Source organism: Coptis chinensis, chromosome 2 (assembly GCF_015680905.1).
Source record: "Coptis chinensis isolate HL-2020 chromosome 2, ASM1568090v1, whole genome shotgun sequence".
In the NCBI taxonomy this organism is placed as follows: domain Eukaryota; kingdom Viridiplantae; phylum Streptophyta; class Magnoliopsida; order Ranunculales; family Ranunculaceae; genus Coptis; species Coptis chinensis.
The window spans coordinates 10,983,409-11,055,497 of record NC_141457.1 but is presented as its reverse complement, the minus strand read 5'-3'; the positions used below and the strand labels follow the sequence as shown (position 1 = coordinate 11,055,497).

The window sequence follows — 72,089 nt, the reverse complement described above, 5'->3', positions numbered from 1 at the left end:
TTGCCTTTCTCCATTACAAATGAGACACCTCACACTTCACTTTTTCTTTTGCTTTTTGATTTCTTCTTGACCAAGGTAGGTTTTGGGAGAATGTCATATTTTGAGATAAGGGCCTCCATCTTTTGTCTTCTGAGTCTATACATAGACTTGAGATACATCAAATGGATGTAAAGACAACATTCTCGAGCTGTGAGTTATATGAAGAAATTTACATGGAACAACCCGAATGGTTTATTGCTCCTAGATAAGACAAAAAGTTTGCAAGCTTGTTAAATCCTTATATGGATTAAAGCAAACACCAAAGCAATGACATGAGAAATTTGACAATGCAACATTGTCAAACGGTTTCAAAAGAAACAATTGTGACAAGTGTGTTTATGTCAAAAACACTCAAAAAAGATGTGTCATTGTTTGTCTCTATGTGGACGATATGTTAATTTTGGTTAGTAATATGGATGTCGTAAAATCTACCAAACAAATATTGTCCAGTAAGTTTAACATGAATGATTTAGGTATCATGGATGTTATCCTAGGAATTAAGATTTCTAGGATGCAAGATGGACTTGTTCTATCAAAATCTCATTACATTGAAAAGATTCTTGAAAATTTCAAGGAATATAACATCACTCCAAAAGGATTCCAGTTGACATAAATCTTTATTTAGCCAAAAATCTTGGTAATATCCTATATCAATAAAAGTACTCTCGTGATACTTGAAAGTTTGATGTCATGAATTGTACAAGACCGGCATAGCATACACTTTGAGCAAGCTAAATATATATACGAAAGTAATCCTAGCAAATATCATTCGACAACCATACTTAGAGTTTTGGGATACTTAAAGTATACTCAGGACTATGGTCTACACTATACAAAATATCCATCCGTTCTAGACGGGTACCGCAATGCTAATTGAATAACTGACACTAAAAACTCAAAGTCCACAAGTAGATATGCCTTTACACTTGGAGGCCGCGGTGCAGGTATTTCGTTGAAATTCTCAAAACAAACGTGCATAGCTAGGTCCAATATGGAATCAGAATTCATAACATTGGACAAAATTTGGAGAAGAAGCATAGTAGCTTTGAAATTTCTTAATAGATATTCCAAGCAAGGCTAAACTTGTGCCAACAGTGTGTGTGTACATTGTGATAGCCAATCTGCTAATGGTAGAGCACATTGTAGCATGTATAACGGAAGTCTTGACACATACGCATGAGTAGACATAACACCGCTAGACAATTGGTCTCAAATAGAGTTATCTCAATCGACTATGTAAGGTCTAAAGATAACATTGCAGATCTACTTACAAAATGTTTAACAAGAGAGCAAGTGGAAAGATTATCCAGGGGAATGGGCTTGAATTAGCCTTTGAGATAATCAACCAAGAGTCCTCATAATCACTACACCAGAACTGCTATTTTCTAACAGAGCTAAATTTTAGTTAGTAATAGATATATCTGTTGGCAGCTGTGTCACAAATATATCCGTCACTTATTGAAGCAATCCTTAGCGAAAATCCATAATAAAATTTTATTAACTAGGTCACGACTATATTGGCCTTGTCTAACAATTGTATCCGTGAGTAAAGTTACAAAATAGTAGAAAATTATCCAAAACAATTTACAATAAAAGTAGAAGCGGCTTTTGTCATGCTCCCATATCTCTATCTCTATCTCTCTCTCTTTCTCATTTTCAGCTATCCATTTTCACCATCTCCCCTGGATAAAACCCTGTAAGTATGGCTTTTCATTTCCCTCTCTCGCCGCATAATCCTCTCTCTCTCTCTCTCTCAACTGAGGAATTGAAATAGGGATTAACAATAAACTGGAAAACCCTTACTGATAATTGCAGCAGCAAACAAACTGGTATGCCCACTATTCCTCTATTTTCTCTCACCTCTTCGTCATTTTTATTCCAAGCCCACACATTTATCTAATGATTTCTCCTTCTTTCTTTCAAAGTGTTTTACACTTCAGTTAAATTGAAGTTGTAGGTGTTTCTGTTGAAGGATTTGGATAGGAATTTTATGCTTGAGCAAACCTTCTAATTTTCTCAAAGGTTCTGCATTTGCTGCTAAGCCTAATTTTTAGTTAAAAGAAACTCAAGTTAAATCCTTCTTGGTTTAGCATATAGTTTTAAAAAGTTTACTTTTTTGTTCATATTTTCATTGATATTGTTATTTTGATCTTATTTTATCGATACTTGAATGACTGTAAATGAGTGAAGTTTTATACAGCAAGGGCTCAAGGGTGGTTGTCCCTGTGTCCATTACATGGTCACTCTGAGACTTCCTTTAAATAGTACATTAGAAATATGTATGCAATAAATAAAAATGAATTGTAATCATTATCCTAAATAGAGTTGTTCAGGTTTCACCATTGACTAGAGTGCAACTGTCCTTGATAATTCCCTTAATGTTGTTTGCATGATAATGCTCATCTTGTGTGTAAAAAAGGGTTCTCGGGTCGGTCAGTAGCATTTTTAGCAAGACTGCATCTGTAGTTTGTTATATTAAGTTTTTTTTAGTATGCAAGTGTTTCACCCGAAAATTCATATGCACCGAAGTATTGAACATGATCCATGCTAAATAACAGATGGTATATGGTAGTGTTTCATGCTTGAGGGAGGAAGACTTTTTGCCTAAAGTAGGAAGTCATATTATTATACATAAGTATTAGCAAAGTGACTTATTGTCTTGGTTTAATTTGTAGGAACCATGCTCACATTAAATGCAAGGCAAATTGAACTATTTCTGAAAGTATGATACACCTAATGGAAGATGCAATCTTGATCGAGAGACCAAGACAAGTGCACCATTGGACACTGCAACAGGTCTACATTTTCAGTTGGAATGAAGTAATAAATTTTTAGTTTGAAGTATTCTTATTTGTTCTTTCTTTCTTGTACTATTTCTCAGTGTAAGAATCTCTTTCTTCTTAATATATTTCTATTGGAGTATAAGAAATTGAAGTTTTAGTTAGTGGTGTGTAACTTCAAAGAGTATTGTAAGAAGTGAAGTTCATCCTAAATTGTTTAGAGTTTGAGTGTGGGAGTTGTGAAGAAGAAAGGTAGACTCTTAGTATAGATTAGATTGGTTTTAAGGTAATGAAAACATGAAAGCTTTAGTTGTTGGTATTCAAATGACATGAAAACATTAAAGAAAGATTGATTGAAGATTGAAAGAAGAACAAGAAGATAAGATAGAAGATTGAAATAAGAACAAGTAAAATAACAAGTTTTAATTAAAAGGAAATGAAGAACAATAAAGTAAAAGGACTTGAATTGAAAAACTAGACAAGAAATTAAACAAACCAAATGGTTTGGACCCTAAAACAATGGATGCTTTCTCTCTCCTTTACTTTTTAGATTATATACCCCTACTTTTGTCTTTTACAGATTTGCCTTTCTCCATTACAAATGAGACACCTCACACTTCACTTTTTCTTTTGCTTTTTGATTTCTTCTTGACCAAGGTAGGTTTTGGGAGAATGTCATATTTTGAGATAAGGGCCTCCATCTTTTGTCTTCTGAGTCTATACATAGACTTGAGATACATCAAATGGATGTAAAGACAACATTCTCGAGCTGTGAGTTATATGAAGAAATTTACATGGAACAACCCGAATGGTTTATTGCTCCTAGATAAGACAAAAGTTTGCAAGCTTGTTAAATCCTTATATGGATTAAAGCAAACACCAAAGCAATGACATGAGAAATTTGACAATGCAACATTGTCAAACGGTTTCAAAAGAAACAATTGTGACAAGTGTGTTTATGTCAAAAACACTCAAAAAAGATGTGTCATTGTTTGTCTCTATGTGGACGATATGTTAATTTTGGTTAGTAATATGGATGTCGTGAAAATCTACCAAACAAATATTGTCCAAGAAGTTTAACATGAATGATTTAGGTATCGCGGATGTTATCCTAGGAATTAAGATTTCTAGGATGCAAGATGGACTTGTTCTATCAAAATCTCATTACATTGAAAAGATTCTTGAAAATTTCAAGGAATATAACATCACTCCAAAAAGGATTCCAGTTGACATAAATCTTTATTTAGCCAAAAATACTGGTAATATCCTATATCAATAAAAGTACTCTCGTATACTTGAAAGTTTGATGTCATGAATTGTACAAGACTTGGCATAGCATACACTTTGAGCAAGCTAAATATATATACGAGTAATCCTAGCAAATATCATTCGACAACCATACTTAGAGTTTTGGGATACTTAAAGTATACTCAGGACTATGGTCTACACTATACAAAATATCCATCCGTTTCTAGGCGGGTACCATGAATGCTAATTGAATAACCGACACTAAAAACTCAAAGTCCACAAGTAGATATGCCTTTACACTTGGAGGCCGCGGTGCAGGTATTTCGTGGAAATTCTCAAAACAAACGTGCATAGCTAGGTCCAATATGGAATCAGAATTCATAACATTGGACAAGGCTGGAGAAGAAGCATAGTAGCTTTGAAATTTCTTAATAGATATTCCAAGCAAGGCTAAACTGTGCAACATGTGTGTATAACTGTGATAGCCAATCTGCTAATGGTAGAGCACATTGTAGCATGTATAACGGGAAGTCTTGACACATACGTCGTAGACATAACACCGCTAGACAATTGGTCTCAAATAGAGTTATCTCAATCGACTATGTAAGGTCTAAAGATAACATTGCAGATCTACTTACAAAATGTTTAACAAGAGAGCAAGTGGAAAGATTATCCAGGGGAATGGGCTTGAATTAGCCTTTGAGATAATCAACCAAGAGTCCTCATAATCACTACACCAGAACTGCTATTTTCTAACAGAGCTAAATTTTAGTTAGTAATAGATATATCTGTTGGCAGCTGTGTCACAAATATATCCGTCACTTATAGAAGCAATCCTTAGCGAAAATCCATAATAAAATTTTATTAACTAGGTCAAGACTATATTAGCCTTGTCTAACAATTGTATCCGTGAGTAAAGTTACAAAATAGTAGAAAATTATCCAAAACAATTTACAATAAAAGTAGAAGCGGCTTTTGTCATGCTCCCATATTTCTATCTCTATCTCTCTCTCTTTCTCATTTTCAGCTATCCATTTTCACCATCTCTCCTGGATAAAACCCTGTAAATATGGCTTTTCATTTCCCTCTCTCGCCGCGTAATCCTCTCTATCTCTCTCTCAACTGAGGAATTGAAATAGGGATTAACAATAAACTGGAAAACCCTTACTGATAATTGCAGCAGCAAACAAACTGGTATGCCCACTATTCCTCTATTTTCTCTCACCTCTTCGTCATTTTTATTCCAAGCCCACACATTTATCTAATGATTTCTCCTTCTTTCTTTCAAAGTGTTTTACACTTCAGTTATATTGAAGTTGTAGGTGTTTCTGTTGAAGGATTTGGATAGGAATTTTATGCTTGAGCAAACCTTCTAATTTTCTCAAAGGTTCTGCATTTGCTGCTAAGCCTAATTTTTAGTTAAAAGAAACTCAAGTTAAATCCTTCTTGGTTTAGCATATAGTTTTAAAAAGTTTACTTTTTTGTTCATATTTTCATTGATATTGTTATTTTGATCTTATTTTATCGATACTTGAATGACTGTAAATGAGTGAAGTTTTATACAGCAAGGGCTCAAGGGTGGTTGTCCCTGTGTCCATTACATGGTCACTCTGAGACTTCCTTTAAAGAGTACATTAGAAATATGTATGCAATAAATAAAAATGAATTGTAATCATTATCCTAAATAGAGTTGTTCAGGTTTCACCATTGACTAGAGTGCAACTGTCCTTGATAATTCCCTTAATGTTGTTTGCATGATAATGCTCATCTTGTGTGTAGAAAAGGGTTTAAATTGGGTCAAGTAGCATTTTTTAGCAAGACTGCATTTGTAGTTTGTTATATTAAGTTTTTTTTAGTATGCAAGTGTTTCACCCGAAAATTCATATGCACCGAAGTATTGAACATGATCCATGCTAAATAACAGATGTTATATGGTAGTGTTTCATGCTTGAGGGAGGAAGACTTTACTGCCTAAAGTAGGAAGTCATATTATTATACATAAGTATTAGCAAAGTGACTTATTGTGTTGGTTTAATTTCTAGGAACCATGCTCACATTAAATGCAAGGCAAATTGAACTATTTCTGAAAGTATGATACACGAATGGAAGATGCAAGTACTGATCGAGAGACTAAGACAAGTGCACCATTGGACACTTCAACAGGTCTACCTTTTCAGTTGGAATGAAGTAATAAATTTTTAGTTTGAAGTATTCTTATTTGTTCTTTCTTTCTTGTACTATTTCTCAGTGTAAGAATCTCTTTCTTCTTAATATATTTCTATTGGAGTATAAGAAATTGAAGTTTTAGTTAGTGGTGTGTAACTTCAAAGAGTATTGTCAGAAGTGAAGTTCATCCTAAATTGTTTAGAGTTTGAGTGTGGGAGTTGTGAAGAAGAAAGGTAGACTCTTAGTATAGATTAGATTGGTTTTAAGGTAATGAAAACATGAAAGCTTTAGTTGTTGGTATTCAAATGACATGAAAACATTAAAGAAAGATTGATTGAAGATTGAAAGAAGAACAAGAAGATAAGATAGAAGATTGAAATAAGAACAAGTAAAATAACAAGTTTTAATTAAAAGGAAATGAAGAACAATAAAGTAAAAGGACTTGAATTGAAAAACTAGACAAGAAATTAAACAAACCAAATGGTTTGGACCCTAAAACAATGGATGCTTTCTCTCTCCTTTACTTTTAGATTATATACCCCTACTTTTGTCTTTTACAGATTTGCCTTTCTCCATTACAAATGAGACACCTCACACTTCACTTTTTCTTTTGCTTTTTGATTTCTTCTTGACCAAGGTAGGTTTTGGGAGAATGTCATATTTTGAGATAAGGGCCTCCATCTTTTGTCTTCTGAGTCTATACATAGACTTGAGATACATCAAATGGATGTAAAGACAACATTCTCGAACTGTGAGTTAGATGAAGAAATTTACATGGAACAACCGGAATGGTTTATTGCTCCTAGATAAGACAAAAAGTTTGCAAGCTTGTTAAATCCTTATATGGATAAAAGCAAACACCAAAGCAATGACATGAGAAATTTGACAATGCAACATTGTCAAACGGTTTCAAAAGAAACAATTGTGATAAGTGTGTTTATGTCAAAAACACTCAAAAAAGATGTGTCATTATTTGTCTCTATGTGGACGATATGTTAATTTTGGTTAGTAATATGGATGTCGTAAAATCTACCAAACAAATGTTGTTCAGTAAGTTTAACATGAAAGATTTAGGTGTCGCGGATGTTATCCTAGGAATTAAGATTTCTAGAATGCAAGATGGACTTGTTCTATTTTAATCTCATTACATTGAAAAGATTTTTGAAAAGTTCAAGGAATATAACATCACTCCAGAAAGGATACCAGTTGGCATAAATCTTTATTTAGCCAAAAATACTAGTAATATCGTATCTCAATTAAAGTACTCTCGTATACTTGAAAGTTTAATGTCATGAATTGTACAAGACCTGGCATAGCATACACTTTGAGCAAGCTAAATATATATACGAGTAATCCTAGCAACTATCATTGGACAACCATACTTAGAGTTTTGGGATACTTAAAGTATACTCAGGACTATGGTCTACACTATACAAGATATCTAGCCATTCTAGAAGGGTATTGTAATGCTAATTGGATAACTGACACAAAAGACACAAAGTCCATATGTGGATATGCCTTTACACTTGGAGGTGCTTCTATTTCGTGGAAATCCTTAAAACAAACGTGCATAGCTAGGTCCACTATGGAATAAGAATTCATAACATTGGACAAGGCTGGAGAAGAAGCAGATTGGATTTGAATTTCTGAAAAGATATTCCAAACTAGGCTAAAGCTGTGCCAACAGTGTGTGTACACTGTGATAGCCAGTTTGCTATTGGTAGAACACATAATAACATGTATAATTGGAAGTCTTGACACATACGTCGTAGACATAACACCGCTAGAAAATTGCTCTCAAATGGAGTTATCACAATCGACTATGTAAGGTCTAAAGATAATATTACAGATCTACTTACAAAAAGTTTAACAAGAGAGCAAGTGGAAATATTATCAAGGGGAATGGGCTTGAAGCCTTTGAGATAATCAACCAAGAGTCCTCATAATCACTACACCAGAACTGCTTTGAGGTAATAGATATATCTGTTGGCAGCTGTGTCACAAATATATTCGTCACTTATAGAATCAATCGTTAGCGAAAATCCATAATAAAATTCTATTAACTAGGTCATGACTATATTGGCCTTATCTAACGATTGCATCCGTGAGTAAAGTTACATAATTGTAGAAAATTATCCAAAACAATTTATAATAAAAGTAGAAGTGGCTTTTGTCATGCTCCCATATCTCTATCTCTATCTCTCTCTCTTTCTCATTTTCAGCTATCCATTTTCACCATCTCTCCTAGATAAAACCCTGTATATATGTCTTTTCATTTAATTTCCTTCTCTCGCTGCATAATCCCTTTTCATTCTCTCTCTCTCTCTCTCTCAACTGAGGAATTGAAATAGGGATTAACAATAAACCAAAAACCCTTAATCATAATTGCAAGAGCAGACGAACTGGTATGCCCACTATTCCTTTATTTTCTCTCACCTCTTTGTCATTTTTATCCCAAGCCCACACATTTAGTGAAATTGAAGTTATAGGTGTTTCTATTGAAGGATTTGGACTGGAATTTTGCTTGTGCAAACCTTCTGATTTTCTCAAAGGTTTTGCATTCGTTGCTAAGCCTAATTTCCAGGTAAAAGAAACTCAGGCTAAATCTTTCTTGATTTAGCATATAGTTTTAAAAAGTTTACTTTTTTGTTCCTATTTTCATTGATATTGTTATTTTGATAGTATTTTATCGATACTTGAATGACTATAAATGAGTGAAGTTTTATACTTCAAGGGCTCATGGGTGGTTGTCCTTGTGTCCATTACATGGTCACTTTGAGTCTTCCTTTAAAGAGTTCATTAGAAATATGTATATAATAAATAAAAATGGAATGGTAATCATTATCCTAAATAGAGTTGTTCAGGTTTCACCATTGACTAGAGTGCAACTATCCTTGATAATTCCCTTAATGGTGTTTGTAAAATAATGCTCATCTTATGTGTAGAAAAGGGTTTCTGGCCAGTCGTAGCATTTTTAGCAGAACTGCATCTGTAGTTTGTTATATTAAGTTTTGTTTAGTATGCAAGTGTTTTACCCGAAAATTCATATGCACTGAAGTACTGAACATAATCCATGCTAAAGAACAGATGGTATATGGTAGTGAATTCATGCTTGAGGGAGGAAGATTTTACTTCTTGAAGTAGGAAGTCATATTATTCTACAGAAGTATTAGCAAAGTGACTTACTTGATAGGGCTATATACTAAAAACATTATTTTTGTAATAACTCTAATTCTTTATAATTTGAATGAGAATAATATGGGCAAATGTTATGCATATTATATATGTTATTAGTTATATGCATGTGTCTAATACTTTATGTTGTAGATGGTATGGTGTGTGGTGACACACCGAAGATCATATCATCAGTACCTTATAAATTATAAGTAAACGCTCACAACCTAGATAGATTTGGACAAACAATTGGTACGGTTGTAGTATAATCTAGTATTAGTCTATCTTGACTATAGGATTACACTAGTACACTTTGTGTGTATTGAACAGGACCAAGTGAGGTTGTTTATCTTTATACTAACTATATAAGAGAACAAACACCTCTGTTATTATGCTTGTTCTCTTAATCCGGATATAATTACGGGCACTTACGTGCATTGTACATTGCTTTAAATCATCAATGAGTGAGATTCATTTGTGAATTAACAAACTCGATGGATTGGGTAATGACATTGTATGTAAGGTGTGCTATTGATTATAGAAGTAATCTGTGACCCACAGGAAGTCGGGTTGATGATGTCCCCTTGAGGAGCTCATAAGGATTGTCATGTAAACCCTGCATGTGGATTTAATTCGACATGACAATGAGGTTGAGTGGTACTACTCAAGGACATAAGAAGTTGATTAATGTAGTTGTCAGTAACTTGACTTAATCAACGGACATTCGATATCTTAAACACGGGGAGATCAACAAATATATAATATGGAGCCCATAAATGTAATTTTAGGATTAGGGTGGTAGTGCAACAATGACCTTTAGTGGAATAAGCCATTTGTTGACGGACTTGGGCCGTGTGTTCTGGGCGAACATGGGAAGCCCAAGCCCGTCAGGAGACCTAACCCTAGTTTCTCCTCATGGTCCCTGTTGTTGCCTATATAAAGAAACCCCTCTTTCTCTGGCCGAAACACTCAGGTTTTGCTCAAGAAAAGTGAGTTCCTAAATTCGGTTATGAACTAAGAGAGTGAGAGAGGCCAAGAGAGAAAGAAGGAGCTGGAAGATCGTTGCCCACACAACGTCCATTCTAAGAATATGAATACAACAGAAGATCAAGAGATTGCTGATTTGTAGAGCTTGGATTCTCAGAAAAATCACAGTTGATCAAAGGTATGATTTCTAAACAAAATCGTGAACACCCTTTATTCCGCTGCGCATGGGTTTTCATGGCTTGTAGTCGATTACATGAAACCATAACGGTTCCTACATTACTGTCCTGGTTTAATTTGTAGGAAACATGCTTACATTAAATGCAAGGCAAATTAAACTATTTCTGAAAGTATGATACACGAATGGAAACTGCAAGTACTGATCGAGAGACCAAGACAAGTGCACCATTGGACACTTCCATAGGTCTACCTTTTCTGTTGGAATGAAGTAATAAATTTTTAGTTCAAAGTATTCTTATTTGTTCTTTCTTTCTTGTACTATTTCTCAGTGTAATAATCTCTTTCTTCTTAATTTATTTCTATTGGAGTATAAGAAATTGAAGTTTTAGTTAGTGGTGTGTAACTTCAAAGAGTATTGTAAGAAGTGAAGTTCATCCTAAATTATTTAGAGTTTGAGTGTGGGAGTTGTGAAGAAGAAAGGTAGACTCTTGGTATAGATTAGATTGGTTTTAAGGTAATGAAAACATGAAAGCTTTAGTTGTTGGTATTGAAATGACATGAAAACATTAAAGAAAGATTGATTGAAGATTGAAATAAGAACAACAAGATAAAATAAAAGATTGAAACAAGAACAAGTAAAATAACAAGTTTTAATGAAAAGGAAATGAAGAACATTAAAGTAAAGGACTTGAATTGAAAAACTAGACAAAAAATTAAACAAACCAAATGGTTTGGACCCTAAAACAATGGATGCTTTCTCTCTCTCCCTTACTTTTGGATTATATACCCCTACTTTTGCCTTTTATAGATTTGCCTTTCTCCATTACAAATGAGACACCTCACACTTTACTTTTTCTTTTTCTTTTTGATTTCTTCTTGACCAAGGTAGGTTTTGGGAGAATGTCATATTTTGAGATAAGGGCCTCCATCTCTCGTCTTCTGAGTTGAGGGCTTTGACCTTTGACTTTGTCCGTTGACTTTGAATTTTTCAGCACTTATCCATAGCAGCTTCTGGTCTTCATTATAATCCTGATTAAGGCTGCTTTTGGTGCTAAGCTGCAATTTTTTTGATAAGTAGTCTGAAATACTCCATAACCTGAAAAAGACAATAGAAGCTATGAGTTGTCTTTTTGTTAAGCGTAAGAAAGGTTGTAATACAACAATATAAGGGTAATAAATCACACATTTTGGAGCTAATCACCACCCCAAAGTAGCATCTTGCTTATCCTCAAGCAAGGATGAGAGAAAAAAACTAAGATTACAAATGAGTGATTTATTATAAGTTATACTAATCTCGTTTCGCAGAGTGCGATTGCATTGACCATATGCTACAAGGCCTTCAACTACTAGAAATTCCCTAGTAGACGAGCTTTAAGCTTCGTGAGAGTTTTCCAGTGAAGGTACTCACAAACTTATTCTATTTACTACAAAAGGTCTTGTTTCCTTATTTATTCTCAAAAGTTCATACATCTCATTAGAGGTGAATAAGGACAAGCTCCTTTGAAGTTAGAAAAATATATGTACAGTAATTTAATTATATAAAGATAAATGTGCAAAACATGAGCAATAAAATACAAAAGCAGAGTTGTTTCCGAGGCTTTTGGAAAACATCCTTATTGTGGGTTCTCACAGGGGTGTGTTGCAATCACAACTCTCTAATAGATTTACTCAAGGTTCGTTTTCTCAAGTGTAGTGGGCACTTATACTCGTCACATGCCCAAATGGCGTCCAAAGAAACTAGGTCGATTGATCACGCTTGCCACTTACTATCACACCTTCTAACAAAATGAAAGAGTAAGAGAGGGAGAATAAGGCACACCTTCCAACAAAACTAAGGGCTCCCATAGTCTTCTTTTAATCTTAGCCTTGAAGTGCACTTCACATAGATTGGAATTGAAGAGGTCTTGAAAATTTTGCTCTTGCACGATTTTAAGAACTCAAGCCATTTAGAGTAGGGATTGATAAAATTGGGGGTTTGAGTTGGAATGGGGGTTGAAAATGGAGCAGGCTGTAAAAATAATTGGGTGGAGGTGTGTATGGTGGATAGGCGGTCGTGTGGGTTAAGTAGATTGATGGCACGTGCCTCTTTAATGAAATTGAAATTTTGGCCCAAGCCTAAATGAAATAAGGAAATTCCGATCTTGTCCTCAGTACATTGCCAACTTTCATATCCGATCCGTGCTTTGTTACTTATCCGGTCTTGACCCGTGAGGTACCAAAACGATCAACATAAAAAATGAAACCTAACAGTATAGGGTACACTCACATCTAACGGTGGATGAAAAATAGATAATGGAAAGAAGTGTAAATGAACTGTAAGGAAATATGTACAGATAACATAAGGAAAATTTTAATTAATTTTTTTGGATTTTGAATAAGTTTGATTGAAATTTTAAAAGGGTGGGTCATTTTAAGTAAGATCCCCAAGACTTGGAAGTTTTTGAAAATTTGAGTCAATCCCAACCAGATGGTTGGATTACTCTCTTAGACCGAGCGTAATGCACTGGAGGATAACACATGTAGACTTTATAAACAAAATTATTATGAGGTTGAAGACCGGGGCAAGTTGGTGTTTGACAATTTAAGCACCAACCTTCTCTCATAGCTCATCTCTTACGTGCGTAGGAACTCTTACCTAATCCAGGAATGATTTTCGGTATATGTGTCCATATCTTAAGTTACAGTTCTCTAGGAAGTACTTGCACACGATCATTGAAACTGATCCATCTAGTCTTGCTAGGTGGAGGGTTTTTGTTTACTACATAAGACATTTTTGAAAAGTTATTTCGAAACGAAAGAGATTTAGAAGGGGAAAAGATTTAAACGAGAGGGGAAAGATTTTTAAGAAAGGAAAATTTTGGTTACTCCGAGGCATATAATTTTCATTTTTATATTTTCTAGTTTTGAAAACTATAGAGAGATGTTTTAAGAAACTCGAACTAAAAAATTATGATTCTAGATGCTACTACTTGAAAACAAATCATAACAGATAATCTTAGGTAATTTTTGTGTCGGCTCTGTGGAGAACCCAATCTAGACAGACAGAGCTTCAGCTACGTGAGTTGGGAGATTTACTGCGCAAGACATGGAATGTCCTGACCTGGGGGAATAGCTCGGTGATATAGGCGACCCTTAGTAAGCAAAGCTGATCTCAGACCGCCCCTAGATTGTGTTGTTCTAGGGGTTGGTTTGTGTAAAATTCATTGCCCATTTTAAAAAATCACTTAACTATTGATGCATCGAGAATTTATCATTAATAACACAAAGAAAACAAACATTTTTGGAAAAGAAGTGTAAAATAAAGAAAAGAAAAATTGTATACTCGCTCCATAGGTTCACACTTACTCCAACGATGAGTAAAAAGTGTTTTACAAAGAATATGCGAGATATACTGTGGACTAAGGCTCTAGCACTTACAACCACACCTTCCAAGTTTAGAGGTCCGGTTACCTTATTGATGTATCCCCTTAAAGGAAAAGATGGACTGGAAAAGGAAAGGAATACATCAGAAAAGATTAGTAAATCCTCTTAGATAGGATGATTAAGAAAGAGTTTTTAGTGCTCCAGCTTTGTTAGCATCACTTGTTGCTTCAAAGGCTATGTTTGTCGATTTAAGATTTGGAATAGCTTGACTTGGGAACACACCTTTCTGGGTTTTATCTTGGGCTAACAAGTTCAAAGATTGTTGCATGGATACTAGGATTTGGGTTTACTGTTGCATAACAGATAACATTAGTTCGGTGGGCTTATATGTTTGGACACTAGTTGATGGTGTAACGGGAACTAGGTCTCTTTGGTTGTTGATAGTTGGGTTTTGATAGTTATGGTTAAACTGGGATAGAACCAATGCTCTGTTCTGATTGTTATAAGTACTTTGTCCTTATCTTTTTCTGAATGTATTTGTAGGTTTGTTGAAACCTGGTGGTGTTTGGTTTTGTGGAATGTTGGTCTATGCAAAGTTTGGATGTTGTCTCCATGGTACATTTTGTACATTGAAAGCACATACTTCTTCTGGTTGAAGTGATGATAGGTTTGTGATCAAGGGACACGTGACATCTATATGATTTAAGCTTAGACAGAAATTGCATGGTGAGGTATTTATGTTCATAACAGGATGAAGGGTTTGGTCTTTTTGTTTGGTTATGAGGGCATCTATTTTTCTTGTGAGGGTTTCGATTAAGGTTTTGATTTTTGGATCTAATTTCACCTAAAAAATACCACTAGCCTTAGATGTATTGGGTTGGGCTGTTATGGAATTATTTATGTCGCCCCAATGGGTACTCTTTTCAGCTTGGTTTTCAAGAAAGTTTAAGGCTTCAGTTGCACCTCTATCTAAAAAGTTACCATTACTCATGATGTCGAGGGTTACTTTGTGTTATGGGAGAAGGCCTTTGAAGAAATAGTGAACAAGAGTGGATTTTTCTAGTTTATGGTGAGGACATAAATGGAGTAGGTTGAAGAATCTATCCCATGCTTCGGAAAATGTCTCACTCGGACTTTGTCTGAAGAACTGTATCTTGCTTCTTATCTCTTCTATTTTCTTTGGCGGAAAGTATTTCTTCATGAAGGAGAACACAACCTTTTCCCATGTATCGAAAGAGTCGACCTTCTGTGAAAGAAGCCAAGCGTGACTCTTACCAGCTAAAGTGAAAGGAAACACTCATAGCTTAACCTGATCATTAGTGACGGCCGGATGATGAAAAGTATTACATACTTCATGTATCTAGAGTAGATGCTCGTACGATAACTCGTGTTCTAACCCGTGGAAGATGGGTAGAAGATTGAACACGTTCAGTGGAATGTGAAAATCACTCGTGAGCGGTGTGAGTTGTATACAAGATGGAGGCCCATCTTGCAACAGTGTGCAGAAGTTGGAGAGAGGCTCTTCAGCTTGCACTACTTCGTCAGCCATCTTATAAGATGGAGGACTAGAAACAGGAGATTATCTAAGGCGACGAGCTCTCTTACATGAGTAATTTTTATTCTAGCTAATACTAGAAGTGCCTGAACGCAATATCATACAGTTTTAGCAAGACCCCAAAACTATCCTAACATGTGCAAACGGTGCAATGTATGCTCAAGAATTTGAAATTTGTTTTTGCAAGAATAGAGTTTTGACAACTTTGCTTTTGGTCTATATTTTACTATGCCATGTTCAAAGGAACAATTCAGTGCTAAACTAGGATGGCTCTACTACACGTCTCAGAAGAGTAGGCAGTCACTTCACCAAGTGTTGTGCTACCAAGAATCTCACTCACGATGAATCTGGGGGAGGGGAGTGAGGAAGGTAGTTGGTCCACCAGAATTTGGTAACTGATTACTCTAAATCCTCGTGGCTATATTTTTGTCTTTTTCTAGAGGAGCGTGACTACTTTGGGCTCTAGTTGATTGATTTTAATTTAATTTTTTAGTCTAGGGCTTTCAAGAATCAAGCAACGTCCAATTTACCTACATTGGGGAATGCCTTTCCAATGGTTGTTATGTGGCTCGGGTTCAGCCTTATGCGCGAATGTAAATGGCAGTGTGGAAATTAAATTTCAAATAATCACGTAAGTATGCTTGAACACACAAGGTATCCTCTTACTAGGGCTTCAAGGAGGTTTAAAATTTACCTCACAAACCGTCCTTACACGCTGCTTGAGGAGAAGGCGATGTCAGTTGGCGCGTTATTTGAGAATCAGGCCCAACCTTTCGAGTTTTACCCTGTTTTAAGTTACATTAAAGGCCCACTTAAAAATCCCATAAGTTGGGTTTTTGATAATTTATACAACTTTGCCTTCAAGGGCCCAAAATTAAAACTAAACTAATATTATACTAATCTAATAGATTAACTAGTTTTAGATTGATAATCTAGAATAACTAGAGTCAAATAGACTTAGAGTGTTGATTACCAAGTGGATTCAAAGTGTGTGAGTTATGATTCACAACTTGCCTCACACACTTGAACTTCCCAAGACAATGGAAACTTTAATCCCTTGGTAAGTATACAACTTCAGTCAAGTTTAACTCATGTTCATCATAAGGAATCAATCAAAAACAAAAAGTTTCCTAATTTTTTTCGTTTTTCTTTTTATCTCTAACTATTTCAAACAAGTTCCACTTATTTATCCTACTCTATTACAAAATATGGGCTCAAAGTGTAACTATTCATCAAAACCAATCTGCTTATTTGCCAAAAAAATTGGACCCCATGTGGTGGTGGTGATTAAGCCCTAGCTTCTAGCTAGATCGCCCGGTCGGCTCACCGGGAAGTGAAGTTAGATCCTTCATTGTATCTTCAGCTCCTCTCCATCTTGTTGGTCCCGCACCCTGATTTACAAAAAAGTAGATTAGTACTGAAAAACAACAAAATAAAATGATGAAAAATTGAAAAAAAATAGAAATTGAAAGATGAGAATGATGTTTCCTTATTAGATTCTCAACCAAGCACTCTTGCTCCTTCAATCCATGACTGCGGCTCTATTTAAACTGATGTAAGTAGTGTGTAACTTCAAAGAGTATTGTAAGAAGTGAGGTTCATCCTAAATTATTTAGAGTTAGAGTGTGGGAGTTGTGAAGAAGAAAGGTAGACTATTGGTATAGATTAGATTGGTTTTAAGCTAATGAAAACATGAAAGCTGTAGTTGTTAGTTTTGAAATGACATGAAAACATTAAAGAAAGATTGATTGAAGATTGAAATAACAACAAGAAGATAAGATAGAAGATTGAAATAAGAACAAGTAAAATAACAAGTTTTAATTAAAAGGAAATGAAGAACAATAAAGTAAAGGACTTGAATTGAAAAACTAGACAAGAAATTAAACAAACCAAATGGTTTGGACCCTAAAACAATGGATGCTTTCTCTTTCCCTTACTTTTGGATTATATACCCCTACTTTTGCCTTTTACAAATTTGCCCTTCTCCATTACAAATGAGACACCTCACACTTCACTTTTTCTTTTGCTTTTTGATTTCTTCTTGACCAAGGTAGGTTTTGGAAGAATGTCATATTTTGAGATAAGGGCCTCCATTTCTAGTCTTTTGAGTTGAGGGATTTGACTTTTGACTTTGACTTGTTGACTTTGACTTTTTCAGCACTTATCCATAGCAGCTTCTGGTCTTCATAATAATCGTGATTAAGAATCCTTTTGGTGCTAAGACGCAGCTTTTATGATAAGTGGTATGAAATACTCTATAACTTGAAAAAGACAATAAAAGCTGAGTTTTCTTTTCGTTAAGCGTAAGAAAGGTTGTAATGTAGCAATATAAGGGTAATAAAACTCATATTTGGGAGCTGATCAGAAATATATATACATAGGTTGATAGATTTAATTAGTTCGCTGTGGAGTAAACTTAATGAATTAATAAATAATATTTTCTGAAGCAACTTTCTTATATGTTTGTGAGGTTCTGGATGAATTTACTTGTAGTGGTAGCAATTGGTTGTTAGAGTTGGACGTAAGATTACTCTTGTTAGTATCTTTTACAAATTTCAGCTGTCATTGATAGGACACTTTGTTCCTCTTTCATTAGGGATAAATCATAGATAAAGGGAGGTCCAACAAAAGGGGAAATTGTATATGTTTAGTCCACTTATATAAAACAACTTTATGGTACTTATATCTAAGCGGTTTGCTTATTTCCTTTTACTAGCATATCTTACCACACTTCTGCTCAGCCTGACTGCTATTAGTTTTTTGGTTTCATATATGTTCCTGTTTGTCTCGACTTAATTGCATTTTACGCTGTCTGTGTTTGAATGTTCTATGTTTTTCAAATAGGTTTTCAAGAAATTGAGAAAGTAGTGACAACAAAACATTTTATGCTTATCTTTGTCAAAGGATATAGATTCATATCTTGCGTTTTGTTAAGGTAAATTTCATCTTTTAATTTTGGTGTCCCTGATGTATCTTATAAAGTTCGAGGTCGGTCTATCTTTTCTTTTACATCAATGAATTCCAAGTTTTAGTATCAAGTGTTCACATACAATTGTTGGAATTGTTGAATTGAAACATGCTTCTATAGGAATGTTCACTTTATATAGATTGTGATCTTTATTTCTTGAAAGGTCTGATTCGGCTAAAAAAAATATCTAAAATGACTAGCTAGACACTTGACTGAGACATCTAGTTAATGATTATTTTCTTCAGAAGTTGATATCTATTAAAATTCAATTAATCGTGATGTGAGTTATCTGACAAGGATTGGAAGAGCAAATAACTATATAAAGTCCAATTTCATGATGATAGATATACATAGTTATGTTGACATATGATTCAACATGGTGAAATTGAGGTTTGTAAGAATTTACTTCAAGTAACAGCCCATAGAGCCGGTTAATTAAACTTCCCATTTATACCAATATTCATTCTGGACTAGGCCATGTTCTTGTCTTTCATTGTGCAATTGAGATTGGAAGATGGAACTTCACAGGAGAACCAACAAAGACCAAGAAGTAAGCTTAAAAAAATGTTGCCATGGCTACTTGGTCTATGCTTAAAGAACGTATGTGTATCTGCTTCCCCTTTTTTTATTTTGCACAATTGATTTTGGTTGATGTGAGTTTTCAGATGTTACCTCTACTTTTTTCATAATGTTGGAATTCATTGTTGTTACCTCTACTTTTCTCAACTAAGATGACAATTCAAGGTAGTATTTATAGTGGTAGAGAAGTATTAGAGTTGATATGCTTGTTGTTTTACGTGAAAATTGCTTGTTCACGCTTAGTTGATATGCACTACTTAATATATTTGTATCACTAACACTGAGTTAGCTTTCTTGTATTTAAGTTTGTGGAGCAGATGACAACTTGGATAGAGACGAAGGAGATATGGAGCAACTAGTTGTCAGTCGGGGGGATACGTAAACCCCTGGTTAGTTTTTTCCTTTTATCTATTTTAAATTGAACTTTTCAGTAGTATTGTATGTTGGCTGAATTTAGGCGCGCATTAAGTCATGCTAAAGTAAGTGCTTTCATATTTTTTTTTACTTTTACTTAGTCAAGTATTGATTCATAGCTGGCATAGTTAGGTATAACTTTTTTTTTCCCTAGAGGTGGGGTTTTACCCCAAAATAGTTCCCATTTCAAAACCGTTTCCTTTGAAATTCTGCATTAAAGAATCATGTTAGTTTCTTAAGGAAAGGTGCATGCATACAGAAAAGGGTACTCAGAGTATGTTGAAATTGGTGCTGGAGGTATTCTAACCATTCCCAAGGGTACTTAGTTTCAATTATGGTTTGCCATAATTTGTTGGTAAGTACTAAGTACTCAAGTTTGATTGCTTTTCTTCAATTTCATAGCTATTTGATTTTATCTTTGTGGATAACAATTGGGTAGTGCTCTTTTTTACTTAGGTGATTATATCAATAGGTCCATATATCATCTGGTTTCAAGTTTCAATTATCCTTTGTTTTATGTAGGCTTTCCGTAACTATTGTATATTCCAAGCCTTTCTTCTGTTCATACTACATAAGTCTAAGTTCATCCTCAAAATTTTTAGTGGTTGTAGTAAACCTATAAAATGTTGCTTGAACTTCTTCCTTACATTGTTAGGTGGCCTTGTTGATTTCTAGAGAAGTTGCAATTGCTTTTCGCCTTGGTGTAGAGGTACTTCTAGAATCCTCTATGTACAATTCCCCCTTCCCCTTCTTCATCTAATACCTCTTTTACACGCTTTAGGTAGCAATTGATGTTGGAGGTTGTGTTTTGTGGATACTCATGGGTTACTGCTACTGGGCTGGGTAGACCTACAACCTATAAAATCAGGTAATGTCTTTGTGATCTTTCTTCTTTCTCATTTGCATTACAATGTTCATATAAAATTTGGTGCAAGTTTACTACATGTTCTTCGCTATGTGCCTTATGCAGATATTTAGGCGCCTAATGCCATTGAATGATTTTTCTTTGTGAGTGTGATTGTGGGTGCTTTGCTGTTGGAATATATTATACTGAACCTTGTGCATACCAAGGGTGCATTAACAAACCTGAATATGAAGATATGGCTCTTGGAACCTGACAACAAATTGAAACACGCAATCCACATGCATTTGCTCCAGAAATTGTACGTCATGTGACGGCATCCCCAACAAAGAGTGGAGTAAGGACTCTCTTTCTAATGTCTCAAAATGGGGAGGGTGCGTGGCAAGAATTCCACGTATCGTGATGAATTCAATTCTATGTAAGTTTGATTTAATTTGTAAATTGGGATTTGGATTGGTGGCTATGTTCTCATAATAATACTTAATTGATGTTGTTTAATTGATTGATGATTTTGTTTATTGTTATTCATTTGTTGATCAAGTTTGTCGAATGTGATATCTCTATAAGAGAATAATTGTATGTGTTAGACCTAGATGTGCAGGGTGGAAACAATTTGGCCCAGGAAAAAAAATATGGCTAGATGTGTAGGGTGGAAACAATTTGGCTAATTTTTTTTTTGTTTACTGGCTACAGATTACTAACGGATATTTCCGTTACAAAAACCATTTGTAATAGCAAGTGACACATCTATTGCTAACGGATATAACCGTGACATACAAAATTTGTTTCCCGCTAGAAAAAAGTAACTGAAGCATGCCAAACTTTACTAACACATATCCGTTAGAAATGACCAATTTAAATGGGTTATCAACAATTGACTATCCGTTACAAAGAATTTTAGTAACGGATATAGCCGTTACTAAAGTTAATTTTACTGACGATTGTATCCGTTACTAAATTTGGCCTAAGTGAGTGTGACGCCCCAGAGCTAACAAATATAAACGTTAGTAAAAATATAAGTAACGGATATAGCCATTGGTAAACACCCTTTTTTGCGTAGTGAATGGAAAAAACAACCTAGTTAACTGGAGATCCCAAAATCTAGGTTCAAAGGGCCAACTGAATTATGTTTTGTGACTCAGTTAGCACTGGAGAGTAATACTATATACTCGAACCCATTCCTATGTTAAGACGGTGCATATCTGCTGTGAGAACAATGATAAGTTAAACTTTTAATTATTTACTATATCTTGGAAAGTTATGTTATCCAAATGGAGTATTGCAGAATACTCTTTATAGAAATCACCTATGTTACTGCAAAGTGGGGTTGCTTCTATGAGAATTTTAAAGACAAATGTCTCAGAAGCACTATCTTAAATCAAGAAGTGTTTAAGGCGGTCCAAAATTTACACAAACGTGAAAACCAACTGTGTTCGAGAAGGTATTGCGTGAAAATGATTTTCTTGGTTTATACAAACTGCTGACAGTTAATTGACATTAATTGAAGTCTACTGATTGTTCAATTAAATCCGATTGTCTTTCACTAAGGCAGGTTCAAGGGCTCCCATGCTACTTGACTTGATACGATAACTTTTCATTTGTAAGAGAACAACTATCCGATGTTTACGATTGAAAAAACCAAAATTTTCATTCATGTGGGGGATTGTTAGAAAAATGGGTGTTTAATTAAAAGTTCAAAGTGTAGTGAACACATGGAACTTGAATTTGCACAAATCCATTGAAAAATAAATGAGTAATTTGTCTCCCAAGTTACCCTACTTGAGATGAAATGGTTGAGAAATGAGTGAAAAATACTTAGTCCCACATGGGAAGAACACCAAAGAGTTGTTGAGTTTATAAGGCCTAATTGTGGCTACTTGGGTTGGGCCCCAACGGGTACCACTAATTTTCTGTGAAGACGGAACGCAGTCAAGCTCAACAAGAAACACGCACGCGTGTCGCCGTTGGCGTCCGATCGGTCGGCTGGGCTTAGACTTGGACTTGGGCTTGGGCTTGGGCATGGCTAGGTGGTGTGTAATGTATATTATTTTTGGATAACCAATTTCTTAACACGGCCCAATCTGTTTGGGCCCATAAGGCTTAACAATTTCATTTGAAACAGTAAAGAGAGAAAACCTTTTCGAAATGGTGTAATGGTTTGAAACATTGTATTATGCTGAAAATGTGCGACCTTTCGAAAGATGCAACGGTTCGAAACATTGTATTATACCATAAATGTGTGTCCTTTCGAAAAGTGTGATTGTTCGAATAGTTGTGTTGTTTCAAAAATGCACCACTCTCCTATAAATATCAGACGTTTTTGCATGAAGAGACATCATTTTCAAAATCTCTTCTCCTCTCTATTTTTAGTCAAAACACAATGTTGAGTTCGCTGATTCTGTAGAATTGACGTGATGCTTTAATTTCCATAGAAGAAAAAATCCATTCTATCTTGGGAGATAGTTTCCCATTCAACCTTAAAGCAACGTGAGGAGGAAAATCTGTCTTAAAGACATAGTGAATCTTCACTAAGATCGGATTGATATTTCGTACTTGGTACATTTGAGAGAAAGGTTAGTATTGTTGTCGGTAAATGGTAAAAAGTGAGTATATTTGAGTTGTGGTTCCTTACATAATATTTGTGGTCGATCGACTTCATCAGGTATGTTTTGTACGAAGCACAACACCCATCACTACTAAAAAAATGACTTGTGATGACGGTTTTTAGCCGTCATGAAACAGGTTTAATGACATTTTTTCGTTTAAAAAACAACCGTCATTATAGAGTCCTTCATAAAAGTTAACAAAAAACGTCATAAATTTGATGACAGTTCTGGAGAAGCTGACATCAAAGCTCGAATTTAATATGACAAAAATTCATTTATAAACGTCATAACTGAATCTTTTTGCATGACATGTTTTACTTAACTGTCATAGTTTATTAGAAAAAGCGTCAAGAACTAAACCTTCGTTTATGAATGCTTTTATTTAAGTGTCACCCTGAGAAACAAAAGCATCAAGAAATTAACACTAAAAACTGTCAAGAATTGGTATGTAGCACGACAGTTCTTTGGAAGCCGTCATACCTTTTTTTTTCCCCCTGTAAATCTGAAATAAATTCCCGTAAACCAATACATTCAGACACCTGACAACTGAAGTCCATTACAGAAACAATAATCATACTTTTATTACCAACATAAATCATTCCAAGAACTTATTCATATTACATGATTTATTCACAGATAAAAAAAAAAAAAAACTCAAGCACTTGATTCAAAATCAAGTATCATAATCCAACAACAATGCAATTTACATAACCCATCTAACAAATTGCTAATAAACCGATCCATCTCATACAAACTTAATTGATCTACCATGTTATCTCACTTATAACCTAAAAAACAATATAAAGAAGAATGTGTTAGTTTGTTTAATAAGTAAACTAAAAATATAATCATATAACGACTTCTACAAGAGAAGATTAGCAAGGATTGTTGCAGAGACCTCTTTCAGCCGCGTGGGAAGCTGATTTGCACCAATAGTGAAAAGGTCCTTGACAAGTTGGGGCAGAATCCCTACTTCTATTAACACCTTTGCACTGGCATCGAAGATGATATCTCGATTCAAAGCCTTGGTCGCAAACTTCTCTTGGTATGGGCTGCCACTTCTCATGACGTTCACCAGTGAAGAACCCACCCTTCTAGCAACAACAACCTTTACATCATTGCTAAGAACCAACTCACCAAGATATGCAACCATTGCTAACTTAGTTTGAAGTGGACCTGCACCAAATTTCAACCGCTAAGACTGGTATAAAAACTTTATGATATATACCAATATAAAAAATTATGTCGTATTAACAAACTAAATTGACATTCAGGATGCTACTGGTGTACCTAAATCATTCAGGCAAAAAAAAAAAAAAAAAAAAAAGTCAACAAGATAAACAAACACAACAAAGTCAAGTCAAGGCCAAGCCACATCTAAACAAGCCATTGACATAAATGTTGAAACAATGTAACTTTTTGATGTTTTATACCCAAATGTTGAAAAAATCGTAGTGGGATATACGACACTGCAAGAGGGAAAAAAATGAAGGAAGTAGTGAAGCGAGATACTTTGATAAACAGATAATAACAAAGTGATTATTACATAGCTTTGACAAATGCAACCGAAATACTACAAACAACCCAGATACAAGGAAAAAAAAGATATATATGTATTCAAGTAATGCTTATTTACCTAGACACGCTACCATTTTGGTTCCACTCTCTTTCCTTCACCCAATGCTAGTGTTTTGATCCCACTACAAAATCACTTTACAAAACTAGTTAAAAATTATATTCGTGACAATAATAGCTTACTTGTTCTTTACAAAATAATAATATGGATGGAACTTGGAAGTTTTCCAGAGAATCCAAGCCACGCACTACCATCGATGATCGTGTCTTCTTAGATAGTTAAACTACCAAAATCACTTTCAACTCGGTATCCTAGTAAGCGATTAAGTGCTTTGTCAGAGCAAAACATAAAAAGAGTTTCAGAGTTGTGATGCACGGAGGTGCACAATTGAGGAATCTCCATATTGGACAGTAATAGGATCCGCTTTAGGGCATTTGAAGACTAGGACGTCTCACTCTTCTATATACCTTAACTTTTCTCATTAATTAGAAACCACTCAGGAATTCAAACACCATTCACTTTCTTATCTAAATTTCAAGCAACTGATATCCAAATTTTATGCATTATTAAGATAAAGGAACGAATAACCAATAATAATTAAAAAACAGAAATTGCCGCTTAATAAAAAAAAATCAAAATAAGACTTACTTGAGAATCTCTGCAAAACTCATAGCTTTATAATTCCAGGTATTGCATTTGTTAACCAGGTATTCCAGGTATTACACTTGCGTGCAATATGTATGCCATCAATTGAACCATCATATTTGATGAAACATAAAACAATAGCGAAAAAATTATATATATAAAAAAAAAACAAGAAAATTAAAAAATGATTTTTTCAGATGAGGTAAGAAGAATATAGAACTTCGGTTCGTATTACCAAACACATGGGTTCATATTAGACATAAAGGTGTGCACAAGAAAAAAATAAACAGTTAGAAGCAAAATATGAGCATTCACCTGATCAATGTGTTGACTTTCTTTGTCTGAATGTTGTACTTCTTCTTGATTGCAGCCTTGATCTTCTTCTTGTCAGCACGAATATCAACAATGAATACCAGTGTGTTATTGTCCTCGATCTTCTTCATTGCAGATGCGAGGGAAGGGTCTTATCTATCTCTCTGCATTTAGTCGTGATCCTTAGGCTTAGACTTTAGTCATTAAGTTTGTGTGCCGGGGAAGGATAACATGCAGAAAGACTAAGCTTAGGTGCGTCAAGCTCGTAGCATCTGAGAATAGTGCAGTTTCCTGAAAGCTTAGTAAGGAGATTCACCCTTTGCCATGTATTGCAGTTGATTTCTCTTTTGATCTTAGTTACTGCCCTGTGGGTCCTTCAAAGCAGGCTATCTCTGACAAATCCGATGATCCCAGATCACACAAGGTGCGAAGCCTTGTTCTGTAACATTGTGGCGTAGCGGATTGACTATTGGGATAACTTTCACGGCTAAGACGATTAAAGGGTTACTACAAGTGTTGTGATGAAATCTGTATTTCGGCTTGGTCGATCAAAGAGTCAGAGTCTCCTCTGTCTTAACAAAGAAAGATTTGCCAATCCTCTTAGGAATCGATCTAGACTAGCTGCCATAATGAGCTCAAGAGACAGTCCTGGAATGCGAACCCATGCTGCAACTTTGGTGATAACACCTCTGCCGGCTTGAAGTTAGGCCGCCACTTCCTCAGTCGTGAGCGGATACTTCAAAATATGATAGTGGTCGAGCTTGTTCCTCGAGGTTGCACTGATACGAGGGTACTTGGGGTCTCTCGCCTTTTTCAAATTCTTTGGACGATGAAAGGGAACCGAGGTACGGATCTTCTTGGCTTTCTTCTTTAGAGTTGACGCAACTGATTTCACTGCCTTGGCAGCCTTCAAGGCCTGCGCCTTCGGGTCAACTTTCTTTGTGGTAGAAACTGCGACTTTCACTGTGCGGCATTGAGGGAGGATGGAGAAGGGTCTGGTCAATGGAGAAGAAAGGTTTTGGGTTTTTCTGTCTCGTAAGTTTTAATTTTCTCAAACGAATCAATCTACCAAAAATACCCTTTTAGGATTTGTATAATGCGTGGAAATAATAATGTAACATTAGATGCTAATAGAATCTAACGGTATGGATTTAGAGTGAGATTGGAGTAGAAATAAGTGGAGTCTACCTAACGGCTACCATACCCTAATTGAATGTCATTTTTATTTGTTAAGTTGTTGACGGTTTAAGTGAAAGCGAAAATGGTCCAACCCAGCTGGTGCCCAAAAAATTGTGAGAAGGTTCACGGTTTATTCTATTGCTAATTTGACTGTTTTAGAAACATCATCATATTTTCTTGACGCTTGTGTCATACACGACATAATGTTGTAATAGCCGTCATAAAATTATTATATTTTCTTGACGCTTGTCTCATATACGACATAATGTTGCAACAGCCGTCATAAAATTATTATATTTTCTTGACGCTTGTCTCATACACGACATAATGTTGCAACAACTGTCATAAATTTATTATATTTTCTTGACGCTTGTGTCATACAAGACATAATATTGCAACAGTCGTCATAAATTTATTATATTTTCTTAACGCTTGTATCATACACAACATAATGTTGTAATAGCCATCATAAATTTATTATATTTTCTTGATGCTTGTGTCATACACGACATAATGTTGCAATAGCCGTCATAAAAATATTACTAAAACACCTATCTTGACGGTCAAGATAGATAAAAAACAAGCGTCATAATATGTCATTTTTTTAGTAGTGCATATACTGAGTGAAGCTAAGTTAGAAAGTCTTTTGGAAAATCTAGCATTCCAGCAAGTTTACATAGAGTCTATGACCAGTCAACACTTTTTTTCTACATATAAGAGGAAGATTGCAGAGTGGACGAGTGGTGGGTTAGTTACAAAACTCGAAAAAAATATATGCGATTAAGTAAGGTGTCCAAACACAAAAGACCCAGCACTGTTCAATTTCTTAAATCACCTACAGAGTAGACACCCACAATGCACTAGTGTCTTAGAAATGTACAAATTAGGAACACCCAGCCGGCTGACCAGTTTCATAATTACATGCCTCAACCAAATCCTATTGACTGTATGTAGTCCTGTGGGAATTTTTTAGTGTTACCTTTCTGCTTATTGCTGTCTAGCTAATTGCCAACTTGAGAATTGCTAGAAATGGAGTTGGTGATGATGTTAACAATAAAAGGATAAGAGTGTGAGAGACAAGGCCACATGAGTTATGATAGAAATAGACTTGGTTTAAAGAAAAAAAAAATTGCTCATCTGATAAAGTTAAATACAGTTTAATAAGCGAAGTTGATTGGGTGAGGTTCGACATCTTAAGAATAATAGAGGATAAGTGATGGGTAGGAGACCATAACAAACCAATGTTTGGGGAGTGTTGGGAGGATCTCTACCCCTTCATATGGGTGTGTTCCCATATCGATAAGGCGCAGTTGGCCACCGCAATATTACCTACCATTCAACTAGTTCTTTCGTTTCTCATTCAACTGATAACTAATTAATAGTGTCACCTTCCTGTTTATTTACATATCAACCTGTAACTGAATTGCTTTCGATCCATCTTCCCTTTGTTTCTTCTTTAGTAGTTAATGTTCTTCCACACCCGTAGTAGTGGTGGTACAGCATTAAGTGTTCAATGCTTAATTAGTGTGAAAAGAAATGTAGCATTAGGATTGACATACAATTATAGATACATTCCACAATGCACAATATTGCCTTAGAACTTTACTAGCTACTACAACAGAACAAAATGATGAGTTAATTACTATACATTTATTTTAAGGGTGCAATGAGCAGCACTAAGAAGATTAGATTTTCACTAAGGTTAGGTCTTTTGCAAGAAAATAAGAACGAACATAAACATCTACAATTCTACTGCGCTTCTGGCCTTGACAAATATGTGAATTCTTCATATAGCTGAATTGAAAAAAAAAAAACAGACATATTTCCATAGGCTTTATATTTTATACGATTATACTAGTTCCTACTTCGATCTTAATGCCTATCTATTGCAATTGTTTGCGACAATATATGAGCTTGATCTGTGGATTGTTTACAATAACAGAAGAACAAGAGGTTTACAAGATACGATTGTCCCCTACTAACAGGCTTCCTTATTATCCAAGACTTATCCCATAAATAGCATTAACACTCATGTCTTCTTCAAACAAAGCATGCATTAAGTAATTCACTTGACCTTAAACTGGAAACAGAAAATTGGAAACTGAAATTTTTTCATTTACAAGCCCTACTTGATACCAAGATTCTGTGTTGTAGTTGATATGAATTTCAAAATTTCCGATTCTATCTCTGTTAACAGGGGGTCATGAGAATGCAGTCGACATTGGGTTGGAATATGATTGGATCCCCGCTCAATGTAGTCTCTGTAAAACATTTGGACATTCTGATGAGTAGTGCCAGAAAAACAAGGATGCCCAGCCAATCCAACCAGGGAAAGCCCAGAAGAAGAACAAACAAAAGCAACGATGGACTCCCAAAAAATATTCTCAACATAAACAGGGTCAGTCTAATACAAATGTTGTATCCCATGGTCCTCAGATAGAGACTCCGATTGATGTGCATGAGGAGGCTCAGGATATTAATGGGGAAGAGGTGCATGAAACTCATCTGGGTGCCTCCAATGGACAAGCTGAAATTATGTCTTGTGGGAGAAGTCAGAGAAGGCGCGGGCGCGCTCAAGTTGCACATGATAAAGGCGCGGGCGCGCCCTTGTTGGTTTTGACAGAGGTTCGATAGATTCCTACGTTTTCTATAAAGGAAACTCTCCAATTCTTTTAGAAACAAGAGACACGAATATACACTCATGTAGTGCTATATAATAACCTCTGTAACACAATCCTAAATTAATCAAGCAATAAACCTTTTTTCTCCCGTGGACGTAGGCTGCCGCATTGGCACCGAACCACTATAAATTCTTGTGTTTATAGTCTCTTTGATTAGGTTGTTTAATTCTACATGGTATCAGAACGGAACACTTAATCTCTCCTCTAACTCAACCTAAACAAAGTACACTATGTCAGATCCAAAACCTAACCCTAAGTCTGCTGTTACAACAGAGACTGATTCTAATCTCGGTTGAAAACTGTCATAAATTCTCTTGAATGGAACAAACTATATGCTTTGGTCTAGGGCTGTTTCGCTATCGCTTGGTGGCAAGAGGAAATTAGGGTTCATTAATGGTGCAAAGGTGTGTCTTGCCATTGATGATGCCAAATATGAGAATTCGGTTTCCAATGATCAGCTTGTTCGATTTGGTTACTCAATTCTATGGAGTCTACTATTGCTGGAATTTTTACTTTCTCTGATTTTGCAAAGGAGTTGTGGGATTCAATTGGAGATTTATACGGAAACCAGAACAATTATGCCCGTGTGTTTGAACTTCAACTCGCAATCGGTGCTTTGCAACAAGGTGATAAGACTTTTACAGAACACCTTGGGAATTTAAAGAAATTATGAGATGAGTTAAACATATATCATCCACACACCACAGATGCTAAGACTCTGTTGAAACGGGCTGAAGAGGATAAAATCTTCACAGTATTTTGTAGTCTTAAACCAGAATATGAAAATCTGAAAAACAATATTCTAATGAAAAATACTCTTCCATCACTTGCTGTTGTTTGTGCAACTATTCAGAGAGAGGAAACAAAGAAGAAAACCATGAACTCCTAGGTAAAGTCCTCAATCTCTGAATCTACTGTATTACTTATAGAAAACGATTTTCGAAAGAAGTCACAGGGATTTGAAAAAGGTAAGGGAAAAAGGGAATCGTCTCACTGTGATCATTGTGGAAATAACTGATACACCAAGGACCGTTGTTGGGAATTATATCCGCATCTTAAAAAGGAAAAGGAATTGTCCAAGAAAGAGCATGCCGTTGTTGCCGAGACATCAATGTCCAACTCAGATATTAGTTATTAGTTGAGTCAAATTCTCCAACAACTCACTAAGTCCATGTCATCTAGCAAAGGTCAATTTGCCTCAACTCATGTGTTAGGTAATTTACACGTCTATTTTACTGTGCCAGAAAATAGTAACTCATGGATAATTGATTCAGGGGCTACTGATCATATGGCTAATTGCCCTGCCTCTGTCCATAATTTTGTGTCCAAAACCAAAAAACATAATATTTCCATAGCCAATGCCTCCACTGTTCCCATTCTAGGTAGTGGTCAAGTGGATTTTTTTAATCAAAGTCTCAAGAGTGATGCTCTAGTTGTTCCTTCATTCCCTGTTCAACTTCTATCTGTTGGCAAACTTACAAATTCTTTAAATTGTGATGTCATTTTTTCTTCTAACTCTGTCGTCTTTCAGGATCGAAAGTCGAAGAGGATGATTGGTGAAGGAATTTATTCCAATGGACTCTATTTGTTGAAGTCGCATAAGAAGACGTGTCAAGCTAGTGATTTACTTGAGAGTCGAATTTTGCATAAAAGACTTGGGCATCCATCTAGTCATGTCATGTCAAATTTGTTTCTGCATGTTTCTATAAACTCTGATGATGTTTGTGATGTTTGTCAATTTTCTAAACAAACTTGTTTATCTTTTCTAAACTCGAATTCTGTGTCTAATAAGTTGTTTGAGTTAATTCACTCTGATTTATGGGGACATGCTCCCATTAATTCTTATGATGGATATAAGTATTTTGTGTTGTTTATTGATGATAAATCCCATGCTACATGGTTATATTTATTGAAATTGAAGACTGAGGTTGTGAATGTGTTCAAAGATTTTCATACTATGATTACTAATCAATTTGGTGCAAAAATCAAGATGTTTAGATCTAACAATGACACTGAGTTTTGCGAAGGCCTTTTACCTGAGTACCTTCGTAGCCAAGGGATAATTCATCAAACTAGCTGTGTTGGCACACCTCAGCAGAATGGCGTGGCTGAAAGAATAAACATACACCTTTTGGAGACCACTCGTGCTCTTATGTTGGGCATGAATGTTCCTAAGCAATACTGGTCTCATGGCATCCTAACTGCTACTTATTTGATTAACCGCCTTCCCAGTCGAGTTCTTGGTTTTAAATCTCCATTGGAAGTGCTCAAATCTAGGCCGCTAGATCTCTCTCATCTGCGAGTGTTTGGGTGTGTTTGTTATGTGCATCAGCAAGCTATTCATCGAGATAAATTTGATGCTCGGGCTACTCGATGTATGTTTGTTGGTTATTCTACCACACAGAAATGCTATATATGTTATAATCCGGCGACAAGAAAACTGGTTGTCTCTCGTGATGTACGATTTATGGAATTTGAAGCTTTCTTTCATGATTCAGCTGTGCCTGGGAATCGGTCCCAGGGGGAGTGTTTGACAGATTTGGCACCTCTCCCAGTTGTTAAGGCTGATTTGGCACCTCTCCCAGCAGTTGGTGAAGGTAGTGTTCCTGTCCCAATGGTTGGTGAAGGTATAGTTCCCGCTGTTGAAGAATTGGGTTCTACCAAAGCAAAGCGCTGGCGCAGGCCCGCACATAGCTAACCGAGGCGCCGAAAGCACTCGGTGGTAGATCCATGTCTAGTAGAAGAGGCGATGGCTCCCGTCCCGCGAGAGCCAACTGAGGCGCGGGCGTGCTCTGGTGCTCGTCCATGTCCAGTAGAAGAGGCGCGGGTGCGCTCTAGTGCTCTTCCAGTTTCTCGACAATCTGAACGAGAGAGACGACCTCTAGTAACTCTTAAGGATTACTATAAATCTGATAGAGAACTGCATCCTCCAATGATTCACAAGAATTTTTATTCCTTGCATGACGTTTCATATCCGCTACAAGAGTATATAACGTATGACAATATCACTTCATCTTATCATGCTTTCTTGAGTACAATCGATGATGTGCAAGAACCCAATAACTTTAGAGAAGCTAACTCTCGTCTAGTATGGAGAAAGGCGATGCAAGAAGAACTTCGTGCTCTAAACGAGAATAAAACTTGGGAGATTGTTATGCTACCTTACGGAAAGAAAACAGTTGTTTGTCGTTGGGTGTTCAGAAACAAGTTCAACAGTGATGGTTCCTTAGAGAGGTCTAAAGCTCGAATCGTTGCAAGGGGATTCACCCAAATATATGGTCAGGACTACAGGGAGACTTTTGTTCCAGTTGCAAAGATGAACACGTTTAGAGTTCTTGTATCTCTAGCTGTAAATCAAGACTGGAAATTGTTTTAGATGGATGTTAAAAATGCATTCTTACACGGCGATCTTAAAGAAGAAGTGTATATGAGCATCCCACCTGGACATCCGAAGGAGACTAAGGTTGGATTAGTATGCAAGCTAAAAAAGGCTATCTATGGACTTAAACAATCTCCACGAGCGTGGTATACCAAGCTTAGTTCAGTTCTAGCTATGACCGGTCTTAAGCGAAGTGATGCTGATCCTTCTTTATTTGTTAAGTCTAGCAGGTCAGGCTTGGTAGTTGTTCTTATTTATGTTGATGACATAGTTATCACAGGTAATGACCATATTGAAATCTCTAAGCTCAATGAGTTACTGCACAAGAAAATTGCCATCAAGGATTTGGGTATTATGAAGTACTTTCTTGGGATCGAAATATGTGTTGGATCTTTTGAGTGAAGTAGGGAAGCTGGGGGTAAAACCATTTAATTCTCCAACTGACAGTGGAGCCAAGTTGGACAACACCGGTGATCTTCTTATTGACATTGGTCAGTATCAGCGATTAGTTGGTAAACTAATATATTTAACTATTACCCGACCAGATATTTCTTATGCAATAAGCTTGGTTAGTCATTTTATGTATGCTTCAAGGACTCCACATATGCGGAAAAAGGGCATACATCTATTACTGCTTATACAGATGCTGATTGGGCAGGATGTCCAGTTGATCGGAGGTCTACTTCCGGTTATTGTACCTTTGTGGGAGGTAATTTAGTCACTTGGAAGAGCAAGAAACAGAATGTAGTGGCTCGCGTTCTAGTCGTCGAAAGTCTGAGGGCTATGGCTTCCACCACCAGTGAAATCATATGGCTTCGCGCTCTTCTGAAGAATTTGTGTTTTGGGTTGCATCTGCCAACTACACTTTACTGTGATAATCAAGCTGCTATGCACTTTGCTGCAAATCTGGTGTTTCATGAGAGAACTAAGCATATTGAAGTTGACTGTCATTTTGTGCGTGAAAAAGTATAGTCTAACATTGTCACTACCTCCTTTGTTCGAAGTGACCAACAGCTTACAGACATTTTCACCAAAGGGCTTCTAGCTTCCAAGTTTCATGATATTCTCTCCAAGTTGGGTTCGCTGGATATCTTCGCACCAACTTGAGGAGGAGTGTGGGAGAAGTCAGAGAAGGCGCGGGCGCGCCCTAGTCGGTTTTGACAGAGGTTCGATAGATTCGTATGTTTTCTATAAAGGAAACTCTCCAATCCTTTTAGAAACAAGAGACATGAATATACACTCATGTTGTGCTATATAATAACCTCTGTAACACAAACCTAAATTAATCAAGCAATAAACCTTTCTTCTCCCGTGGACGCCGGCTGCCGCATTGGCACCGAACTACTATAAATTCTTGTGTTTATAGTCTCTTTGATTAGGTTGTTTAATTCTACATGTTTCCTCCTGATCCAATACCAGAGCATACTAATCCCTTTGGGGTTGTCTAGATATTATTCTATTCTCTGGTTTTAATGAATTTAAGAATGAAAAGCGCCCAGCCCAAGCAGTTCTTGTTCCACCTAATGTTGAAGGCGTTAATGAAGTGAACGATGATGATTTTTCTGTTCAACACAATGATTATGAGATGGCAGGACAGGAGGAGCTTATTTCTTCTTCAGATGAGGATGGTCAAGGTCTTTCAGAAGAGGAAGAGGAGTTGAATGAAGTTTATTATGATCGATGTGGACAAGGAAGGGGAAAATGATGTGAATAATGATGTGGACAGGTCGTCGAATGAGGAAATGTGGGAACAAAATTAGCATTGATGCAGGAACATATGAACTGTCCCGCCATGGTCGAGGAGGATGCTCAAGTTGAAGGGCCTGTCGATGCTGGGAGCCTTCTAGGACCTGTACCTAACAGTTCAAAGCAATAAGACTCATCTATACTTGGAAGCCTTCAAAAGAACATCAACTCGGAATTTAGTTTTCAAATGGAGCCAGAAATTCAATCGTGGAAACTATTTCAGCATCTCAACAGCCAGATTATTGATGAAGTCCTATTAGTGCAATCAAGAATGGCAGGTGCCAGGAAAGAGGATCAGAGAGAATTCACTCCGGTGTTGAGCAAAAAGAAAGTAAAACAAGCCAAGAGAACTAGTGGGTGGAAACGGGCTAATGTTTCTTCACCAAATACTAGATCTAAGTTACAACCTAATTAGGTTTAGTAACTACCATGGGATTACAAAGATGGTCTCAATTGATGCTAAACCACTTAATTTGCGTATTATAGCTTTGATTGGTTTGGTACCAAGGCGGTAGTGCATATACCACGATGCAATTACCCCTTGTTTAACTTGAGTTTTGATTAGTGTTGTTTGCATTTCTTTGCCCCCCCTCCCCCTCCCCCTATTCTATAATACAAAAGTTGGCTTACCTAGCCAAAAAAAAACGAAGGCCCTGCATTTTTTTGTTTAGATTGGCTAGGTCCTGCATCTTAATAAAGCAAAAGTGTGTGGAATAAATTTCTAGCTGGCTTAGCTCTGCCAAACTCATATTACTGAGGAGGTCTAGTCATATCTTTGGTAAAAGGTTCCACACCAGGTTACGGCATTGAGCAGAGAAGATTCCATCAAAAGTTTGCATGCATGGCTGTGATTGAGATGGAACAAATAAATATTGCAAAGCAAAACTTTGACTAATTATGTTAATATATGATTTATTACCACGTCACTTTAGGTAGCCCCGAGTTCAGTCCATTGACACAATATCATCACAAGGTCTTTTAGGCACTAATAAGGGTTCCAATAAACTTTTGAGGGGTGTTATTGTGAGGCCATGTCCTGATATAAGTTTCACTCTAAAAACAGAACGAATGGAGGGTAAATCTGATCAAGTATTTCTGTTTTTGTAGTTTCACTAGTTTGGTAGGAAAACCAATATGGTCTGTCTTACGAACGTTACTGGAGTTTTTCATTATTTTGGTTAACGGAACATCCAACCAAGACACAGCCAACGAATTTATTAGTCCATTATAATTTGTCTTTAGCCTAGCAAACTTGTGAGAAAACCTAGTCATATGCAAGTATGCAACAAAGGTAAACGTTTTGATAAATGTTTGGGTGCATCGATCTTGCTAGACTAGAAGCAAAAGAATGATATCAGTCCACTTCTGCTAGCTGTTCTGACTTCGATCTGAGTAATTATGAGGTTGATCACAGCTGTTAGATGAGCCAATTAGGATTTGCCCCCCACTAGATTATGAGCTCTTACAAATAACTTTCTAATTTTGGGTTAACCAATATTACCCCCCACTAGATGAGCCAATTAGGATTTCCCCCACTAGATGGGAAATTAGGATCTCCCCCCTAAATATACACATTGATTTTTTTTTGTGTGTATTTAGGGAGAGACCTTAATTTCCCATCTAATGCGGGGGGAAATTCTAATTGGCTCATCTAGTGGTAGTTAACACTAGTTCACTCTTCTTTGTTTTTATAATGAAGTGCTGTTGGCCCCTACTAATTAACATACAGGTCTAGATCACCATACAGAGTCCTTTGACTTGATTGAGTTCTACAAAAGTATGGATTCTGATCCCTAACCATAAAAAGGTGGTGAGAGGATTTGTTCTTTCAGTGTTATAATGGTGTCTGATTGAGCAACTAAAGAAAGTCAAGATAGTTATGAAAGAACCAGCTGGAATATGAAGATTTTCCTCACTACTAAAGTAGAGCTAATGGCTGATCAGCCAAACTGTATTAAACTTGCATAAGCCAAACTGTATTAAACTGTAGTGGGAAATCGATTGGTATCGGTGTTTAACCCCAACATGAAGTGACTGATCAGCCAAACTGTATTAAACTTGCATCAGTTTCTTCATTTAAATATTGGAAAAAAAAGGACTTTGGCCCATGAAAAGATGTAAGTCCTAAGTGGGGTGTTTTTCTTTGAAGAAATGATTGTTGAGTATCCAGTGCTATTGTGTACTTAATTCCCTTTACAACAGATTTCTGTGTGTGGGGCTTAGTTTCTTTGGAAAAAGCTTTCTTTAAGTGGCTGAAAATTCTTAGGCTGAGTCCAATGGCTCCCTATCCCTTTAAAAGTAGTGTTAAAGTCAATAAAGTAGAGCTAAAGTCAACAAAATAGAGCTAAAGTCAACATATTTTACTCTCTATCATTATTTTTCTATGTATATATACAAAGGATTTTACTCTCTATATATAGAGAGTAAAATAGAGATAGAGAGTAGAATCCTTTGTATATATAAAGAGGAAATTAATGATAGAGAGTAAAATCTGTTGACTTTAGCTCTACTTTTAAAGGGATAGGGAGCCATTGGACTCAACCTAAGAATTTTCAGCCACTTAAAGATAGCTTTTTCCAAAGAAACTAAGCCCCACACACAGAAATCTGTTGTTGTAAAGGGAATTAAGTACACAATAGCACTGGATACTCAACAATCATTTCTTCAAAGAAAAACACCCCACTTAGGACTTACATCTTTTCATGGGCCAAAGTCTTTTTTTTTTCCAATATTTAAATGAAGAAACTGATGCAAGTTTAATACAGTTTGGCTAATCAGTCACTTCATGTTGGGGTTAAACACCGATACCAATCGATTTCCCACTACATACATAATTTGTATTTGAACACAATTCAACTCCAGACAATAATCTCAATATTCCCTACAACCAAACTAACATGCCCAACTAGCTAAACAATTATTAACAACAGATAATAATGTAAAACAGTAAAAGCAAACCATAACACAAAGATATACCGTGGTTCGGCCAATGGTGCCTACTTCCACAAGAGCTAATCTTTTTATAAAGTGAGAAGGAAGATTACAATCACTCCTTGCAATCTCTCACCTTACTAGATCACTCATCTCTCTTTATAGGCTTGTATATCTGTAAAGGTTATCTCTCAATCTTGATTGCTTCCAAGATTGGGTTTTCTCTTACTTCTGTGTTGTCTCACATGTGTTAGGTTTTGCCAAAAAACCCCAACCTATATTGCAAACTCATGGTCCACAAAAATAGAATTCTTCGAAAAATAGGCATGGGTGTGGGGCTCGCCTTTGCCAAGGCCAAGTCGAGCACGGGTCGCGCTAAAGTGCTTGGAGGTCGACCAAGGCATGAGTGCGGGTCGCACCTTGGGCAGGCCTATTCAGAGCGTGGGCTGCGCTCATGCTTCTGTATGCAAGCAGAAATCCTTTTCTCATCATGTGAGGGATAACTCCAACAATCTCCCCCTCCCGAACAGTGAGGAAGGATACCTCCATGCAATTTCCAAATCAACAGGAGGAGTCTGCTACCATTGCGGCGGTAGCACAACAAATATCAAAATTACCTTTCGGTAAGACTTTGGTCATCATATCCGACCCGTTCTTGTCAGTATGGATCTTCTCGATGCACAAATATTTGTCTTTGAGTACTTCTCTAATCCAATGATAATGCACGTGTATGTGCTTGGATCTAGAATAAAAACTTGGATTCTTGCTCAAATGGATGGCGCTCTGACTGTCATATAAAACTACAAACTATTTCTGCTTTTGCCCTAGTTTGTTGAAGAACCTCTTCATCCATAACATCTCTTTGTAACACTCAGTGGCTACAATATACTCAGCTTCTGTAGTGGAGAGGGCAACACACTTTTGCAACTTAGATTGCCAAGAAACTGCTTCCCCTGCAAAAGTAACCAGATAATCTGAAGTGGACTTCATCGAGTCAACATCACCTGCCATATCTGCATCAGTGTAGCCTTCAAATAAGGGCTTACTTCCACCAAAACACAAACACAATTTGGAAGTGCCCTTGAGATATCTCAATATCCACTTAACACCTTCCCAATATTCCTTTCTCGGATTTGACAGAAAATGGCTTACAACACCAACGGCGAAAGCAATATCCGGTCTTGCACACACCATTGTATACATCAAGCGGCCCACTGCGGATGCGTAAGGAATATTTTCCATCTGACTCTGCTCACGCTCACCTTTTGGACACATCTCTTTGGTCATGTGGAACTGGCCACCAAGCGGACAACTGACTGGCTTCGCTTGATCCATGTTGAATCTCTTAAACACCTTCTCATTGTAGCTTTCTTGAGAAAGCCACAACTTTCCACTCTTTCTATCACGAGTTATCCGCATCCCAAGTATCTACTTTGCTTGACCCAAATCTTTCATCTCAAAGGACTTACTCAAGTTTTTCTTCAGCTTGGATATCTTGTTGATATTTGGGCCAACTATCAACATATCATCCACATATAACAATAGCACAATGAAATCCTCATCTGGAAATTTCTGAACAAACACACAGTGATCGGAAGTAGACTTCTTGTATCATTGCTTCGCCATAAAGGAATCAAACCTTATGTACCACTGTCTCGGTGCTTGCTTCAACCCATACAAGTTCTTTATCAGCTTGCATACTAGGTGCTCCTTGCCTTTGACCTCAAACTCCTCTACTAGTCCATGTAGACATCTTCTTCAAGGTCTTTATGAAGAAAAGCTGTCTTAACATCTAGCTGCTCAACCTCTAGGTTTATACTTGCGGTCATTCCCAGTAGAAACTTCTGGTTCTGAATCAACAAGATCATTGGTGAAAGCCTGTAGCTTCTCACCCTCCTCAAAGTCTGCTATGGTTTGGTTTTCCAAGAACACAACATCTCGACTTCGGATTGCCTTCTTGTTAATCGGATCATAGAGTTTGTAACCAAACTTTTTACACTGCTTGGCTTTGTCATCAAGCTTGGATCTCTTATCCTTCGGAATATGCACAAATGCCCTGCACCCAAATACCCTAAAGTATTCATAATCAACATCTCTGCCTGACCATACTCTCTCTGGATAATCACTATTTAGAAGCTTTGATGGCGATAGGTTGATCACATGCACGGCTGTACACATTGCTTCTACCCAATAGGTTCTAGGTAGCTTAAAGTGAGACAACATGCATCTCATCTTCTCTACAATGGTACAGTTTATTCTCTCAGATATTCCATTCTGTTGTGGTGTCTTGGGAATGGTCTGCTCATGATGAATCCTATGACTCTGGCAATACTCTTCAAACGGCCCAATGTACTCACCCCCATTATCTGAGCGAATACACTTCAACAACTTCCCTATTTCTCTTTCCACCATGCTATGGAATTTTTCAAACACGCCAAGTACTTCATCCTTGGTCTTCAGACTATATGCCCATACCTTTTTTGACGCATCATCAATGAAGGTCACGAAGCATAAAGCTCCCCCATGGGACTTCACTTTTATAGGACCACATAAGGTTGTGTGCACTAGTTCAAGGACATTGTCCTTTCTGTGAGACGGGAATCTTTGGAAAAACACCCTGTGTTGCTTTCCTACCAAACAGTGAGTACATGTATTTAAATGTGTACCTTTGATGTCTAGCAAAGCCTTTTGCTTAGCAAGAACTTCCATCCCTTTTATGCCCATATGACATAGTCTCTTGTGCCACAGTTCGGAGGAAGCTTCTTCTTCTGCCACATTCACTTTTGCTCTACACAAACTAGCCTGTGTTTTATAAAGAGAGCAAGTTTTCTTCCCTCTGGCTGCGACAATGGAACCTCTGCTCAGTTTCCATACCCCGTTACGAAATGAGTTTACAAAGCCATCATCATCTAACTTTCCAGCCGAAATTAGGCTTAACCGTATGTCAGGGACATGTCTTACATCCTTGAGTGTCAAGGTGTAGCCTACATTGGTTTCTATATGAACATCTCCAATGCCTATAATCTTCGAGACACCACTGTTACCCATCTTCACTTCACCATATTCACCACAACTGTAGGTAGTGAAAAATTCCCTGTGCGGTGTGACATGATAGGATGTTCCTGTATCTATCACCCACTCTGTATCCTGGCATGAGGTACTAAGACAGCACACACCATAATCTGACACAATTCCCACTAGATCGTCGAGTAGTGTGGTAGTATCTCTGCTTGTGTTTTCGTTCCTCTGCACCATGTCTTCATGTACACATTTATACTTCTCATCCCTCTTCAGTGTTCTATACTCATACCTGAAGTGACCCTTGGTGGCACAATAGTAGCATTGCCTCTCTGCCTTAGGAGTTCTAACTTCACCTCTAGATTTACTTCTGTCATCACCTCTAGAACGAGATGGTTTTCTGCTTCTACCTCTTCCCCGTTTCTCTGTGACAAGGATCTCTGAGTGAGAGGAGCTGCTTTTTGAACTCCTTCTAGTCTCCTCATTCAACAAAGATGCAGTAGCCATCTCCATGGAAATGATTCCATCTTTGGCTGCTCCGTGTAGAAAAATTGCTAATGTCTCCCAACTTTCGAGTAAAGAGCCTAATAGAAATAAAGCTTCAACTTCGTCTCCCAAATTAATTTTCATCAAATGCATCTGATTGATGGTATTCTGTACTTCGTTAAGATGCTCAGATATTGAAGAACCTTCTTGGTACTTCGTGTTGGCAAACTTCTTAACGACCAACACTTTGTTTTCACTCGACTTCCTCTCATAGAGGTCTTCTAGTTTCTTCCACAAGCCAAAAGCTGTAGTCTCTTGGGATACATGGTGAAAGACACTGTCGTCAATCCACTGTTGAATGTACCCAATTGCTTTTCTGTCAAGCTTGGTCCACTCAGCCATAACAACCGTTTTCGGTATTTCTCCTCCATTCGTAATAGGTTGTGCCAAGTCCTTGGGGAATAAAATAAGTCTTCCATCTTAGCTTTCCAAATGGTGTAGTTCTTCCTATTGAGACTCGTCATGCAAGTGTTCACAGAATTGTCCATCTATACAAGTTATTTAAACTCAAATATTCTCTCAGGAGTTTTGTCAAACACCTTCCGACCAAGATTTGGATAACACCCTACGATAATTTAACCTGGCTCTGATACCACTTGTTGGGGTTAAACACCGATACCAATCGATACCCCACTACATAGATAACTTTTATTTGAACGCAATTCAACTCTAGACAATAATCTCAATATTCCCTAGAATCAAACTAACATACCCAACTCGCTAAACAACTATTAACAACAGATAATAATGTAAAGCAGTAAAAGCAAACCACAACACAAAGATATACTGTGGTTAGGCCAATGGTGCCTACTTCCACAAGACCTAATCCTTTTATAAAGTGGGAAGGAAGATTACAATCACTCCTTGCAGTCTCTCACCTTACTAGATCACTCATCTATCTTTACAGGCTTGTATCTTTGTAAAGGTTATCTCTCAATCTTGATTGCTTTCAAGATTGGGTTTTCTCTTACTTCTGAGTTGTCTCACATGTGTTAGGTTTTGCGAAAAAACCCAACCTATATTGCAAACTCGCGGTCCACAAAAATAGAATTCTCCGAAAAATGGGTATGGGCGCGGGTCGCACTAAACTGCCTGGAGCTCGACCAAGGCATGAGCGCGGGTTGCGCCTTGGGCAAACCTATTTAGAGCGTGGGTCGCGCTCAGGCTTCTGTACGCAAGTAGAAATCCTTTTAATCCTTTTCTCCTAATGTGAGGGATAACTCCAACACTTCAGTGTAAAACAGGTAGTTATCAACTGAAATTTGAAGGGAACTGTTAGAAAGACGCAACAGCTGGATGCATTAGACTTGTTCGGAACTATTTATTCTTAAGATGAAGGTAATTAGCTACATGATATTCCTGTCTAGAACTTAAGGACTTCCACATGCATCAATTCACTACTATTGTGCCAATGTTTTTTGCCGAAAAAGCTATATATCAAAACAAAGAGAAAAGAAAAGATTATAAACATATATATGGAAAATTAAGATAATATGAATGATGTTGGAATGTAATTAAGTTTCAAACGATCTTTTTATAGATAGTAAAAGTTTAAGAACTTATTTTACATGGTATTAAGAATAAAGATCGATCAGTTCTAACATGAACTTGTAATCAGTATCTTATATTAACTACTACTGCCAATGACGCTAATGTCTTTCACAATGATGTTTGAATGTCATACGTCACTCAAACGTACATACACATATCTCATAAACAGCGAGAAATATTTCTTCTTGTCAAAAATAAAACAGAGAGATGATGCTATGGCTGATAAATCTAAATATCTAATCACATTGGCTACTTGCAATCTAGCATTCTAGATTCAGCTAGTTGGACAGGTTAATTGAGTATTTGAGTTCGCAAATTGTTTTGTTCTCCTGCCCGTTAGTGGTTTCTAATCCTTAGCAACTAAAACCTTCCTTAAACGGTCTTACTGCAACTCAGAATTTTGGAAAAGTGGTGATCTAGTCAGGTGCCTCTTTAAGGGGCGATCGTTGGTTAACAATATTTCTTGAAAATCTATGTACTGTGTATGGTTCTAATTATTGTCTAAAGCCTTCTAAATTCACTTAATTTTGCAGGGGTGTTGCTTCACATAGTTACTACTCAGTATCACAAATTTTGTTCTCTACCATAAAGGAGCAACTGTCATTGCATCAAGCTGGCTCCAGTTAGTACTTACTAGATTGGAAATATAACATGCAGAAATAGATTGCATGAACTTCGGAAAACAGAGTCAATAACATTCAACTTGGACAACTAATATGTAATCACAAGTGTGCGTACTCTGGCTCCAGTCTCCACAAACATGTTGGAATCTCTTGTGTATTTCTAAATACTAGTGTGTGTACAAAGTGGAGGAGATGAACAAATAGTGTTCTCTCCACTTTAGTGCATAATAGATAGTCCCACATTTGTTATCCACCACATCGGGTCGGGTTCAGGCTTGGGCTTGGGCTTACTGTTGTGGGTAGTGGTTTGACCAATTGCCTAAACTTGTTTTGTTTTTTTCTTGAGGAGCAAGTTTTGGTGTTCTATTAAGAGTTGGTCTCTCTTTCTTATCTGTTTAGGAGACCGACCTAACCTCTATAAATAGGACTGTGAGTCCATAGAGGGGATAGACTTTAATAGATCAGAAACCCATCTCAGAGAAACAGAAACGATAAACTATCCTATTCTTCGTCTCTTCTTCCTGTAGCCGCCAGAAAGAGTTATATTGCTGTTCTAGAGGGTAGTTTGTTCTAGTGCAAAGTCAGATTGCTGTTAACCATTGAATCCTGTGAGGAAGACGCCACTGCTGCCTTTCTGCACCATTGGAAAGTGCAAAATCTTTCCTTAAGGACAGCCTAATCTGTGCCTTGGTTATTACTTGTTAATTCTGTCCTTGCCTACTGTTCCTTCTGTTATACTCTAGTTGCTATGTTGATACAACTATTCTAACAAAATATACTGTATGTAGTTTAGTAATTCTTATAGTCACGAGACAACTTCAAAACCTATCTGCTTAAAAGCGAGCCAAAATGAAGGTTCATTTTCTGTGTTTGAGCATCATCTGTTTAGTGCACTCATATAAGTGAGCATTAAAGGGATGCTCTAACACTCCATATGTCTGGAACATTAAACACTACTTCAGCACCACCTTGCAGAATTGAATTAGGATTAATTCTTGCAACTTCGACAATGAACGAAGGAAGAAAATTGCCATGATCAAACAAAAACTTGTAAACTCTCCAAAATCCCAAGTGTGCAAATCAGGAAACTTATAGCAAAAATACTGGACATTACAAGTATGTGGTGGAAAAATGAAATTGGTTTGAATTAATATCCCAGCTGGTCGGTTCCCAATATGAATTTTCTTCTATTTATCCACTATATTACCCGGACATACTCAACTGTTACAACTTTCCTTCAAACGTGTGGAGGCACAAACTAGCTTGATCGATATGAGGTTTCAAAATTTCCTTCAAGATCTCAACAATAAAGACACAGTTTCAAGGTCTCCAATTAAAGTTCTATTAACTTAATACACGAGTCGTAAGTGCTGTTAGGAAAAACGATACCAATCAATCCCCACTAAGACAGCTTACACTTGGACAATCTACTACTCGAATGAAAAATCTAAGCTTCCACTACAAACAACAACCACAACCTAAGTTATTAACTATCACAAAAAAGCAATAACAATGTAAAGTAACTTACCACAATGAGACACAAGATGTAACGTTGTTCGGCTAATGATGCCTACTTCTACAAGAGCAAATCCTTTTATAAGTGTAGGAAGGAAGATTACAATCACTCTTCTCAAGTCTCTCCAAATTTACTAGATCTCTCTTCACTAATCTCTCCTTACAAGTTTTATCTCTTTGTAAGAGTTTCCTCTCAATTTTGGTTGCTCTCAAAATTGGGTTTCTATGTAAGACTTCATGTTAAGAAAATACCTAACTTCTTATTTATACTATTTTGAAATTTCATAGAAAATCGAAATTCCAAAGTCACTGTGTAAGGGCTAGGGCGCGCGCGCCCCTTGGGCAAGGCCAACTAGAACGCGTGCGCGCCTCCTTCCATCCCATCTTCCAGTACTTTGTTTCACGAAAAGAGAAGAAAAAAAAACTATCTTCTTTTCTTAGGCAAGACATAGAAGAGTGCTCGCGCCTTCTTCTTGAGCAAGTGAACAGTAATGATGTTAGCATCTTGGAGAATGACTAAAGCGCGCACCCCTTATCTAAAGCAAACTAGGGGGCGTGTGCCCCTTCACCTCTACAGAGTCAGTATTCATTTTTGACACATGGTGAGGAACCACACCCAACAATCTCCCCCTCTCGAGCCATAAGGTGGAGGATACCTCCACGCATTCCCAAATCAACATGAGGAGTGTGCAACCATTCTGGCGGTAGCACAACAAACATCAAACTTGCATTTTGGCAAAACTTTGGTCATCAAATTTGTCGGTATGGATCTTCTCAATGCACAATTGCTTCTCTTTGAGAATATCTCTAATCCAATGATAATGCACATATATGTGCTTGGATCTAGAATGAAAACTTGGATTTTTGCTCAAATGGATGACATTCTGACTGTCACACAGAATCACAAACTATTTATGCTTTAGCCCCAGCTCATTGAAGAACCTCTTCATCCATATCATCTCTTTGCAACACTCAGTAGCTGCAATATACTCGACTTCTGTAGTGGAGAGGGCAACACACTTTTGCAACTTCGATTGCCAAGAAACTGCTCCCCCTGCAAAAGTAAACAGAGAACCGAAAGTGAACTTCATCGAGTCAACATCATCTGCCATGTCTGCATCTGTGTAGCCTTCAAGTAAGGTCTTACTTCCACTAAAACACAAACACGCCTTGGAAGTGCCCTTGAGATATCTCAATACTCACTTAACACCTTCCCAATGTTCTTTACCTGGATTTGACAGAAATCGGCTTACAACACCAATGGCGAAAGCAATATCTGGTCTTGTACACACCATTGCATACATCAAGCTGACCACTGCGGATGCATAACAAATTTTTTGTATTTTTTTCTTCTCATGCTCACCCTTCAGACACATATCTTTGGTCATGTGGAATTGGCCACCAAGCTGACAACTGACTGGCTTCGCTTGATCCATGTTGAATCTTTTCAACACATTCTCAATATAGCTTTCTTACGAAAGCCACAACTTCCCACTCTTTCTATCACAAGTGATCCACATCCCGAGTATATGATGTGCTTGACCCAAATCCTTCATCTCAAAGGACTTACTCAAGTCTTTTTTCAATTTGGATATCTTGTTGATGTTTTGGCCAACTATCAACATATCATTCACATACAACAAGAGCACTATGAAATCCCCATCTGGAAACTTCTGAACAAACACACAGTGATCGAAAGCAGACTTCGTGTAGCCTTGCTTCACCATAAAGGACTCAAACTTCATGTACCACTGTCTCGATGCCTACTTCAAACTATACAAACTCTTTATTAACTTGCATACTAAATGCTCCTTGCCTTTGACCTCAAAATCCTCTAGCTGGTCCATGTAGACATCTTCATCAAGATCTCCATGAAGAAAAACTGTCTTGACATTTAGTTGCTTAACCTCTTGGTTTATACTTGCGGCCAAACCCAATACCACCCTGATAGAATTCATCTTAACTACAGGAGAGAAAATTTCATCAAAGTCAATACTTTTCATTTGACCAAATCCCTTCATAAAAAGGTGAGCTTTGTGCCTTGGATGTGGATTATTCTCTTCATGCTTAACTTTGAAGATCCACTTATTCTTGAGAACTTTTCTTCCTTTTGGTTTCTCAACTAAGTCATAAGTGTGATTTTTATGCAAATAACCTATCTCATCTTGTATGGCCTTCAACCACTTCTCTTTGTCTGTACCTTCAAGAGCCTCTTGATAGTGCATAGGTTCCCCACCATCAGATAGTAAAACATACATATGTGGTGGGTACCTGGTTGAAGCTTGTCTCTTTTTCTCAGATCTCCTCACCTCATCTTCTTGTGGCTTAGGAGGATGCACTTTTTCTTGCTCATATGGTGGTTCATGCACTTTATCTACATCTTCTATCCCAATAGGTTCAATCCCATCATGAGAAATAGGATCATCATCGTATCATGAGCTTCAAACGCATGGTTCTCTGCATTTGCAATTCCTTCTGCATCTCGTTGCACAGTAGGAATTTATGGTTCTAAGTCAACAGGATCATCAATGAAAGCTTCTAGCTTCTCACCATTCTCAAAGTTTGCTATTGTTTTGTCTTCCAAGAACACAACATCTCGACTTCGAATTATCTTCTTGTTGATCGGATCATAAAGTTTGTAACCAAACTTTTCATCCTCATAACCCAGAAAAATATATTGCTTGCCTTTGTCATCAAGCTATGATATCTCATCCTTAGGAATATGAACAAATGCTCTGCACCCAAATACCTTCAAGTATCCATAATCAACATCTCTGCCAGACCATACTCTCTTTGGATAATCCCTATTAAGAGGCTTCGAAGGCGATAGGTTGATCACATGTACGACTGCGCGCATTGCTTCTACATAGTAACTCCTTGGTAACTTAGAGTGAGACAACATGCATCTCATCCTCTCTATAATGGTACGGTTCATCCTCTCAGCTATACCATTGTGCTGCGGTATTTTGGGAACTGTCTGCTCATGATGAATCCCACACTACTAAATGAAGAGCTTTTTGTGTCACTTTTTTTTAGGCCTCGTGTCACTTTCTACAAAAAAGTGACACACGGAAGTTTGATGTGTCACTTTTTTATGGAATGAGGGTTAACGTGTTGCTTCTAGGAAAAGTGACACAACTAACTTAATTTTCCGTATCACAATATTTGAAAGTGACACTACTGGTTTGGGTTGTTGTGTCACTTTTTACTAAAAGAAAACAAAAACAAAAGAAAACTACGATCAAATTTAAAAAAAAAACGACACAACTGGACCTACAAACACACAAGTACTACTCAAAAACTACTTCGAATGTCTAGCCCACATTCTCTCTCCCACACTCGCAAAAACAGGTATATTGCACTTAGAAACATCCTAAAAAACAGAATATGAAGATGGGCATTAGGGTGAGCTTCGACTTAAATCAGAGTTTCTCGTGAAAGTGACACAAGAAAATTGTGTTTAAGTGTCACTTTGGTTAGAAGCGGTAGAAATAGAGAAATTTTATGTGTCACTTTGGGTTAAGAGGACACGTCAATTTTTATATGTATTTCGTATTTTCAAAAAAGTGAAACAACCAAATATTTACAAATCCCTTCCATAGCACGTGCTCTCAAAGGACTCCCTCAACAAAAAAGAAAAATTCGCAAGTTCCACTCAAATTAGGTCATGAATACAATCAGATCATCTCTTTCTCAACAATTCCAATGTTTCATCGTCAGATGCGTTTAAATAAAGTTTTCCCAACTAGTTGAGCGACATCTTCTTTTTTTTTTTTTCAAGACTATCACTCATCGTTGTTGTTCTTTGTGGTTTCTCAACATCAAGGTAACCCTATCCTCCTTTTTCTTCCTTTATGTTTTGAAAACAAAATGATGTTTTGGTGTTCAGTAGTCGTGACTTGCAAAAAAAAATGTTCTTCTTTATTGATTTCAATATTATTCACGTCGATTCTTTGAATAACTTATGGTTTCGATTTATTTCCCCTCATTCTCTGCTGCCTCTTAATTTCATGTTATTCAATTGAATATGGTTTAAGAGGGTTAGGATTTTTAAACAGATTAGTGATCCACAATAAAACAAATTTGGGTTTGTTATGGGAAGTTTTCTTCTTTATAATTCTCTTTGGGTTTCTATTATGGGTTTGGATTGTGTGTCTATTAGCAGAACCCTTCAATGTTTGCTCTACCAACTGAGGTTCTTCTAAGCTCACATTAAGTGTATAGGGTAGGCTTCTCAATGTTAACTAAGCTATAACAGAATATGTTGCTTGTAGAAGGCAAGCAAAGTGAAAATGGGGATATAATCCCAATAGCCAGGCTAGCAACATCAAGTTGAGCTCAAACACACTTTGAGCTTAATATTGGTTAGTATATATATATATATATATATATATATATATATATATGTGCACTTGTTAATCACGAGTGTTTTGTCCACCAGCCAATATAAAAACTATGGGCTGAAAAGGCAGGTAGCAATCGTTTCTTCCCACATTACTTATATAATTGTATGATAGTATGATATAAACACATGCTACTACCGTCAGAATTTAGGATTGAGACACTAATTTCCATATCTTACTACTTACTATTTTCATACATAGCATATAATCTTCTTAGAAGGAAACAACGGGAGGAGCACATTAATTGTTCTAGTTGTTCAACATGACCTTCAAGTATATGATTACTAGATAAATGTTCATTGTAAGTGAGACATGTTTAATTTATTTTTTTTTTTTTTTTTTTTTTTTTTTTTTTTAGTTTCATATCCATACCACTGTAAGCCATTTTGACTCAATACTTGTAGAAATGATATGTTAGGGTTAGTGTTATCTTTTTTACTAGTAAAACACATGACATTCAAATTTTGTGGATATTGCTCGCAGAGTCTTTTGTTTGTTTTTCTTAATTTGTTCCATTGTACGTCGAGATGGCTTACATATTGTGTTCTATGTGTGGTGTTACATTCACTTTTGGCTTCTAAGTAATTCTTATAAATAATATGATATGGGAGAGCCATTTAAAGTTCAACTATGCTAGTAAGTTGATTAAAATTACACTATGATGAATGTCATACTAACTACTTGATACTTCTCTTTGTTCGTTCTTTTTGTTAGTAGTTGACTTTGAGCGAGAAGTTTTGGTGGATGGACTAACAATTGGCCGGATAATTGATGTCTTTTGGGGAAACGGAATTAGGTCTAATTAGGTACTGTTATTTCTATTCACACTTGCATATGATTCATCGTAGTTGATTCTTAATTGTAATCCTCTTACTTTTTTATTTCTCCTTCTACTAGTTTGAATCAAAATTGCTGAAATTCATTTCACCTTTTGCAAGTCTAATTAGGAAGTTGATTTCTCTTTGTATGTCCCTATTTAATGTTGAATTCACGGTCCAGAAACATGTTCATGCAATAACGCAAGCTGGCAATGTGTATTCCGTCAAAATCTCGACCGAAATATAATTTGAGGTAAGGCACAGTTGAATGCTTCTCATTAGTTCTACTATGGCTGTGTTACTTGTCTGATAGCTAGTCTTTTTGTAGAATTAATAAAATAGATGCATAAAATAGCCCTATCTGTTACTTTGTTAGAACAAGGCATAAATTATTGGTTTGGGGTTGTGAAGGGTCATTCACTTCTTCTATTACTTTTGCTTACAACATATGGATTGTTTCACAGAGTTGAAGTGCAATTTCTTGCAAGTTTAGAATATAACTTTGTTTTCGTGTTGGATATGGTCTGATTTTCTCATCAGATATAACCAAGAAGTGCAACATGAATTGAGGCTACTTAGGCCTTTTATACAAGGAGGAGCTTTCAAACTATTTCCTATCTCCTTAACTATGCACTTATGACCAACGTATGTACTTCATCCAATAATTATATAGTTTTATGATGTTTGTGTTGAAACGATCTGACTCTATCACTTGCTATACATAAAAGGGATTTAATAGGAATGTATCAATGATAGTTGCTGTTGTTGTTATATTTGTTGTTCATTGTTTCCTTATTTTTCATTTGCCTTTGTTATTGTTTTTTGGGTGAACTAGTATTACCCCCCACTAGAATGACCCCCCCCCCCCAAATACACAAAAAAAACACACACGGTCAACCTGTATTTAGGGGGGAGACCCTAATTTCTCATCTGGGGGTGATCCTAATTGGCTCATCTAGGGGTGTTTTAATATTAAGTTTTTTTTTTTTTTTCCGACTCAAGTGGTTCCATGTGTGTTAATATCTAGATGATGCTTCATATTATATATAAAATTACCTATAAGAAACAAGACAATGTACCCTATTGATATAAAAAGTATGAATATGAACTTTCCTTACCATCCTCACTGACCCTCTCACCTCTCTTCATATGCACTACTTATAAGTCCCAATGCAATATGTATAGCACTATTTGATAACGTGATAAGATATGGTAGAACAAGAGTTACTTCTTGCTAACGTATATTGTTCTTATCGATTTTTTTTTCTTACTTGTGCAATATACCGTACCCTTCTTGATTCACTTGCTTTTTAATTTTGTATAGTCATAGTGGAATGAGGACTTTGTGATGCAAATGCATGGATCGATTAATAGATGAATAAATGACAGCTAGGTTTTTTGGTGTTGGAAGTGCGCATAACAAACTAAGATATAGCTAGGATAGCATTAGTGTCATGTAATTTTATTTTGTTTGCTTTATTATTATTCTTTTGGTATTGGAATGACTTATTTTGTTGGGAGTCAAACTAGATGATAGATACTTGGTTTAATCAATGAAATCAATAGAAGTTAATTGTTTTGAATGTTGTCTCTTTTTTCTCAAGTGGATGTTTCCATCATAAAGCAAGTTAATGTGATTTTGGTTGTGATGTTTTGATAATGTGGATGTTCTTTATATCATAAAACATGTTAATGAGATTTTGGTTATGACATATAGGATGCAGGTTGAGAAATGAATGTATATGATCGAATACAAAAATGAGAAAAAATTAAAAAAAATTATATATATGTACATTAATGTCGCTTTTGAAAAAAATGACATAATATCTATTAAAAGTGACACAACTGACCACTCTTATGTGTCGCTTTCTTTTTCATACGAGTTACATGGAGTTGATTCCCAAAAGTGACACAAAAAGTAAGGGGCTTTTGTGTCGCTTTTGACGTACTTGTGTCTTACTCTGGTCTAAAAATGACACAACTAATATACTTAATGTGTCACTTTTGACGTACTTATGTCTCACTCTGGTCCAAAAGTGACACAACTAGTATACTTAATGTGTCACTTTTGACGTATTTATGTCTCACTCTGGTCCAAAAGTGACATAACTAGTATACTTAATGTGTCACTTTTGACGTACTTGTGTCTCGCTTTGGTCCAAAAGTGACACAACTAGTATACTTAATGTGTCACTTTTGACGAAATTATGTCCCACTTTGGTCCAAAACTGATACAACTAGTGTCACTTTTGACAAGCACTGTGACACTCTTTCTTAAAAGTGACACAAGAGGTTATTCTTAAGTGTCACTTTTATTAATAAAAAGTGACACTTTTAGTAAGGCTTTTGTGTCACTTTTGGTAGAACTTTATGTGCGGGGGCTTATAGGTCACTTTAGAATTAGTTTCAAAAGTGACACAAGTGACTTCTTGTTTCTTGTGTCACTTAAAAAGTGACACAAAAAGCCCTTCTTTTAGTAGTGCCAAGACTCTTGCAATACTCTTCAAATGGCTCAATGTACTCTCCCCCATTATCTGAACGAATACACTTCAAAGGCTTCCATGTCTTTCATTCCACCATGCTATGAAAAGTCTTGAACACACTATGAACCTCATCTTTGGTCTTCAGACTATATGCCCATATCTTTCTTGACACATCATCAATAAAAATCAAGAAGTATAAAGCTCCCCCATGGGACTTCACTTTCATAGGAGCACATAAATCCAAGTGTACTAGCTCAAGGTGATTCTCCTTTCGGTGAGAGGGGAATCTTTGGAAAGATACCCTATGTTGTTTTCTAATCAGACAGTGAGTACATTTATTTAAATGTGTACCTTTGATGTTTGACAAGGCCTTTTGCTTGGCAAGAACTTCAATGCCTTTCTCTCCCATATGACACATCCCTTATGCCATAGTTTGGTGGAAGGTTCTTCTTGTGCCACATTTAACTCTACTTTACACAACTAGCTTGTGTCTTATAAAACGAGCAACCTAACTCTTCTTTCCTTTGGCTACCACAAAGGAACCTTTGCTTAGTTTCCATACCTCATTGCCAAACGAGCTCTGCAAACCAACATCAACTAACTTCCCAGCAAAAATTAGGCTTAGCTGAATGTCAGGGATACGTCTTACATCCTTAAGTGTCAAGGTGTAGCCAACATTGATTTCTACATGAACATCACCAATGCCTATAATATTCGAGACTCCATTGTTACCCATCTTTATCTCACAAAATTCATCACAGTTGTAGGTAGTGAAAAAACTCATGTGTGGTGTGACGTGATAGGACGCTCTGGTATCTATCACCCACTCTGTATCTTGACATGAGGTAATAAGACAACACTTACCACAATCTGACATAATCCCCACTAGATCATTGTTTTCTATTACGGTAGTATCTCGGCTTGTGCTTCCGTTCCTCTTTACCATGTCTTCGTGGACACAATTATTCTTCGCATCCCTCTTTAATGTTCTACACTCATATCTGAAGTGACCCTTGGTGGCACAATAGTAACATTGTCTCTCTATGTTAGGAGTTCTAGATTCACCCCTAGATTTGCTTCTGCCATCACCTCTAGCTTGAGGTGGTTTTCTACTCTTACCTCTCCCCCGCTTCTTTGTGACAAGAATCTCTGAGTGAGAGGAGCTATTTTGGCTTCTTGTCTCCTCATTCAACAATGCACCGGTAACCATTTCCATTTAAATGATTCCATCTATAGTGACTCCGCCAAAAGAAACTGCCAAAGTCTCCCAACTATCGGGTAGAGAGTTTAATAGTAACAAAACCTCAACATCATCACCCATATGAATCTTCATCAAATTCAGCTGATTGATGGTATTCTGTACATCATTAAGATGCTCAGACATTGAAGAACCGTCTTTGTACTTCGAGTTAGCAAACTTCTTAATAAGAAGCACTTTGTTGCCTGCAAACTTCCTCTCATAGAGGTCTTCAAGTTTCTTCTACAAGCTAATAGTGGTAGTCTCTTGGGATACATGCTGGAATACACTATCATCAATCCACTGTCGAATGTACCCAATAGCTTTTCTATCAAGCTTGCTCCACTCAGCCGTGGCTATTGCATTTGATTTTATTCTTCTATTCTCAATGGGTTGTGCCAAGTCTTTGCAAAAAAGCAAGTAATCCATCTTGGCTTTCCAAATAGTATAGTTACCTCTATTTGGACTAGTCATGTAAGTGTGTAAAGAATGATCCATCTCAACAAGCTATTTCAACTCAAACCTCCTCTTAGGAATTTTATGAAACACCTTCCGACCAAGATTTGGATAACAATCTTTGTGATTAATCTAACCTAGCTCTGATACCACTTGTTGGGGAAAACGATATCAATCGATCTCATTAAGATAGCTTACACTTGGACAATCTATTACTCCAATGAAAAATCCAAGCTTTCAGTACAACCAACAACTACAACCTAAGATATAGAATTAACTATCACAAACAAGCAATAACAATCACTACACCATAACAGGCTATTTGTAACGGCAAAAAACCGTTGCTAATAATTTTCTGCAAATATGGCGTGGGTAAAGTGTTGGAAATTTTTGCAACGGTTAATAAGCGTTGCGAACGGAAATTTCCAACGGTTATTAACCATTGTAGAGTGACAATTACTAACAGTTAAAAAGCGTTGCAAACCAAATTTTCCAACAGTTATTAACCGTTGTAGAGTGACAATTACTAACGGTCAAAAAGCGTTACGTAGTTTGATTTGTAACAATTATTGATGGATGCTTTAATATTTAATTTTTGCTTTGCAACGGTTTACAACCGTTAATAATGTGTTGATATGATAAAAAAAAATTATTTTAATTTTTTTCATACCCTAAACCTGCACCTCCTAGTTTCATATAGAAGCAAATAAAATTACCAGTGCTTTTTCATACCATTTGACAAGTAAAATAAACACAAACGAACGCCTGAAAAAAAAAATATTATATTCATTGAACCATATATATAACTTCAAAAGAGTTATGAGGGTTACAAATTCCTATACGATTTTCCAAGAAATTTCGAATCTTCAAAATGCAATAACAAGCATTAGTGACGATGGCTTCACTTAATATAAATCGTAACGCCACTCCACAAAGCCCATCTAATTCCAAAAAAATCACAAAACAAATAATGAACTAAGAAAAACAATCATACTAATTAAATTCATGCAATTAACTAAATACTTGACCACCCCCACCCCCCCTAAGATAGACCATTTGTTGTCTACTCCCATATCTCGATGACATAAACAATGATTACATAAAATCGGTGCATAAAAAGAAAACCTTATAGTAACTTGACGAGTTGAAAATTGAGAAAATAAAGAGTTGGGTTTAAGTTTTTACCTTAACGAAGAGCTTGAGGTGAGCATGACTCATCAGATTGGGAAGCAATTCTTTTGGCCTTCTTGTTTTTCCCTTCATAAAATCAATACCCTACACAATACACCGAATGACAACAAAATGATCTATCAAGCTAAGAAAGAACTTGCACGAGTGATAGGTATTACAAGTAAAGGGTCCTGTACCCATGACTCAAAAATAGATTTTTGAAAGTCCACATAAATATATTATGAATTAGCTAACTTATGCAAATCTCATTAGATATACAAATGAACCTGATTCAATATCGATTCACATATAGGACCTTTATCGATTGAAAAAGAAAAACTAACGAGTAAATAGGAGATTACCAATCAAAGGATCATTTCCCTTAGAAAAGTCTTTCATGCCCTACTAATATAATGTAAGAATTCCCATACAACTTCTCCGTAGACGTTCTTGAGGATGTCAAAAGTTTCCCATACTTACCAATAAATGATTCCTATCTCTTGAGAATTGCACTAAAATGTGGGATTCAGTGGCGCAAATTCCTTCATGCAATCAAACACACCCTAGTTCCCAAGCCACTTTATAAACAAATAAGGAGAGAAGGACAGGACACAAAAGCAAATAGATTCCTATATCAACGACTCAATGTATATTTAGAACATACAGCTTTTTACCTTCAAACATAACTTCTCATAAGTTATATCTAGCCAAAAGAAAGACTTAACCATTGAATATCACCAAATAACCAATGGTGATTAGTATTTTCAATGATCGAAATTAACATCACTTAGTTTGCTAAATGAGCCATGGAATAATCAATACGAGCATTACAAGAGCAAAGCTGACATTTTAGTATTAATGCATTGTCATTTGAAAAAATATTTGTGGAATAAATATTGACTAAATTTTCTGAAACAAGGTCATATGACCAGATAGAGTTACAAGCTAATGTTTTTTTTTAGTAATAGACTAATAGCATTATTAGCTAATTAATCATGATTCACATACCTTTTCATGGGGTCCATCAATAGTAATAAGTAAGACTCCAAAAGCCAATATCGAGCATTTCGGAAACAAAAAGCCTGACCACCTTTAGTAAGAAGATACGTTATCAAGCGCTTAAGATACTGAACAACAGCCAAAGTGAAAAACTTTAGCATCTTGAAAGGTGCTGCCGTTAATGTCAAATTTTCTAGTTCCAATTGATGTTTCTCCTGAAGTCCTGTTAATATAGGATAATAAATTAGCAAAAAGAAAGCCAAGAGAACTTTTAAATATTTCACTAACAAGTATATATTGCTATATACTAGTGCATGATGTTTTCCCCTTATTAGTTGTACACATATATTACAACTCGGGTAAAGAAAGAGAAAAAGGAAACAAAAAAAGGTACTTTTATTGAACAAAAATAAGATAACATTTATCTTCATCAGTATAAAATGCATTTACAAATGAAATAAACAATAGTTAAATTTCTTATTCCTGAACATATTTTCTTTACACGTGCTACATTCTCAAAACATATAAGAACATCAGGAACTCCAACATCCTAATACCATTTAAGAAAAAGAAAAAAACCCAAAAAGCAACCTTTATTATTTCTTTCTAGTCATAAAACTGAATGTGTAAATTAAATCAATTCCCTTTGGGTACATCTTCAAGCGTTCAATATCATTAAATACTATTATGTTCAACTTTCTCTGAAGTACTAACAATTATTCAATGAAATCTTAGAGTTGGTATTCAAATCCACCAAGGATTCGGACATCTGGACCTACAGCCAGTGCATACATCCTTTTCATCGATAACTTAGGCATATAAAGTCAAGATAAATAGGAAAGTGTACTGTTCTAATGGCCTATAAATAAGACCAAAAACTATGGATCCTAAAAAGAAAATGTTGAAAACTTACTGTAAAAAATACCCACTAATTATTCATAAATAATCTTCCTTGAAATGTAATTTATTTGAAAGAATGGTGTGTGATAGTTTGATCGTCTACTTAAATGTCAAATTCATACTCAAGGGGCCATCGTCTCAGCATACCAATGGAACTTTTTTTCTTTCTGGGAAACAACTAATGTATCTCTTACTAGTTCTTGGCAACCAAGTTAAAAGCAACAAATTCTGAATGCAATAAAGAATTTAATACCACTAAATACCACACCATTCTTTTTAAACTGTGTGAGCATTAATAATTGTATGAAACTACGAATGCACAATGCAAAGTGATTTGTAAAAGGTATTCTGATCAATAAATAAGGATCTACAAAAGAAGATGGAAAAATGAAAAGAATGTAGGTTGAGGTGGCCTATATAAGACAATAAATACTTTATCTCTCTATTGGGACATCTTGAATTCCCACTACACTAAGTTTCATTATGAACCCAATAAGATTTCACCTCCTACTTATCTCCATGAGTAGTCTGTCTCCCTTAAATATATTCCTACTCGGAAGAACGATAACTAGTTTGTTTCCAGATTTGCTCAAATTTTTGAAGCACACATTAAACATATCCTCAAAACTATCGAGAAAATCATCATTAGTTGGAAATGCAACTGGTGAGTCATTTGAAGAGTTGTTTTTGTCCACTTGTTTAGTTTCAACTAAAGTTGTGACTGCTACTGAAAGTCCAAGTTTCTTCTTGGTTTGGTTTTATCTAATGAGGAGTTGGGGTTTAAGAAGAGTTTAATTGAGTGGGAAAGTAACATATAATTTATTAACCAACCAACATCGTCATGCGAATGCTGAACTAAATGAATGTTCAGTTTCCTTTCCACAATAACACTATCAGTGTTATACTTAGTATTACCAATGTCAAGATAAAAAAGTTACATGGGCCATTTAAATATATGTGAAGAAGTATCTTCTAAAGCAATTTAAATAAATAAATTAAGCAATTAGGTTAAAGCTCAGAAACATGAAGATAAAAATGAATCTAAATACAATACTAGACTCAAGGAAAGAGTCAATAGCTAAAATAGACGATTTCCATTCCTAAAACTTGCCGTGAATACTACCAACCCCAATCTAATTAAATGTGTTAAGGAAGTGGCAAATAATAGCAGGCGACTAAATACCTATCCAGACTAATAACCACTCAAGCATGTACACATTTTTTAATATAACACCTCTAACTTGCATATTGAGCTCACAAGCATGTTAAGCACTACTACCAAAATACTTGGATGAAACAGGACGGTTATATTACCTGCCATTTCATTTGCCTTACGGGTGCGCCCCACAACTTCTTGCTGGAAATTAAGCTCACCCGTAAAAAGTTTCCCACGTATAATATTCTCTTGGTCAGGCAAGTTTCTAATACTGGTATATTGGGTAGATGAATCAGAATTTCTAAATCCTGAATTACAACGTTCTAGGACCTGTTCCCAGGACGCCAAGTCGAGCTGTTTTGAGGGATCAAAATTTAATCCAAACGCAGTATCATTACTGTATCTATATCTATTTTCTTGACCGAGGGAGGCATTATTTAGTCTAGTACTAGCTGATGGGTTTCCATTTCCATATATATCATCTGGAAATAAGTTCAAAATGAGGGACAAAATAATGGTGAGAATATATCATATGTTATACTCATACCAGATGAGTATGAAAAACAACCAAAAATTTATAACTAAACAAGAAACTGATGAAGAAAAAGAAGAAGAAGATAAAGCTAAATGGGCTTACAATCGTTAGTAGGAAAAGAAACTGATACACATGAGTCCGAGAGTCGAGGATCTGCTTGGAATGTCCTAAACTCGTCCTTTATTTGTCGTAACACAAAATGAGAGTCAAATAGGGAACTTGCCGGATGAAAATCAGCCGCAATAAATTTGTGTCAGTTGCAACAAGAGTTTAATTGCATTCAACAAAAATAAAACATGTTCAATTGTTATCATATCTCGACCTAAACTAATCCAGATCCTTTAGCTAAAGAATAAAGAAAATAAAGTAGGAAGCCTACTGATTTACTAGATTCAATATCTTCATATTCTGATATCTAACTACTGCTAAGACTTGGGGAATCCATAGGTGAAAATACATGATTAGAATTTGTGGGAACACTTGATGATAAAGGACTACTCGCCTCAGAATTGGAAACAGCTTCAGTGTCTTTTAGGCGGTTAAAACTTGTTTTGCTGCCCTGAAAATAGAAAGTGCCAATGCTGAACAAAAATCATGAAACTATCGTACGCAAAATACTTTTGAGTATAGATGTTTAAATGGTAAAATATAATCTTTTAAAGGCTTTAGAGAGGTGGGTACAGGCAACCATCAGTTTTTTAGAAGCCAAAACTAGATAAAGAGGGGTGGATTATTAGATATAATATTGAAGTCTTGACGTCCATTGACTACAAAATTCAAAATTCATGTGGGGTATAAAGTGTTCTATAATCTTGTTTCCCATCTCGTTATCAACACTTTAAGACCTAATAAAGTCACCAAAACCCAGTAGATTAACACATAATGCAGCCGATGTACCATCTGTTGCACAAAATGATTCATATTTAATTATTTATAAAACTAAGACACTAAGAGACTGAACTCATGGGTTTCTTTAACCACTTTTGATTTGCGAATAATCAAAAGTGCTACAACTATATATTATTCTATGACACTTACAAATGTGAGTAGCACATGAAACAAGACAAGTCCTGGTCAAAGCATATAAATATTCCTTTAACATGTAAAGAAAACTACTCGAGCGACAGATTACTAGGTTAGACCGGGCAAGCATGCAATTCTGACTTGGCTAGCCAACTTCAAGCATGCAACCATATAAATACTTGTGAAACCTATGGACCGACTAAAATGAGACGTAGAATGAAGTTAATACAAGCTCCCAACTTTCACTAAACCCAATAGTTTATCACATTAAGAAGTAAAGACAATAGCTAAACTGCAAGAGTTTGAAATTCAACCTTCACTTCCCTATAATGGACAAGAACAACGTGCATGTATGCCCTGCAACATCAAACAACAAGAAAATATATAAAATAGGAAACACGCACACAAGAAGAAAATTAATATCAGTAAAAAGGAAATATAGTAAACAAATAAACAGAAAAGAACATAGTGAACACATGAATGTGAAGATCAATAAAACGAGAAGATTGAGAAAGCAGAGTGAAATTGTTTACCCTAAGCAGAACACCTCCCATTATGTTATTAATAGAATTATCTTAGTTACACCCCACTGCTTATTAAAAATACATACATAATAGTCTAAGTCACATTGACACGGATACGAAGTGTTTGACACATGAAATAAAAAAAGTTTGGGTATATCACAGGCAATATGTGTTTGATATCTGTCCAATATTGATCGTGGATACGTATCCGACAAGGATTATTTATAAAATATGGCATGTCCATGTAACACAGATAATAGTAGATGATATGGCTAGCTATTATATAACTTTCTCAAAGTGTTTGCCAACGAATCATGTTCAGCTTAACTGAAGAGCAATTTTACATGCATATGTTGGTAATTTAGAGTCAACGTTACTCGTAAAACTTAGAACACATCAATAGTTTTTATTTACTTACATAAAATAATATATGACTATAAGTATATAAGTAAACATTTTATTCATGATAAGATAATACAAACCAGCAAAAGTGAAAAAACCAACAGACTACAACATTTATAGCAATTAAGGCATAAAATCGGCTTTGATACTCACTCTTCTAGCAACCAATAAGCTTGCCTCTGAAAAGTTCCATTCTCTTCTCCATGGGCGTAATAGCAATGCAACACGTCAACACTTCCAGCCTACAATAGTGCAATTATATTAGCTCTATGTTGCATAAAATTTAAACTTTGTTCAACATACATAATTAGTTCACTAGAAAAGGGAGATGAAATTACATCAGCAAAAACTTACAATAGTTTTAGTTTTAAAAGCATATCTTATAACTGTAAGCACAAAAAGGCTAGTAAAAATACATACTAAGGAAAGTAAAGAAGTTCAGTTACCTTTAGCCTCTCATAACCTTCGTTCACAGTCTTTCCATCTTTTTTCTTCCGCCAATTACCAAAACCCAGTAGATCAAGTGTAATTACCAACTCTTCTATATAGCACCAATGTCAAGATAAAAAAAAAGGAGCAAGTGTAATACCTGGACTGTCCATTTCGAGGACCCTGCATAGCGTTTATTTGCTTTAACCTACACATCATCAAATATTCGTGGTAAAAAGTGATTTGAATGAAGCATCTCTCAATCATTTACGATACTGTATTTAAGTAGTTGAACTTTACATCTTTCGGTACATCCTCTAAGGTGTCATAAACAGCAAAGAATTAATTTAAAACAATAAACTCAAAAAAAATTAACCTTTCAGAGATCCGAATTAACTGAAAATATTGCAAAGCTTGCTCCAGCGCATCGGCAAAAATAAAAATTGTACCTTTGAAGCAAGAAAATTTGGAGCAGTATCAAGCCAAGCAAAATTGAGTGAGAGAAAGAGAAAAGGGTACCGACAGTGACAGAGAGGGAGGAGACCAAAGAGTGTAGCGGCGGTGAGAGAGAGAGGAGAGAGACTAAAGTTAAGGTTATCTTTTATATTTCGACCGAAATAATAGAGTGTGATTTTTTTTGGTTTCCGCCTTTCGTGAAATTTTTAAAATTTTGATTTGTAACATTTCTCAAACGACTTTTAAGCGTTAGAAATTAATTCTTAAAATTCACCCGAATTAAAGCAATACTTAACAACATTACCAACGCTTATATAGTGTTGGCAATTTGCTAACGGTAAAAAACCGTTGCAAAGCAAAAAAGGTGTGTGTTGTAAATATCCTGTTATGGTGTAGTGAATGTAAAGTAACTTATCACAATGAGAAACAAGATGTAACATGGTTCGGCTAATTATGCCTACTTTCACAAGAGAAAATCTTTTTATAAGTGTGGGAAGGAAGATTACAATCACTCCTCTCAAGTTTCTCTAAACTTACTAGATCTCTCTTCACTAATCTCTTCTTACAAGCTTTATCTCTTTGCAAGGGTTTCCTTCCAATTTTAGTTGCTCTCAAAATTGGGTTTCTATATAAGACTTCATGTTAGGAAAATACCTAACTTCTTATTTATACTCTTTTGAAATTTCATAGAAAACTGAAATTCCGAAGTCAGTGTGCATAGGCTAGGGTGCGAGCGCCCCATGGGTAAGGCCAACTAAAGCGTATGTGCGCCTTCTATCCCATCTTCTAGTACTTTGTTTCACGAAAAGAGAAGAAAAAAAACTATCTTCTTTTCTTAGGCAAGGGCACGTGTGCCCTTTGGGCAATGCATAAAAGAACACGCGTGCCTTCTTCTTGAACAAACAAACAGTACTGATGTTAGCATCCCGGAGAATTATGTTTCAAGACTAGAGCGCGCCCTTTCTCCAAAGCAAACTAGGGGGCATGCGCACCTATTCAGAGTCAATATTCATTTTTAACACATGGTGAGGTACCACACCCAACAAGTGCTAATATAGTGCCCTGAAGCCATAAGAGTAAAGTGGAAAAACTCGGAGGTCTTAGATTAAACTTGTTCAACCCTGTTTGGAATAGATGATTTCTGTTGGCCTCTGCTCCCCATTCTAAACTATCTATATTTACGTCTCTCTACCCAGTACCCAGGCCTGACTGATATCATATTCCATCGCTTCCACAACCTACAAACACGAATTGTTGCACGAACCTATCATTTCCTAAAACAAAATTAAAATTGCCTTGAACAAACAAAAACCTGTAAACCCTATAAATACCAAGTGCGCAAATCAGGACATTTATAGCCTACTGCATAAAAGTAGCTCATAATGGTAGGTAATAGGAGTGAGACTCAGCTCACGACCATATATAGATAAAAAGTGTTTCCTTAACATATATCCTATTAGCTTGATTATGTTTAGGTTCCTAAAAGAGTTTCTCTAGTTACAGGGGAAGTTTATGAATGTGAGCCTTTAATATTTTGAACGTACAACCAGAAAAGCTAAAAATTGTCACTGTGGAACGTCCTATGTCCTAAGCTTATTGGTGTAGACCAAAAAGATAGCCAGTAGTCTTATAGGCAATGAGTAACAATTACTCTGAAAACTGTAATGCAATTAGCCGTCTTCTCTTCTTACAGTCTTCTACTACATTACCTTATAGGAAAGATGAGATATGTCCTTTTAAATGAATAAATGGTAAGTAATAGCAATATTCCAGTGAGTACAGTTACTCAATAAAATATTGACCTAATGGCCACAATCGAAAAAAAGACAGGGGGGGGGGGGGGGGAGAAACTCTACAAGCTTTGAGCATAAAACATCAGGAAAATATGAAGAATGATAGCTAAAATGAAAAATATACTGACAAACTGAATTGAATCAGTTTAAGGATGCATAACAACACTACACACTTGATGCAGGCCCAAATGAAGGTCATATCACATTAAATACCGACAGATCAGATGGGCAAAAAAATGACCATGGAGGTATGGTCAGGGATCATAAGTAAAAGTCGTCAGTGTTGTACCAGCGTGCAGCACAAGGGGTACAAGTGCTTTTACCACTCTACTGGCAGAGTATACATATCTCAGCATGTTCATTTTGATGAACAGACTTTTCCTTTTCAGTCATCTTCGCCTTCGGGTTCTTTTACTACTCTTATAGATTGGGTTCTAGTTCCACTACTTAATCCAGCCATCAGACAGTCTTCTCAGTAGGTTTCCTTAAGCACTCCTACTATTGGTCCCCCTACAATGATTAATCTTGCTATTACAGTGATTGCGCCAATAGAGCCAGTACTTGCTCATGATCTTCCTACAGTGACTGCACTACCGCCAGTCTCGTCTGAGCCTGGTAATTCTTCTCTAGCTATTGATTCAGGTTCTTCTCAGCCATCCATCGCTACTTCAAATGGGTACTCTTCTTATCCAGGCTCTGGGCTTCCTCCCGTGGGATATACTATGGTCACTCGTCACAGGGATGGCATTCACCGACCTAAAGTTCACATTGATGGTACTGTTTGGTACCCTCTTCCTCGTGCTCTAGCTGCCTAGCTACCTACTCCATTGAGGAACCCACTTGTTACTCACAGGCTGTTCGGTTTTCAGAATGGCATCAGGCAATGACAAATGAATTCAATGCTCTTCTGAAGAACAAGACATAGACTCTTATCCCTCCTCCTAGAGATCAGCATATTATTCCAAACAAATGGGTTTTCAAACTAAAGCTGAAATTGGATGGATCTATTGAACGACCTAATTAAGGCTCAGTCAATGGCTAAAGGCTTTCATTAACAAGCTGGCTGTATTAACTATGGCGAGACATTCAGTCCAGTGGTGAAACCCACTACTATTTGGATAGTCTTGAGCATTGTTGTATCTTATGGTTGGTCCTTGCGATAGTTGGATGTCAAGAATGTCTTTCTCCATGGCTTTCTTGATGATACGATTTATATGAGTCAGCCCCGTGGCTTTGTTGATCCTGCTCGTCCTGATCATGTATGCCGGCTTCATAAAGCTTTTTATGGTCTTAAAAAGGCCCCTCGAGCTTGGTTTCAGCGACTCAGCACATTTTTTCTTTATTATAGGTCTTTTCAGAGTCTTACGGATCCGTCTATGTTTGTTTTTTGTCATTCATCAGAGATAATGGTGTTGCATGTTACTATATATTGATAACATTATTCTGACTGGAAATGTTCCATTTCTCCTATCCTCTTTTATCTCTATTCTTAGAGCAAAATTTGAGATTAAGGATCTTGGCTCTCTCTTATACTTCTTAGGTATTAAGATCACCACCACTCCCACTGGTCTCCATCTGTCACAGACCAAGTCCATCGTTGATCTACTCTGGCATTATTCTATGACGGAATGTAAACCTTGTGGCACCCCTGTCTGTGCGAAGTCTCAGCTCTATGTCTCGAGCGGAGATCCCTTACCTGATGCGACTGAGTATCGTCAGCTTGTTGGTTATTTTCAGTATTTGGCTTTCACTCGTCTTGACATTGTATATGCAGTTCATCACGTTGCCCAGTTTATGAGTGCTCCACATACTCTTTACTTGATTGTGGCCAAGCGTATTCTCCGATACCTTAAGAGTTCTTTAGAGTGTGGTTTACTGATTCGTCGTTCTTCTACTCCCCTGGCAATTCGTGCTTAGTCTGATGTTACTTGGGTAGGGTGTCCTGATTCTCGTCACTCCACCACTAATTTTTGTGTCTTCTTGGGTCCACCCTAGTTTCCTGGACTGCAAAGAAGCAACCTACGGTCTCACGTTCCAGTGTTGAGGCTGAGTATCGATCTCTTGCTCATGTGTGTGCTAAACTACTTGGGTCTCTCACCTACTGCGAGATCTCCAATTGTTCGTTTCAGGCCCTATCACTCTTTTTTGTGACAACATAAGTGCTACATACATGGCTGCCAATCCAGTGTTTCATGGCCGGACCAAGCACATTGAGTTAGACTAATTCGAGAGAGTCTTATTGCTGGGACTCATCGAGTCCAGTTTGTTCCCTCCTTTGATTAGCTAGTTGATATTTTCACCAAAGGATTACAGAAACCTCATTTTCAATTGCTACACTTCAACCTCATCTCTCTAGGACAGTTAAGTTTGCGGGGGAGTGTTAAGGATAACATATGTGTATCACCTTTATATATTTTGCAATATATTTGTGATTTGTTTCCTTTTATATGTTGCTTGTATCCCAAGGAATTTTTGTATATATATACCTCCATAGTAAGAAGAATAAACTTACTGAAATTCTTTTCTCTATAGAGATTAAGGCCAAGAGTCTAGTATCAAAGAATCTAAGTGTATAAATGAGAGTAGACGTAAAGTTGTATTAGGTTCCTACGTAGATGCTAAATGCCTAAATGCATGAGACTTTGGCTACATTTAAAAAATATATTTCCAATAATGAATCCTTCATTACTAGTTTAATATGTACATCTTTCTCATCTTAATAAATAAGCAATCAACATAAGCATCTCAAATAAGAGCTTATACTAATCACTTTTAGGACTCAAATTTGTGCTATAAGAATATCCAAGTCTAAAAAGCATGGATAACCTAGAAGATTAAGTGCAAGTTGTTGGAATTCTCATTTTGATATTTCAAATTACTTATGTGAGCTTGGTTGAGAAGATGAACAAGTGTGTTTTTTGTCTTTCTGTATTTTGTGTGATAGTCCCACATTGGTTGGTAAACTCTTGGAAACCAGTTTTGCAGTATATATTATTGTTTTAGTCTTATATTAGTTAGTTAACTTTTTGTGAGTGACTTGAACCTTTATATAAAGGTTTTTAGTCACCAACCAAAGATATTCAATAATTAAGACCTAAACCCATCTCTTTCATTTAAGCCTTAGCTGCCAGAGTGAGTTGTGTGGATGTTATAGTCGAGTAGATTATTGAAGTGTATCTTAGTCTACTTGGTTATAGCAGCATGGTTATCACTTAAGTCGAGAGTCACTTGGATCAATGTCATTGCGGCATGGAGAGAAGTCAATATAGGGGTAGACAAGTGTGCGAGACATGGAACAAATTTGGCTGCGAGGCCAAGATTTTTGGCTAACATCGGAAATCAACATAGCCCGCTATTTTCGTTTTGTTAACTAATGCATAAGGTTAGCTTGTTGGCCTTTTGCTTGTCTGAACTTTTTTTTTTTTTTTTTTTTTTTTTTTTTTTTTCAAGTGGAAATTTTATTGATAATGATAACGAATTTTACAAATAATTAGGACAAACGTCCAACAAGTTGTGCCGCCAGTCCTTTCTGAATAGCAAATCCTATCCTTCTAGAAACAAACTAGTTAGAACTAGCTTTCATAACGTTACTGTCCATAACTTTCTGAAGTCTCTTGAGAAGCTCAACAGACTGTTGTTCCAAGAAACTGAAAGTGACAAAACTAAACGAAATGAAACATTGCTGGTTAGCCCTACAAGCTTCCTCATGCTTCTCCATCTTTCCTGTCGCTGCTCTCTTAGCTACTTCTCCCACCTCAAAGTCACCATTCCCCAACCATACCAATGGAGAGACTCCAGTTACATTAATACATACATATTTTCCCTCAGACCAACAGTAAATCAAGACATCCAAAATGTCGATATGCCCTCATTCGGATCAATGAGAAAGTTAACAGGAGCTTCTTTCTTCACTTGTACCCCAGCCCTCCAAAATGCATCACACAAAATGTCTCTAACATGATCATGTCGGTATTTAAAACTAGGGAAATGTCTACAATGTGTTGCATGGTCCCTAAAAGCATATAATCTACATTTTTGCATATAGGGCAAATATCACCGTCAGAGTACAGTGAAATCATAAGACGGTGCCGGAGAATGGCACGATACTCCACCTGACACATACACTGTCCAAGTCCCTCCATCGGAATAGCAAGTAGAAAATCTGTTGCATGTTATGACTAAAAGCATCCAATGACCACTTTTTAACTAGCAAATAACTCAAGCTCCCTCTCAAGACTAGCAATAATCTTATCTTAGAAAACTTCCACCAAAACTTTTTGTGGTTTTGAGGGGATGGTAGCATTCACAACCAGAGAATCAAGGTTAAAATCGGGAAGACAGAGATGCAATGCACTGGTAGCATCATCAAAGATCCCACCTATAGGCACTGGACCATAATTCCTAAGAATGTGGTTCTGAAGCTCTAAAATTTGAAAACGGGAGGCCACAAAAGCAAAAGCAGAGACATCAAAGGCACAATAGATACCTAACCCACCAAGGTGTAATGGAAGCGTCGCTAAACGCCACTGCAAATCCCTGAAGCCAGGACCCTCAGAAACTATGATACCCTGCAGAACCATGCGAAGGTGCTGATCAAAAGTCTTAGCTGCATCCCCAAAAAATCATGGTGGACAAGTACGAATCGCAAAGACCAATTTGGAGTGCCCCACACAAGCTTGTAAGAGTGCTAACTCACACCGTGGATCCTCTAATACAGCTAAACAGTCCATTGAAGTCATAGCCTTTTCAACACACTTGCGAGCAAGGCTCATGATAAAATAAGAATCAGTGATGACTGCCCCTCCAAGCAACCTAACCTCCATATGAGGACGGGAAAAATCTGAAGGAAAGAGACTAGGAGTGGAGCAATGTGGATCTAGTGATGGCAAAAATATCTCAATCTTATCCACATTAAGAAGCAGCCCATAAGAAGGTCCTTCTTCCTGAATCATATGCAGAGCTGCCACCACCTGTTCTATATCCCCAATTAGAGTCCCATCATCTAAATACCAAGCCTAGAGCAATAACTGACAATTGGACTAGATCTGTAAGATTAGAGGGTGCAACACAAGTGCAAAGAGAAGGGGACACAAAGGATCACCTTGCTGAACTCCAGAAGCAGACCATATATAATCATCCCCCAAGTATAATCTCGCAGGCTGACAATACAAATACTCAACCCAGGGGGCAATAGTGTGACAACGAATGCGAACCTCTCTCAATATAGTAGTCTGATCAACCATATTAAAGGAATTATGAAAATCTACTAGCAACATAGAAAGATATGTACTATCACCATTAACATATACCATGCTATTGATAACATGCAAAATCACCTCTACTTCATCAGGGACACCGACTCCATACTAAAAATCCTACAAGTACCCTACCACATCTTTCGAAACTTCTTTTCATTGCAATCTTGGAAACAAGATGTCGCCAAACCATACCCAAGGCTATCTGACGAATGCTATTATTCAGCTTAAGGAGTGGAGTAAGCAGAGCACTCGCTATGAATTCCACTAACGACTATAGACATCATTCCTGTAACCAAAGATTCACCACACATGACTTAAGGCATATAACAAGTCAGACGATATAGCTATTGCAGCACCACTCATAGCATCTAACAAGTGCTAAACACGAAGACCATCACGACCACAAGAAGTGCCTTTCGGAAACGACTTAATGCATGACAATAAAGTGTCTCTCTCTACCAATAAAGGGGGCTTAGCAAAAGGAATAGTTGGTCTCACAGGTGGTTGTCTCATCGGGTGTTTCTCTTTTAATAAACATACAGTCTCCTGATAAATGGTAAAAAGTTTTACCTACTCTTAACTAATTATGCTATGAATAATGATAAGAGCCTAAAATTGTAGTTTTAACCCCTTTAATAATATCACTTTTGACTAATTATGTGATTAATAAGTCAGAGTTAGCACTGTTATCGTGTTCTTATGTATTTCAGGCATTGGAGTCAAATATGGGCAGAAATGCGCCCTTTTTGCGAGATAAAGGAGCAAAGAAGTTCTATGATAAAAGGCCAAGATTCAAGGTGAAAAAGCCTTTTTAAAGCCCGGTCATAGCTGTCAATGCGGCCAGAAACAACACACAAAAGTTAACAGAACTTCCGAAGGCCGTATCTTTGGACTCAGACCTCGGAATTGGGCCTACCTTATGTCAAAACGACCGGCTTGGAAAGAGATTTCTAATGGTCCTAGCCATGACCCAATCAGAGGAGCAGAAGTGGATGAAAAGGTTATTAAAATCAAATCCAGCTGAAAAGCCCTTTGTGGATTGAAATACTGAGGTTTTTGGATCGATTTTCCGGCCCAAAATAGGCTCCTCAGCCCATGCACGATGTTGTGGATCTGGTCTTTTCTATTTAACAAACAAAGACTTAGCTCTTAAAGATAGCTAGATCTATATCAAAAAGTTAGTTTTTAGTTAGTCAATAATCATATAGTTATTTTTTACTTAGCTTTACTTAGTCTAGATTGAATAGTTAGTTTTAATTCATTAAATTAGTTTATATTGATTAATCTAGTTAGTTGTCAATTCTATTAGTTGTTAGAACAAGTTTTGAATCTTAGAATAAAATATTTAGTTTATATTTCAATCTTCAAATTCGAATTCAAGTTATTTTACTCAAGTTTAGTTTAGTTTAATTATGTATTATTATTATTGTTTATTATTAATGAACCCAATGAAACTAGGCTAAAAACTCAATTAGAGAAGTTTTATGAAGTCTATGTGAGGGTTATGATTGTTCTTCTTTAGTTTTCTTATTGTCTTATGTGCTTCAAGTTTAAGTTTTATAGTTGTCTAGAGATAGAGATTATAGAAGTTGAACTAGAGAAAGGAAACTCCACAAAGAGATTTGTGGAGGAAAATTTCTTTTATGCTAATCATATCTTAGTACAGAGATTGCTAGGATTGGTTAGGGATCAATAATAAATTGTGGTTTTTGTTGTTTTACCTTGTGTAGATTAATAAATGTTAAGATTAAAACATGAGAAACTAGTTAGAATAATCATAGCTTCACATAGATAGATTAATCCTTCCTCTATGTTCTTCTAATTCATTAAATTCACTTTTTAATTGCTTAATTTAAATTAGTTTAATTTAAATTAGTTTATTGCATTGTTAGTTTAAATAATTTATAATTTGCTTTAGTTTAAATAAATCACAACACGACTCTCATTGTAGTTCACTATTGTTCCTTGTGTTTGATTAATTGAATTCGTTTAGTCTTGATAGATTAAGAGTGGAACGAATCCTGACTCTCTATATTGTATAATGAATTGAGAGTAGGAATATTGATTTAAGAACTTATTTAGTTAATTGATTATTTGTGTTTACGCATAGATAGTTAATTTACGTAAATTTGTTGTTTATCAAATAAGTAAAACTAAATGCTTCTTGTTTGCTATATATCAAAGTTATCTACTCTCGGTTATCGGGAAATATATGGAGTAGAGAATTCGTTCCACTCCTAGTTGTTTAAACGTAAGTTTTTGCTAGTTTAATCGATATGATCTTAACAAAACGAACGAGAGTAATGAATTGAAATTATACTAATTGAACTTAAATAAGATGTTTAACTTATACTATGATGATTGAATATTAAAATGTGAATATAGAGAAGATATTAGGGGGATTTGAATCCACTTGATGTACTCCTAATATGCTAGTATAGTTTATTACAATTCTAATCAAATAAGATTAAATGTTTGATCCCTAATTACTCATGGCAATCTCTGCCAACTAATAATTAGCATGTGAGGAAGTCCAACATATTCTCATGGCGAATCAACTAACCTACTAGAGTGAAACTCTTAAAAAGCAATAATCCTAACTAACACATTAAGTCTTCATCAAGCTTCATCAAACCCCTCTAATGGAGGTTTAGTTAGAGGTCATTAGACTATCATAAACATATAAATAATCACTACTAAAAAAAGGGCTTTTTGTGTCACTTATTTTTTTTTGTCTTGTGTCACTTACTAGAAAAAAGTGACACACAGAGTTTTGATGTGTCACTTTTGTATGGAACGAGGGCTGATGTGTTGCTTCTAAGAAAAGTGGCATAGGTAATTTAATTTTTTGTGTCACATTATTTGAAAGTGACACTATTGGTTTGCTTTGTTGTGTCACTTCTGGGTGTAATAGAAAAAAAAATGAAAACAAAATTAACATACTATCGAAATAAATAAGCGACACAAGTAATTATGTGCTACTGAAACTCAAACTGCCTGATATGTGAACGTACGGGCTAAGGAAAAGAAAAATAAATAAAAAGAGAATAAACGGAAGTCCATTAGATTAGGGTTTAAAAAAAAAATAAATAAATAAAAAAACAGAAAAGAAAAACTATGTCTCCCAAAAACACTGAAGTCTCACCGGCGTTCGTTAGACTTCCCTACGCTCGTGCTCTCCCACACCCAGCGGTCTCTCACTCTGTCCATCCCTCGTTCTCCGTCTGTCTCTCTCTCTCTAGGGTTTTCCAGCCATTTCCTCATTTCTCCAAACCCAATCCTCATTAAATCTCTCACTACGGTTTTAATAGGACAAGTAATTGGTTCATCAATTAGCTGTGTTGAAGGACTTCGTTTTTTGAATGTGAAGCTTCTTGAATCTAAAGGACATGCAGCAGGCACATATGGTTTCTTTCATCTTCAGAAT

General features: G+C 36.3%; 2 protein-coding genes across 2 annotated transcripts; one reads left to right on the top strand and one right to left on the bottom strand.

Moving 5' to 3' along the window:
- The first annotated feature begins 32,864 nt into the window (after positions 1-32,864).
- On the top strand, positions 32,865-34,395 carry LOC147514852 (uncharacterized). Its single transcript, XM_086592712.1, has 4 exons — positions 32,865-33,049; positions 33,138-33,202; positions 33,349-33,656; positions 34,174-34,395. The coding sequence occupies exons 1-4, from the start codon at positions 32,865-32,867 to the stop codon at positions 34,393-34,395; spliced, it is 780 nt and encodes a 259-aa protein (XP_086448838.1).
- Positions 34,396-54,787: 20,392 nt separating this feature from the next.
- On the bottom strand, positions 54,788-61,788 carry LOC147514851 (uncharacterized). The gene is made up of 11 exons (XM_086585296.1): positions 61,605-61,788; positions 61,316-61,363; positions 61,173-61,217; positions 60,880-60,968; positions 60,115-60,157; positions 59,280-59,336; positions 58,880-58,955; positions 58,401-58,724; positions 56,196-56,409; positions 55,203-55,292; positions 54,788-54,958 (listed from the first exon to the last, which is right to left on the bottom strand). Exons 5-10 carry the CDS (start codon positions 60,148-60,150, stop codon positions 55,277-55,279), a joined length of 723 nt encoding a protein of 240 aa, XP_086441422.1. The 5' UTR covers positions 60,151-60,157; positions 60,880-60,968; positions 61,173-61,217; positions 61,316-61,363; positions 61,605-61,788; the 3' UTR covers positions 54,788-54,958; positions 55,203-55,276.
- Between the last annotated feature and the right edge of the window lie 10,301 nt (positions 61,789-72,089).

Coding starts and splice junctions, on each gene's coding strand:
- LOC147514852 (XM_086592712.1), top strand. CDS start 32,865: ATGACCGGTCTTAAGCGAAGTGATGCTGATCCTTCTTTATTTGTTAAG. Junction 33,050..33,137: donor AAGGATTTGGGTATTATGAA/GTACTTTCTTGG, acceptor TCCAACTGACAG/TGGAGCCAAGTTGGACAACA. Junction 33,203..33,348: donor TCAGTATCAGCGATTAGTTG/GTAAACTAATAT, acceptor CTGATTGGGCAG/GATGTCCAGTTGATCGGAGG.
- LOC147514851 (XM_086585296.1), bottom strand. CDS start 60,150: ATGCACGTTGTTCTTGTCCATTATAGGGAAGTGAAG. Junction 58,956..59,279: donor AAGCTGTTTCCAATTCTGAG/GCGAGTAGTCCT, acceptor CGACAAATAAAG/GACGAGTTTAGGACATTCCA. Junction 56,410..58,400: donor TAAGGCAAATGAAATGGCAG/GTAATATAACCG, acceptor CTATATTAACAG/GACTTCAGGAGAAACATCAA.